This window comes from Helianthus annuus, chromosome 12 (assembly GCF_002127325.2).
Source record: "Helianthus annuus cultivar XRQ/B chromosome 12, HanXRQr2.0-SUNRISE, whole genome shotgun sequence".
Classification (NCBI taxonomy): Eukaryota; Viridiplantae; Streptophyta; class Magnoliopsida; order Asterales; family Asteraceae; genus Helianthus; species Helianthus annuus.
In genome coordinates this window covers 151905267-151977355 of record NC_035444.2, presented here as the reverse complement: position 1 = coordinate 151977355, position 72089 = coordinate 151905267, and the positions used below count along the sequence as shown (strand labels likewise).

The 72089-nt window shown below is 37.3% G+C and overlaps 3 protein-coding genes, 1 long non-coding RNA gene and 4 other non-coding genes across 9 annotated transcripts; 4 read left to right on the top strand and 4 right to left on the bottom strand.

Moving 5' to 3' along the window:
* Positions 1-11065: 11065 nt before the first annotated feature.
* LOC110883553 (transmembrane emp24 domain-containing protein p24delta9) lies at positions 11066-14856 on the top strand. Its single transcript, XM_022131280.2, has 4 exons — positions 11066-11388; positions 12969-13178; positions 13688-13764; positions 14583-14856. Exons 1-4 carry the CDS (start codon positions 11179-11181, stop codon positions 14725-14727), a joined length of 642 nt encoding a protein of 213 aa, XP_021986972.2. The 5' UTR covers positions 11066-11178; the 3' UTR covers positions 14728-14856.
* A 4219-nt stretch (positions 14857-19075) lies between these two features.
* LOC110940922 lies at positions 19076-25614 on the top strand. 2 transcript variants are annotated; one of them, XR_004873783.1, is made up of 2 exons: positions 19076-20283; positions 25387-25614. XR_004873783.1 is itself a non-coding variant. In XM_022182493.2 (2 exons), exon 1 carries the CDS (start codon positions 21643-21645, stop codon positions 22516-22518), a length of 876 nt encoding a protein of 291 aa, XP_022038185.2. In that variant the 5' UTR covers positions 21517-21642; the 3' UTR covers positions 22519-23485; positions 25387-25614. The 2 variants fall into 2 exon arrangements, 1 of the variants encoding a protein (XP_022038185.2); XM_022182493.2 differs by lacking the exon at positions 19076-20283 and adding an exon at positions 21517-23485.
* Positions 25615-48134: 22520 nt separating this feature from the next.
* Positions 48135-51041, top strand: LOC110895665 (G-type lectin S-receptor-like serine/threonine-protein kinase At5g35370). The gene has a single exon (XM_022142987.2). The coding sequence runs from the start codon at positions 48246-48248 to the stop codon at positions 50850-50852; it is 2607 nt and encodes an 868-aa protein (XP_021998679.1). The 5' UTR covers positions 48135-48245; the 3' UTR covers positions 50853-51041.
* Positions 51042-53733: 2692 nt separating this feature from the next.
* LOC118485253 lies at positions 53734-53893 on the bottom strand. Its single transcript, XR_004875558.1, has one exon. It is a non-coding gene; the product is annotated as a U1 spliceosomal RNA (small nuclear RNA).
* A 3678-nt stretch (positions 53894-57571) lies between these two features.
* On the bottom strand, positions 57572-57731 carry LOC118485242. The gene has a single exon (XR_004875547.1). It is a non-coding gene; the product is annotated as a U1 spliceosomal RNA (small nuclear RNA).
* A 69-nt stretch (positions 57732-57800) lies between these two features.
* LOC110897022 lies at positions 57801-58897 on the top strand. Its single transcript, XR_002568372.1, has 2 exons — positions 57801-57863; positions 58338-58897. It is a non-coding gene; the product is annotated as an uncharacterized LOC110897022 (long non-coding RNA).
* On the bottom strand, positions 58526-58685 carry LOC118485286. The gene has a single exon (XR_004875591.1). It is a non-coding gene; the product is annotated as a U1 spliceosomal RNA (small nuclear RNA).
* Positions 58898-59806: 909 nt separating the features above from the next.
* On the bottom strand, positions 59807-59966 carry LOC118485275. The gene has a single exon (XR_004875580.1). It is a non-coding gene; the product is annotated as a U1 spliceosomal RNA (small nuclear RNA).
* Between the last annotated feature and the right edge of the window lie 12123 nt (positions 59967-72089).

The following is a 72089-nucleotide window of genomic DNA, read 5'->3' as shown; positions in this document are numbered from 1 at the left end:
AGTGTGTCAGAGCTGTCGAAAGATATCCTTCGACATCGAAAGATATCCTTCGACATCTTTCGATCAAAGGCAGCTCGAAAGATAAGCATCCTTCGAGTAGTCTTTCGAAGTCTAAGGGTTATCCTTCGTAGTTGGAATCTTTTCGAAAGTTGGTTGTCCGAAAGATAAGGATTCATCTCGAAAGATAAGGATCTTTCATTGTGAATCTTTCGAGATCAGTATTCGAAAGATATAGATCTTTCGAACTGTGAATCTTTCGTGATAATCAGTCGAAAGATAAGGATCTTTCATTGAGAATCTTTCGAAGGCTTTGCTCGAAACTCAACAGTAATCTTTCGATCACTGTTGATCCTTCGAACAAGTCTTGATCTTTCGATCAGATTGTATCCTTCAATTGTTGTCTGTTTGCTGTTAACAGTTTGTGGTGTGTAGGTTATTTGTTAATTTTTGATCAAAATGAGTTGCACAAGTCCTTGGGATTGGAGTACGGATCCACAACCAGATCTGAAACAGATGTCGATGGCTGAATATATGACGAGTGCCATTCCAAAACAACAACAATCAATAAGTTCATGTCAATGGGCTTTGGTTTCCAATCAAAGTCAAAGTCTTCAGAATCTTCTGATTAGTGAAAGTGAAACGGGCAGTAACAATCGTCCACCAAAGCTGAACCACATGAACGATTTTCCGTCATGGAAAGGCCGCTTTCACACATATGTTCAAGGACAAAGCACCGATCTTTGGATGTGTTTTGTCAATGCATTCAACGAAAGTCTTGAAAGTAGAGCATCCACTTCAGAAGGTTACGCCAACATGCTTGAAAATGACAAGAAGGCTTATGAATTGGAGAAAAAGGCCTATGCCATACTTACTCAAGCACTCAACAAAGACATCTACCATCAGTTTTCATATTGCAAGACCACGAAAGCATTGTGGGATGCCTTAGTTGCTAGAGGAGAAGGCAATGCAGCTGCTCGAAAATCTAGGCATGATTTGTTGAAGAAAGAATTTGAATCCTTTCAGTTCTTGGAAAACGAGACTCTGAATGATATGACCACACGTTTCTATCATTTGATCAGTGAAATGTGTGCTTATGGGGTGGCAGCTACTCAACAAGACATGGTGAATAGGTTTGCTGACGCCCTACCCCCAAAATGGAGTTCGTTTATTGAGTTGTTGAAGCATACTAAAGCTCTAGATGAGATTAACATCTATGAGTTCATTCAGAAGCTGGAACATAAAAATGATGAAGAAATTAGGAAAGCAAGGCGTGCTCCAGCCCCTCAGAATACAGAAATGTATTTGCCTGGTTTTGGTCCTTCAGCTAGTTCTGTTCAGCAACCGAAGCTTCAAACTGCTTTTGTGTCCAATACGAGTTCCTTTCCATTTTCTCAATCAACAGCTGCTCCACCACAACCTCAATTCGATCCGAGGTCCTATATTCCTGTTCCAACACAGCCACAACCACAACCTCAACAACAACAACAGCAAGCTCACTATACAAGCAATCCTCAACCTCAACCTCAAAGTCATCACACAATCCGAGTCGACAACTCAAATCTTTCACACCTTAGCATTGAAGTTGCTAAGGAACATATGGAAATTATCAACACCATGGTCAGTGCTTACTGTGGTTTGGTAGCTGGTCAGCTTGGAAACATCAACATGACCAATGAAGATTATGATCAGATCGACAAGGAAGAAATGGAGTTGATGGATATTAAATGGGCTTTTGCTAGTGCGGTTAGAAGGGCAAAAGATTTCATGGCGAGAACTGGAAGAACTTCGTTGGAAGGAAAGAAAAACACGAAGTATGGGTTTGATATTAATGCCGTCACGTGCTTTAATTGTGGCGAGAAAGGGCACTTTAAACGTGAGTGCACTCGACCAACAAAACACGGCAATCACAACCCGTTCAGAAACCAGACTAATGCGAATGCCCAACAAGAAAACCGTGAACGGAGGATGGTGGCAGTGAATAACAATCAGGGACAGCCTGGAGCTACCAATCACAATCGGGCTTTGGCTGTTCAAGCTGATGAAGGATGTGACTGGTCAGTGCAGTTTGGTGAAGGTGATCAAGGAAGTGGAACTGCATTGTATGCTAAAGTCATCGAGCAGGTTCATAAAGAAGAATCTTCTGGGAGCGATGACAGTTCTGGTTATTCGGGCAGTTCGGATGAAGAAGGCTCTGTTTCTGGGGATAATCACTCAGAGCCTGATGTGAATGAAGAAGGAGATGATGATATACAGGAGCTACTGAATGAAGCTGATGAGCTTAAATGTCAGAAATCAATTCTGATTAGGAAGGCTGCTGCTACATCAACGGAAATGGAAAAGCTATTCTCTGAAGATGGAGCTTTTTCTTTTCAATCTGCCTTTATGGCAAACGGCTCAGCCTCTACTAGTCAGGTAACTTCTGAACCTCCTGTCCCTAATATTTGTAACTCATGTGCAGAGATGAAGCTTGAATCAGAAAAGCTTCATAGTCATAATCAGAATTTGGTTATTGAACTGTCGAAATGCCAAGAGGCAAACATGGCTTTAACCCGGAATGAAAAAGAATTTAAATCTGTAATAGAAACATTAAAGAAAAATGTGTCCGAGGTTAACAAAGTAGTTTACCACAAACAAGTAAGCATAAACGAATACATTAACCTTGTGGAAGAAACTAAGAAGCAATTAGCCATTGCCCAATGCAAGCATGATGCGATCAAACAGAAATTGGATAGTTATTCTAACTCCCGATTTGTGCTTGATCACATCATAGACGTTCAACAACTGAAGGGTAACGTGAAAGGTGTCGGGTATAAGGCATGTCCACCCCCTTTGATGGACAACTATACCAAGATGCCTGATGAAGAGGAATTGCCTCGGTATGAACCCAGTGTGCCTTTGAATTTTGAGGAATTTTCTACTGGCCTAGGGTTCAAACCGGAGAATTCTGAGAATACATCCACAAAGCAACAGGAAGCTTCAACATCCGTGAAACAAAGTCCTCCAATCATCGAGGACTGCGAGTCATCGGATGATGAATCGGAATTGGATGTAGGTGATCAGGATAAATCACTTAGCAAGATGAAAGGAGTAGTCATTCCACCAGAGAATCACATCCTTTGTGATCCTGATACTCCTGATGTTCCATCTGTTAAGGAGCAAGTGATTGATCCTGTCAAAGTTGATAAAACAGGTGTGTCTACTGTTAAAAGCAGTAATGTGTTGTACACTTTGGTCGGAGATAATAAAATCTACTCAGATCATGTTTTTCCAATTAAAAATGTAAATAAATCTTTGATTGACAAAGTCTTTGAAGACAATACAAATAAATTTTTGGGAAAAACACTTCCAGGAATTGTGGTAACACAATGTGATCCAATTCCTAAGGCTGAGATTAGGAAACAATTTGGCAATCAAAAATCTCCAACCACTCGACAACCTACTGCTTCTAAGGGTAAACAACCACAACGAGCTCCAAAGCCAAAGGGTAAAGTTGAATCAAAAGGAGCTCGTGACATGAAGAAAGGAAAAGATGTTAAGTTTGTAGCATCAAGAGGTACAGATAAAATTGAGACTTTTGAAAACAAATCAAATACTGATTTTGTACAACAAGTCAAAATTTTGAAACGAAACAGTGATAACAATTACACCCAACACACAAACGGGTGTGATGAAAAAGCAAGTACCTCAGGTTCTACAAGATCGACATCTGGTAGTCGATCAAGTTCTCCTAAGTCTGTTGAAAGGAGAACTTGTTTCAAATGTGGAGAAATTGGGCACATTATCAGAAATTGCCCAAATGCTCCAAAGAAGAAGTTGGTTGAAAAGGCTCCACCTGAAGCAGTTCACCCTCAACGTCGGTCAGTTTCACCTAAACAAGATAAACGAACTGTAAAAGAACAAGAAACTAAACAACGACGTAAGAACATAAAAACTGTTGAAAAAGCTTTAAAATCTGAAGTTAAAACAGTTCAAAAGGAACCAAGAGTGTCACAACCTGTAAAACCAGAATCTTCAAAAACTGGTAGGCAAAGACAAACTTGGTTACCTAAGTCGGGTGACAATTCAGGGGGAGCGGTTGTTCTTGAAAACCATCAAGAGATAGAGCTTACGTATCGTGATGCCAAGGGACGACCCAAGACCACTAAGGCTTGGGTCCCCATTCTCAACTGATGTGTTTATTTGACATGTGCAGGATGTTCTAGGAGGAACTATTAATAGTCATTGGATTGTTGATAGTGGAGCATCCAGGCACATGACTGGCGACTTACGGCTCCTGTATGACGTGAGAAATATCAGAGGAGGGTATGTTGCCTTTGCGGGTGATAAAGGAGGGTACATCACTGGAGAAGGAAGTATCTCAAATGGCATCGTGTGCTTTGATAAGATCAATTATGTGAAGCAAATTGATCACAATCTTCTCAGTGTGTCGCAAATCTGCGATAAAAAGTTCTCAGTGATTTTTGATGATGCTGGCTGTTATGTGCTGAAGCCTGGATTCAAAATTCCACAAGAATGGGTTCTCTTATCGGCTCCGAGAGTTAATGATCTTTATATTCTCGATATGAGCCAAGCGATTACTACATCTGCACAAGTTACTTGTTTTGTCTCAAAAGCCACAGAAAAGGAGTCTATATCTTGGCACAGAAGAATGGGGCACATTCACTTGAGAAAGATGAACCATTTGGTGAAAAATAATCTTGTGAATGGTGTGCCTGTTAGAAGTTTTCATCTACAAGATATCTGTGTCTCTTGCCAAAAGGGGAAGCAAACGAAGAAGTCTCACCCTTTGAAGAAAATCAACACTGTCAGCATGCCTCTCGAACGTCTTCATATGGACCTTTTTGGACCTATGAAGCACAAGACAACGTTTGGTGATGCTTATTGTTTAGTAGTTACTGATGACTACTCTAGATTTTCTTGGGTATCTTTTATGGCACACAAGAGTGAAACTCCTGGCATCCTCAAGGATCTTCTTACAATGTTGGAGAATCTCTATACGTTGAAAGTGAAAAGGATCCGAAGCGACAATGGAACTGAATTCAAGAATCAAGTTATGGATGAGTTTTGTACTTCTAAAGGCATTCTTCATGAGTACAGTTCTCGTTATACTCCACAACAAAATGGTGTCGCTGAGAGGAAGAATCGAACTATTATTGAAACTGCAAGAACAATGTTAGTAGAGTCGGAACTCCCTATTCAATTCTGGGGAGAGGCTGTATCGGCTGCTTGCTACACGTTGAACAGAGTTCTTACAGTTAAGAGACATGGCAAGACTTGCTTCGAACTCCTTCAGAGAAGGAAACCGGATCTTTCTTACCTTGAACCGTTTGGTGCTCCTTGTACTATGATTGAACCGGATGGAAAGTTTGGTGCACGAGCTATCGAGGGTTTCTTCCTTGGATATGCAACTCCGAATTTTCGTGTTTGGAATCTAGCTACCAAAAAGATTGAGCTATGGAGTGAAGTTAGGGTTCAAAGGTACACGAGTCCTGTTAGGGCTCCGGGTGATCCGTGGATGTTCGATTATGATGGGCTATTTGACTCCTTCAATCTGCCAACCTTTGACGAAGAATCAGCAGCGGCTCGAATGTTGTTGGAAAGTGACAACGCTGCTGTCTCGCCATTGGTTAGACCTATTGTTGTTGACCCTCAAGCTTCTACGTCAGTCAACAATATGGTTCAAAATGAGGTTTATGAAGATGCTGCTGATTATAATGACTCTTCTGAAGATGATGAATATCATGATGCAGCCGAAGGATCTTCAGCTCCAGCTGCTCCTGTTCAAGGTGCCTCTGGTGATACACCTCATACGCAGAATATCGATACTGCTGAAGGGAATGCATCCACTTCTAACCACATTCCTGGTGTGGAGTTGGTTGTTGATCTTAATCTGAACAATTTGGGTATCAATGCACGTGTGCCAGATAATCCTGAAATGCGGATTCACGATACCCATCCCCAGCAGAATATCATAGGAGATGTCCATCGCGGTGTGCAGACGCGTAATCAGCTGAGAAACAACCGGAATGCTGGTTTGTATTCAGCTATAAGAGAGTCTGGTCAACAAAATGACTGGTCCTTCGCGTGTTATGTGTCACAAGAAGAACCAAAGTCGTGGAAAGAAGCATTGAAAGACAGTGCTTGGGTTGAGGCCATGCAAGAAGAGTTACAGCAATTTCACAAGCTTGGTGTTTGGAAGCTTGTTGAAAAGCCTGAGAATTACAAGAAGATTGGCACTCGATGGGTCTTCAAATGCAAGAAAGACGACCGTGGAGTGGTCATTCGAAACAAAGCTCGTTTAGTCGTTCAAGGTTTTCGTCAGATAGAGGGTATCGACTACAACGAAGTCTATGCACCAGTTGCACGTCTGGAAGCTATTCGGATCTTTCTGGCTTATGCCTCATTCAAAGGATTCAAGGTTTACCAGATGGATGTCAAAAGTGCATTTCTACATGGTGTGGTTGAAGAAGAGGTATATGTCGAACAGCCTCCAGGTTTTGAAGATCCTGTTCATCCCGATCGGGTTTGGTTGCTCAACAAAGCTCTATATGGTCTTCATCAAGCGCCACGAGCTTGGTATGCAACCTTATCTACATATCTGCTGGAGAACGGTTTTCGAAGAGGTCTTATCGATTGTACTCTCTTCATCAAAGAACAAGATGGGGATCTTCTTCTGGTTCAGGTATATGTTGATGATATTATTTTTGGTTCTACTAATGATGTTTTGTGTAGGAATTTCGAGCGCATCATGCAGGATAAATTCGAGATGAGTGCTATGGGGGAAATGAATTTCTTTTTGGGCCTACAAGTGCAACAAACGGAGTCTGGGATATTCATCCATCAGACTAAATATGTTGGAGACATCTTGAGCCGGTTCCAGATGTCCGATGCAACGCCCATTGGTACCCCATTGCCAACTAATCACGGAATAACTCCTGACGTAAAGGGTGAACCTGTTAGCCCTTCATACTATCGCGCGATGATCGGATCCCTTATGTACCTCACAGCATCAAGGCCAGATATAATGTACCCAACATGCCTGCTTGCCAGATATCAAGTCAACCCGAAGGCCTCACATCTTGCAGCTGTCAAAAGGATTTTTCGTTATTTGAAGGCTTATCCAGACACCGGTCTGTGGTATCCTAGGGATAATAACTTTGACTTGGTCGCATTCAGTGATTCTGATTTTGGCGGATGTAAAATCGACGGCAAATCCACAACGGCTGGATGTCAGTTTTTAGGAAATCGCCTAGTCACATGGCAGTGCAAGAAGCAGACGTGTGTAGCTACATCAACATGCGAAGCTGAATACATTGCTGCCTCAAGTTGTTGCTCCCAAGTTCTTTGGATCCAACAACAGATGCGGGACTACGGTTTTGAATTCCTAACTACTCCTATTTACGTTGATAATTCTGCTGCTTTAGATATCACTAGAAATCCTGTGCAGCATTCAAAGACCAAACACATCGAAATCAAATATCACTTCATACGTGATTGCTTTGAGAAAAGGCTAATCGATGTTGTTAAGGTCCACACCGATGACCAACGTGCCGACTTATTTACCAAAGCATTTGACAAATCAAGATTTGACTTTTTATTATTGGTAAATGGCATTAAGGTCAAGCAAGAGTAAACCAACATCGGAAAATCATTTTTGTAAATACCTTTGTGTTTTTAAATTTATCTTAGTTTGTTGATTTTAGGGGGAGTAAATCCAAAAATCGGAAAATACAAAAACATTGAAAAATTTCAAAAACACAAAAACAATAGAAAAACAAAAATGAGTTTCCTGGCGAGCAAAAGAGAAAATGATAGTACATCAGTGGTCTATCCAAACCTCTTTAAACCTTAAATGCAAAACGATAAGCAGCTCTATATAAGATGTATCGGTAGGCTCACAATCACTTTAAAGTGTGCAGGGTGATATAAATCTTAATCGACTGAAGACCAGGTGGGAACCATTCATTGGCATATGGTCTTAGTACCGAAATTTCGTTTGATAGATTGCCGAGGTTCTGAGATATTCGGTCTTTATGCTGCTTATCATCTGGGTATCATGGTTGTATCTTTTACCGAAAAATAACGGGGACGCAAGTCTAGATCTTCCATGACACTATACATACGTGTACATATTACATACTGCATTCGACCTCAATAAGTGATAAACAATCACATGTCCAAAACAAATAAGTGATAAAATATCACATTTATCCGGGTGTCAAGTTCGTCTCTCTGCTGTACGGAAGTACTGACCTGTTCACGGACTTGCACCTGTGCCCTCATGCATATGAAAATCAAGTTCCTCATCAATAAGTGATTATATCACAAAGGACTTGTTTTCAAATCAAAATAAGTGAGTATCTCACAATTTTATACGGTCAAACAGATGATAATCGGTATACTCACCGGTAAGATGAACTCTCGTGCATACCTTGATACGGGAATGTGTCGTGATGTGGATGAACACCGGTCGGTAAGTATAAATCATACATTAACGTATCCTCTAAACATGATTACATCTGATAAGTTGAGCTTAAGTGGACAACAATACCGATAATTGTTATAGGATGCTTATCTTAATGTTAACTAACTGAACAACAAGAGTGTTTTGGCATGACCGTACACTGATATGATTCTCTTACCCTCGAAACTCGCAAAAAGAATGTCTGTATATATTTATTTACTGCTTAACTTTTATTGTTTTTTTTTTCTTTTCTTTTAAACAGTTTCGTCGTTTGGTGCATATCAGCACGACATTAGCGGTGATGTCGTTTGATAACACTCAAAGGATTTTAAATTGTTGTCTTTTTATTTCAAAAACACACCTAAAATCTGTGTTTTAATATAAACTTTATAAAAGCCAAAAAGATTTTATTTCTGCTTTATTTTCGATCGTACGATGTTGGAGCTCAAGTCTTCGTTGCCTGAAACCTGAACGAAAACCAAACTGACTAAATCTTCATAAACGGTCGAAATTTGCATGTTTTGAAAGTTAGAATTTAAAATGTGAAAAATTTATTAAACTTTCAAACTGTCGGACGGTGCTTGATTGTGACATGGTCATTCGTGTGTCATTTGCTTATACTATGTTCCAAGCAGTTGTTCTCATTACGCGTTTAGATTTCTTGCATGTGCAGATTCTAAAGGCTAGGAGAACATGGTCGATGACAAGCTTTGGAATGAAGACACGACGAGAAGGCACTTAAAAGATGAAGATGATCGAGTTGCCGCTGGCTATCATCAACACCACAAGGATCTCACTTCATAAAGTTAAAGTATTTCACGAGCATAACTCAAGGGGGAGCTTATGTTAAGGGGGAGTTTGTTAACACACTGCCTACATGATACGGGTAGTTTGTTGATACACTCTCTGCTTTCAAGACGTGAAGACTTTGAAGATCCTCCGACCATGAAGACTTGAAAGGACATCAGAGTTTTGGAAACTCGAAGACCAAAGACTGTCGAAGTTCGAGACAAGTCTACATCTATAGAAGATAAAGACAAGATAAAGACAAAGCTACAGCCAAGGGGGAGTTTGTTGGTGCACTTGTGTCTGTACTTTGTCTGTATTCGGTCTGTATGTAAACGATGTCCTAAATCAGTCTGTAAGTTGACCAAGTCAACTATCCTCCTAGTTTGACTTGGACAACATGATGTTGTCTGGATCGAAGGATAGCCTCGAAGGATACTGCTAATCCTTCGAGGTGCTCGAAAGATATGGTTCGACCATGGTTCGACCATTAGGCATCGAAGGATGATCCTTCGATGTCCATGCTGATCTTTCGGACACATTGTCATCGACAGATGATCCTTCGGACCATCTATCGATCCTTCGACCAAGACCTGTTATGTATGGGTATAAATACCCATGCAGTGTGTTAGTGTTAGAGAGATGCACATTTGGAGAGTTAGAGAAACTCTGCTAAAAAACACACACACACACACACTTTAGAGAGTTTGCAAACAAGATTGTAAACATTGTGCTTGTAACCGTAAACCTTCATACGTATTAATACAGTGGTGTTAATCGGTGAACTTTGTGTGTTCTTGTGTTTGTTCTTGCATCATCCCGGTTTGCCCGCTAGCTTGGATTCCGCACTCGCTAGTGGGTTAGTATAACAAGGTTTAGGTTTGTTCTCGATCCTCCGAGAAAAGGGACCTACACTTTAGGCCACTTTGTAAGTTTTGTCCTTTATGTTTAAATTTGACAAGTTTTGTCCTTTATGTTTAAAAATCAAGCACGTTTTACCCTTTATGTTTAAAAATCAAACACGTTTTGTCCTTTATGTTTAAAAAATCAAGCACGTTTTGTCCTTAAAAATCAAGCATAAAGGACAAAACGTGCTTGATTTTTAAACATAAAGGACAAAACTCGTCAAATTTAAACATAAAGGACAAAACTTGCAAAGTGGCCTAAAGATAAAGGACAAAACTTGAAATTCACTCTTGTATTTATTATAAAATCTCCAAACCATTACTTTATCATAAACCGATGTTTAAAATCATTAAAACCTGGTAAAATTTGAAAAAGAAAAAAACTTTTAGGTGCTTCAATTCTTGGATATAAAATCCGATTTTGCGAGAGTAGTTTCAAATGCAACCTCCTTGGCCGTCTCGTCTATGTGTCAAAACAAGGCAAATATGTTATTAACAAAGCGCCTAAATCTTAGTTATCAACTCGATACAACCATTCCATCTACTTCTCAATCTCCTCAAACTTTTTACACCCCTCATCCTAAAAAAAAAAAAAAAAAAAAAAAAAAAAAAAAAAAAAACCAACCAAAATGGACCGGGTCGGTCTTCGGTTAGGCCCACCCACCGCTCATCCTCAAAAAAAATAAGAAAATAAAAAAAACAACCAAAACGGACCGGGTCGGGTGGGTCTTCAGTCAGGCCCACCCTCTCAAGTCTCAACCACCCCGTTTTGTTTCGTGTTCTTGAAAACTGTAATTAGCGGCCCGACCCAACATCCGGGCTTAATTTCCAAGCCAAATCGATCTCGGGTTCGACCCGGCCCACCTTCTTGTTAACCCATGAATATATATCAAAAGAACATAAATATGAAACACTATAGAAACCTCATTGACTCTTGGTCATCACGAAATCATCTCCTTCCTTTGCTAGATCCCCAAATCACTACTCAAAATCATCTTCTGCAGATCAATACATCTGTCAACTATGAAGCTTCAAAGATCTGCTCTCTGTTTCATTGCAATCCTGGGGCTTCTATCCACAATCGCTCACTCAATTCGCTTCGAGATCGAATCGGGTCACACAAAGTGTATAGCAGAGGATATCAAAAGCAATTCGATGACTGTTGGTCATTACTCAATTGTTAACCCTAATGAAGGACAACCTTTACCTGAATCTCACAGAATCACTCTCAGAGTCAGTTCAATTACCAATATTTTAACCTAATTTTGCTTTTTTATTAGCATCTTGTAATATAGATATTGCTTCTTTGTTTATGTTATTATTTGTCTAAAGTTTTGATTTTTACAGCTTGTATGGTTTGGATTGTAGTATTTGTATTCAGGGTTTTTATATACTGAATTGTGGGATTCTAAATTTGCCTAATTACTTTGTCTTGTATGAATCTTGTGTTCAGTATATGATGCTGCATAAGATATTTCAGTTTGAATTAGTCTTTGTTTAAATTTGTTATTTTTTTTTTATATATATATTGGTTGTTTTTTAGTTGGAAATTGGGGATTTGTGTGTGTTTTTTTGTTGGAATCTTATGTTTTTTCGGTTTTGGTACGTATATGTGATTCTTTTGTTTTATGTTTCTGGCATTTCGTTGAACTGATTTTTTCCGTAGGTTGCTGTTTCTTGTATGAATGTCTGTGCTATATTCTGTTGTTTTATGTTTATGGCATCTCATCGACTTTTACCACGTGATGATGATATATAACGCGTTATACATAACAAAACACCGCCACCACTATCGAGTTTAACGCGTCGATTTTACAACGCATTGAGTTCATCACGCGTGAAGAATTGATTTGAATTCAGTTTTGTTTTGTTTTGTTTTTTTAATGATTTTGATAGTGTGTGGTGAGTGATGGGTATTTCCACTAAAAACCATCACTAGTGATGGAATAAAGCTCGATGACATGGCGGAAATTGATTGGATGTTGTGAGTGAGTGAGTGGTGAGTGATGACCACCCCTACCCCCCTAAGATATTTCATTTTGAATTACAGGTTTACGTCATGGTCTTTGTTTAATTTTTATGTTTTTAGATAGATATTTCTTGAATTTTTGCTGAAAATTTTAGATTTGTGTGTATGTTTTTGTTGGAATCTTTATGTTATTCTGTTTTGTTACGTATAGGTAATTCTTTTGTTTTTTTTTTGTTTCTGGCATTTAGTTGAATTGAATTGTTGCATTGGTTGCTGTTTACTTGTATGAATCCTGTGTTATATATATGTATGTGTGTGTGTATATATATGATGCTTCATTGGATATTCCAGTTTGAATTACAGGTTTACGTCATGGTCTTTGTTTAAATATTATGTTTTTATATAGATATTGCTTGAATTTTTGTTGAAAATTTTAGATTTGTGTGTATTTTTGGTTGGAATCTTTATGTATTCGGTTTTGGTATGTATATATGATTCTTTTGTTTTTTGCCGCCTGGCATTTAGTTGAATTGAATTGTTAAATTGGTTGCTGTTTACGTGTATGACTCCTGTGTTATATATGCGTATACATATGACGCTTCATAAGGTATTTCAGTTTAAATTACAGGTTTACATCACGGTCTTTGTTTATTTTTGTTGCTTTTATATTAGATATTGCTTTCGCTTCAGTTTTTGTTGGAATTTTTAGATTTCTTTGTATTTTTTTGTTGGGACCGTCTGTTATTCGGTTTTGGTTCGTATATATAATTTTTTTTTGTTTTTTGCCTCTCGGCATTTAGTTGAACTGAATTGTTGCATTCGTTGATGTTTTAATGTAATGCAGGTGACATCGGCTTACGGGAATAGCTACCATTCGTCTGAAAATGTGCAATCGGGTCAATTCGCTTTTCAGGCTGTTGAGGCTGGAGATTACATGGCTTGCTTTTTTGCCATTGATCACCAACCGCCGCTTAAAATTCCGGTTGAGTTCGATTGGAGGTCTGGTGTAGCGGCTAAAGATTGGTCAAATGTTGCCAAGAAAGGTTCCGTCGATGTAAGATTATCAATCCGTTTTTGTTATCATATATGACGTTATGCATGCATAATTGTATTTTTAGTTCTCTACTTTTTTAGTTTGAACTTAGCTAACATTATAACGTTTATTTGTTTGCCATGAATCAATATAACATATCTTTAATGTGCCTATGTGAGGCGTTAGTAACAAAGTATGATGTCACAGTATAGATGATACTCCCTCATATCACACCGTACATTTTTTAGAATGTCCTGTGAAATAACTAATTTTTTTTTCAGAGTTTCCCAGTTAATTATATACACACGCATGCACGTATAACTTCATTAATAAAGCTCAAAAGGTAGATCGAAAGAATTATTGTTATTGACTAGGGTTATATGAGTCCTGGCTCACAAGTATTGGCTTATTTGTTCCCCGTCGATTCGACTCACTTAATATCAGTTATCGGTTATCGGTCCCCATGTAAAATATTGGTGTCAAATATCGGTAGCGATATTATCGGCGATATTATGTTTGCTTATTTTCAGGCAATGGAATATGAGCTGAAGAAACTTGCGGATACCATCACTTCAATTCATGACGAAATGATATATCTCAGAGATAGGTTAGTGAATAATCTACAAAAATATTCATACTTTATCTCTTGTAGGGGCAAATTTGGTATTTCAAAAGTCGATAATGTTGGTTCAAATAGGGAGTTTAGCCTTTTAGAACGTCAAAAACTAAATTAAACGCTTTGAAAGAATATATGCAGTAATACATGATGCTTGACATACTACTTTATTCGAATTGAAGTTTCTTTTTCTTTTTTCTTTTTTTGAGTAAAATGCCATTTTCGTGTCCATGAGGTTTGACCAGTTTTGTGACTTTTGTCCAAAGGTTTGTTTTTTCGCATCTGGATCCTAGAGGTTTGAAATATTGCCATTTTCATCCGACTCGTTAACTCTATCCATTTTCTCCGTTAAGTCAGTGGTTTTTTCGTCTTTTTTGTTAGCTTAAAGGGCAATTTAGTCTTTTTCACTTTACGTACAAGCATTTAGCATAATGTACAACTGTACAAGTATTCAAAAGAACGAATAGCCCTTTGAGTTAACAAAAAGAAGACGAAAATACCCCTACCTTAACGGAGAAAAATGGATGGAGTTAACGAGCCGGATGAAAATGGCAAGCTTTCAAACCTTTTGGATCCAGATGCGAAAAAACAAATCTTTTGACGAAAGTCGCAAACCTCAGAGACAAAAATGGCATTTTACTTTTTTTTTTTTTTTTGCAAAAGTATACCTCTGCATATTGATAACAAACAATAATTTTGACCTGTAACCATTTCGGCACATCCTCAAGGGTATATACGTCTTTGTTTTTAGGGCATTCTTGTGATGGGCCGTATCATTTTGAACACGCATTTCATATGTTATATCACAGGGAACGAGAGATGCAAGAGCTTAACAAAGTGACAAATTCGAGAATGGCATGGTTGAGTTTTCTCTCACTTTTCATATGCTTATCAGTCGCGGGTATGCAAATTTGGCACTTGAAATCTTTCTTTGAAAAGAAGAAGCTCATTTGATACCGATCTTTTTTTTAGTTAAAAGGATGGATTTTAATTCAAATACATGTAGCATCAACAAATTAAATGACTGAGAGAATCATCTATGATATTTTATATTTGATCTTTTCTATTATCATTATTTGAGTCTTGTATTCCATTGTATGTGAGTTTTGGTTCTTATTTTCGTCAACAAAGTTGAATATGTAGGCCTAGTAAGGCCATGTGTAGTCGCTCATTATGGGGCTCCATCTTGGGCCATAGCCCCCGGAACACTGCTCCTGGGTTTTGTGGGGCTCTATCCACTATGGGGCATGATGTGTATAAGCGTGGTGATGCGTTTGGTTTCTCTCTCTCACACACACACCATTCAATTTTAGGTGTCTTTATTAGTAACTGGGCTGTGATAACTCATATCTAGTAATTGATTGATCATACATGTTTTATTGGAGCAATACATCTCCTAATGTGGTATTTTGGACCTTAATGGTCATGATTGACCATCAATGACCCTAATTGATCATCATTAACCTTAACTAACTTTCATTTGACCCTTTATTTAATTTAATTGATCATCAATGACCTTAATCGGCTATTGACCCTGATTGACCACTAATTTCATGTTATTAACCATCATTGACTATAACTGAGCATCAACGACTCTAATCGACAATCATCAACTCTAGCTGACCATAAATGACTTTGCTTAATCACATGCATCTAACATTATTAACCATCAATGGCATTGCTTTATCATATGCCATTATGTGTCGTGGGTAACATACGTTGATGACTTGGTCGACAGAACACCGTTTTGGTTGCAACTAGGATGAGATTTTTCCCCAAATACACGTACCTGTATCGTACCCATACCTGTACCCGTACCAATTTTGGTTATTCGGTACATGTATCAGTACCCACTTTTATTAATATCGGTATTCGGTAATTTTGGTATCGGTACTGGTAAAAATGGTACTCTTACCAATTGTACCTATTTAGTACCCGTACGAATGTTTAAAAAAAAAAAAGAGAAAAACAAAATGGTACCAAACCGGGTACTGTACCTACCGCTACCCATAGTATACCATAATATTCAGTACTCGGTACTAGAGTATATTCGGTACCAGTACATGTACTGTGTCGATCTCATCTGCAACGATTTGAGTTCCAAATTTCATTAGACCTCTTTGTTGGAGTTGCTATCATGTGCTAATGGCTTTGGAGACATGATCCGGAGACTAGCGAGGAGCTTACTGAATGGCAGTTGTTATCCGCTGCCTTGGGTTCGGTCTCGCTTTCCCCAGGTGTGGATAAATGGTCGTGGCTGGGCCATGGGTCGAAGGGTTTCTTAGTGGCAGCGGTCAAACATCACATCGGCTCTTCGCGCGACTTTAGCAGCCGATACGTGATGAAATGGTGCAAGTGGGTCCCTAAAAAGTGTAACATATTCGCGTGGCGCGCCGATATGAACAGGATCCCTACGGTAGACGCTCTCGGCAGCAGGGGTGTGACGGTGATCGACGACATGTGCTGTTTCTGTGGTGATGATATCGAGTCTGTTTCCCACATTTTTTCTGCTTGCCCGATTTCTCTGGGAGTGTGGGAAAAAGTCAGCTACTGGTGCCGTATTCCGAGGTTCTTCATCTTTTCGTTCAGAGACTTAATTGAGTTGCATAGTGTGGGGGGATAGAGGTAAGGCGGTTCGTGAGGCTCTCCATGGTATTGTGATTACAACTTGTTGGATGTTATGGAAGGCTAGAAATAAGTTGAGATTTAACGGTATTAGTAGTAGCGTGGAAGAGATTTTTAGTGAAGTTAGAGTTGTTAGTTTTTTTAGGTTCAAGCATAGAGCGAAGAAAGGGGTTTTTGAGTGGGGGGATTGGTGTAAATTTGTGAATATGTAAGTTTTTGCTTGCTTTGTTTTTCCCGCCCCGGTTTTCGGGTTCGGTGTTGTGAATGAAGTTCTCCTTTCAAAAAAAAAAAAAAATCATATGCTAATGGGACTTCAAGTTTCTGACGGATTGATTATGAATATCTCCAACTTCATTGCAATCATGTGCTAATGATGAATATTCTGAAAGATTTTGTGTGTTGTCTTGTTTTCAGGTTCTTAATTGGCCACTTTAATTACTCTTTATAATGAAATTCACTGTTAAAAAAAAAAAAAAAAAAAAAAAAAAAACCATCATTTTTCGTTATGTCACACCTCTAGTTTTGCGAATTTGCTTAACATGGAAACTACTAAATATAACAAAGAAAAAATATATCGTATAATATGCTTTAACGTACGTTGCGTACGCGATGGTAAAATCGCACGTTATGTTACCAAAAAATGAAAATCGCATGTGTCAAAAAAACCATGAAAATCGCATGTACATAAAGAATAAGGTAAATCGCATGTTCAATAAAAATTCAAATCACATCTACATAAGAAAACTGAAATCGCATGTGGGAAAAAATGGAAGTCGCATGTTATAAACCAAAAATCGCATGTTGATACTGAATCACGTACGCAACGTACGTTAAGACCTTTTGTACAATAACCGGCCTCTATAACAAAAGACTATTTACACATTAAAATAATTCCATTATCCCTTATGGGGAGACCAAGGTTCAATCCTTGGAAGGTGTAAGTATTTAAGGGGAAGAAACTAGCCGTTAAAAAATCCGTTTATCAAAGTTAACTAAATGAATCAGAGTTTAACGATAAATATATGTAACAAACTGTCTTCAAGACTAGCTAGTTGACACCCTTATTCGTTTCAACTTCTCCTCAAAGCAATAAGTAAATGTTTTTTTTAACATTAACCCCCTTTCACTAATTAAAACATTTAATTACCTTCATTTTAGCTTACATTGTTTGCCCTAAGCATCCAAAACTATCAGGCAGTGGTGTGGGATAAAGCTATCACGCCACATCAACGCCACGTATGCGCCACATACAGTGGCGAAGCTTGAAATTTCCGACCGAGGGGTCGGAAGTCACCGGACCTAAAATTATACCTTAAAAATTATAAAATCGGGGGGTCGAAAACGTATATATCTAAAAAATTCTATACAAAATGTACATACATAACACTACTGAGCGAAAAGTTCGGGGGGTCGGGCGCCCCTCCCGGCCCCTTTAAAGCTACGCCCATGGCCACATAAACATAGGGCTTTATCATTAACTTGCACGGTATATGATAACGTCTCCTTGAAAGCCCCTTTAAGCATATAAAAAAGATTAAAAAAAACAAATAAAGAGATCTGATGGATATGCATGTGGCCCCTGCCAAGTCTACCTCCATAGCATTCCATCACCATGGCTAAGCAACCATGGCACCCCCATCTTGGTGGAAGAGGGATGGTGTTGGGGGCGCTATGGCTTTAAGGTGGCAAGAGGCGCGGTCTGACACCGGCTAGCCCTATACTTCCATTTCTTACTCTCATATAACTGAAACTACGGTTTATATAAATTTATTGACACCATGTTTAACCATTTTAAACCAAGCACAACACATTTCTATGGAATCATGTGTGAACTAATTGACCCGATCATGAGCTACTTGAGATCGACTCGCTAAATATTCTAATCAAATTATGGTTAAACAAGTAGAGCCTATTCTTGAGTTTTATGTGTGTATTTTTATGTACGTGCATCAAAATTCAAAGTGTTTTCATACTTAATTTTATGTTTTTTTTTTTTTTTTTTTTTTTTTGACATCTCCAATTACATTGCAATCATGTGCTAATGATTAATATTCTGAAAGATTTTGTGTGTTGTCTTGTTTTCAGGTTCTTAATGCCTATTACCCTTTTGCAGCAACTTGATTGGATGGTGAAGTTTTATATTTTATGCAGGGATGGCCCTTGAGAATTCATATACCCTGTTTGAGCTTAAAAAACGTACCCTTTGGCCTTAACGAAATTGGGTATTGGGCTCACTAAAGGTCTAACCTAATGTGAGTGAGCTAATAACTAATCTAAACCATAAAAATAGTTTTGTAAGTGGGGCTATGTTGGTGTTTGTATAGGTATACCCTATTAATTTATTTATTTTTACATATACATATCGGAGTTTTTTAAAAATAACGTGTCCATCGAAATATCGGACCCTGGCCGGTGGTCCTCCCCGCCCACCTTCAAGGCCGGCCATGATATTATGGGCTGGAAGATTGCTGGAACTTTCAAGGATATGATGCAAGGATCATCTAGGCCATTCTAGGCCATGGAATTCTCTAGAATAACCCATAAAAATCAGCCTAGAAATATCCAAGATATTATGCACGGAAATCTCTAGATGAAGAATTCTCTAGAACTAGCTTAAGACTAGTATAAATAGGTGATGGGGTCTCATTTGGAGATCACCCAACATCATAGCAAGTTTACATACTTGTACTTGTAACTCACCCTTGTAAACTCTCTTGTAATTAATACTAAGTGTTTATTTGAAAGTAACACTTGTAATAGAGGTACCCTCCCAAAGGACCAAAGCATAATATGATAGGCCCAATTTACACAAGTCCAATCTTGGCAAACCCAAGGTGGAGGTGGCCCATTAGGATTACATTCAATACACCCTTATAAATATTGGCCTTCCTCTTCAATAAGACAAGTTTTTATCCTCCCCCAAACACTCTCTCTGCATACTATCATACATACATACACTTCTATACTCACACACATATATCAATGATTAAATCCAATACTAACCAGAGCGTCGAAGACTCTGGTCTCTGGCCCCTTTTAACAATGGAAGAGCTTGACCCAAAGTTTCCGCAGGGGCGGAAAAGTCATTGGACCCAAAAAAAATCTCCATATAGCTATGTTTTGGGTTATATGTTTGGGTCGGCTATTCGATCCGAATCGGGTCAAACAATAATAACTCCAAATAAAATCCTTAAACTCATTCAATCAAGTCAAAAATGAACCCTCAAGTTTCATTTATATAAAAGAAAGTTTCAAACTTTATTTAAACCTCAAGTTTTAAAAAATTATAAAAATTTACTGATAGCATTGTTTTTTTTAACTCAATAAGAAATATGTATAAATGTTTTGGACAATAAACTTGGTAGGAGCAAGCATGGGCGGACCTACCCACACTCGTGGGTGGGCGGCAGCACCCCTTGAAAAAAATATTTTTTAGTGTTAATTTTTCGGCAAAATCTTGTCTGCACCCCTTGAAATTTTTCACCCGCACCCCTTGGAAATTTCAATCGCCCCCCTTCGACAAAAAATCATATTTTTAATTTATAAAACAATTGTAACAAACAAAGTTTTTATAAAAAATATAACCTAAACACTGACTTTTATAATAATATAAAAATTTATAAGTTTGTAACCCATTTATTAAACAATTTAGCCTAACCCAAGCCCACTTAACCCAACCCAACAAAATTTGAACTACAATAAAATAACCCAACTAAAACCGCCCTTCCTATTCTGTTTCTCCCGCTCTCTCTCTCGTGACTTCGTCTGTCTCTGCAATCCTTTCCCCAACGACGCAACAGCCAACAACAGCCATCCAACTCCAATTTCCTGTTGGAAATCGTAAACATCCGACCACCAAACTCAACGGAATCCAAACAATACAAGGTACCACCCTTTTTCAATGTTATTGTTGTTTCATGTTGTTTTTTAGAAGAAATAGAGTTATAGAGATGATAAAAAAAATGTTTGAAATTTTATGTATTTTGATGTTTTTGGTTGTTCTAGACTTTAATAGGGTGATTTTGTTGTTTAAATGAGTTTTTGATTGTTACAACTTAAAAGACATAAGTAATCGACAATTAGTAGGTCTTGAAAAAAATTGAAAATTATGGAACGATAACTTATGGAGCGATTCATGTTGATGCACGAATGTCTAAAGCCTACGTCTTAGTCTTAGTCAAGCTTGTATAGGGTCTAGGGGTCAATTATGTCAATTATGTATAGTGTAGGAGTCAGTTTGTAAGTTTTATGCTTTAATGTGTTGATTCCGCTCGAAATGACATTTTGTCATTTGGAGCGAAATCAGAAGTTGCTGATTCCGCCCGAAATGACAAGATGTCATTTGGAGCGGAATTAGAGCCCCTATATATAGTGTTTGTTGGTTTCTCATTTTGTACTGAATGTCCAAGTTGTAGCCGAGCTGCTGCCAAAATTTTCTGTGAAGAATTAATGAGAAACCGTGTTTAAAGTGATCTACTGTCTATTTCGACTCCATTCTCTTTGATTCAAACTGTTTGTGTGATTCCGCCGCATAAACAGTGGTATTTCTGCTCTGATTCACTCATTTGATCATCAATAACGATCCTACAATTGGTATCAGAGCCAGTTATGAGCTAAAATACCTGAATCAAAGCTTTTTTACTACACTTTTTGAGTTTCTGGACATTGCCACGGACAAAATGGACTGAACTTTTGACATATTGTATAAAATTGACATTTAACAAATCCTTGAGAGTTTCAGCTTAAAATACAGTTTAAAAGTGGTTAAAAATGACCTAGAACCTGATTCCGCTCGAACGAAGAGTTTGGTGATTCCGCTTGAATTTCAAGCGAAATCAAAGTTTCTGTGTATAACATTCTAATTCCGCTCGAACTGTAGAAGCGGAATCAGTGATTCCGCTCGAGTTTTGTGATTCCGCTCGAGATTTATTAGTGATTCCGCTCCAGAGGTAATTCCGCTTGAATTACCTGCTGATTTCGCTCCAAAGTAACAACTTCTGATTCCGCTCGAGTGTAAAACTGTAATTTCGCCTGAAATTTTAAAAGACAGATTCCGCTTGAAAATCATTTTTAGTGTAAAAAACATGGTTTGAGTGTTAAGTCCATTTCGTTCGTGATATCATGTTGGGAATTCGGTCTGTGTAGAAAGTTTTTCAGTAAAAGTCACTTGTTTTTTCAAAAAGTTAAAATTTTCCAGTAATTGTCACCTATAATGGAAAATCAAGATTTTTCGCGGGTAGTGGCATGACGGCAACAAAAAGTCCGGCAAGCATTGTTCAAAATGTCAACATGGAAAACGAGCTAGGAACAATGCAGAAACCGCCAAAGCTTATGAACTTAGATGAGTATGCCGGATGGTCGGGTCGATTCAAGAATTGGGTCCAAGCCAACCATTTTGAGTGTTGGATGAAAATAGAGAAAAAATACGTTCCACCTGTTGATGGATTGGGCTTAGAGAAAGGCATTGGAAGTTTGACTGAGACTGAACATAATGATTTTAAGGCTGAGAAGAAGATGGTCAGTATCCTCCAACAGGCCATAAAAGGAGATATTCTTGTGCTGTTACAACATGATGACAACTCGCAATCGATGTGGCAAGCATTAAAGTTGAAGTTCCAAGGCAGCGTATCTATGATCAAAAGCAAGAAAGCCTTGATCAAGAAAGAGTTTGACATCTTTACCGGGATGAAGGGTGAAACAACGAAGCAGTTGATTGAACGTTATTGCCATCTTGTGGTAGAGATGAAAAGATTGGAGATTACAAAGACAAACGAGGAATGGATCGACAAGTTGTCCGACGCATTACCTTATGATGAATGGGGCACATACTTAATGATGTTGAAAAACAACTCGGATTTCGTGAATTTGAATCTCAGCTCATTCATTGAAAAGATAGAAGCTCATGAGTTGGAGTTGTTGAAGATCAAGAAGATGAATTCAGCAAATGTACAACAAGATGTATCACTTTACTACAAAGGAAGCACTCCTGTTGCAACAAACCAGAGTCCAAAGATACAAACGGCTTTTAGTGCTGATACAAATTCAAGTGCTTCTACAAACACTCCACAATCAAACAAGCCTTCACCGTTCGTAAACTATGAGCCAAACTTTAAAGCTTAAGAGCAGACATCACCTCAAAGCTCTACAAGTTCCAACAATCAGGCTTATGTTTCTGGGGTGCAATGCAACATCACGGTGAATATTAAGAATGGAAATGAAATTACTGAAACAACCACAAAACAACACATTGCATTACTTGCTTCTGTTTTAGAGGCGTATGAAGGTTTAGTCGCGGGTAGGATCAGAAATCCGGATATGACAAAAGAGGATTACGATCAGATCGACCCGGAAGAGCTTGAGTTGATTGATATAAAATGGTGCATGGCAAGTCTGGTTAGGAGGGCGCAACGCTTTATGGAGATCATAGGCAGAAACAGTCTCTCTGGTCCTGATCAGAAGCTTGGTTTCGACAAATCAAAAGTTACCTGCTTCAAGTGTAAAGAACGTGGCCATTTCAAGAGAGAATGTCCGAACCGAGAAGTGAACAACCATTAGAACCCGTTCACGGCAGGCGATCTATCATCGGCCTAACCAACAATCTGTTGTTCAGAGACCGCAAATCGAGAACAAACCGGAGAAGGCTCTTATCGTGAATCAGGATGATGAAAAAGTAGCCGAAGGTTTTAGCTGGGATAAATACATCCCTGGAAGTGATGGGCAGGCCATGATGGCAGAAATAGTTGAAGTACCGGAGATAGTGACTGAGCCAGAAATGATTGTTGAAGATGTTCCAGTGGTTGTTGAAGATGTTTCTGTTGAGAATGTGGTTGACATTGAAGAAATTCCTGCAGAAGTTTACTATTACCAATCAGAATAGGAGGTATTGGAAAGTTCTATGAAATCAATAATGCCTCCTAAAGTTTTTGAATCTTTTGCAGGATTTTTCGAAGAACCGATGACTGGATCGTGTCCAAGATACGAAGAAAAGAAAGAAGCTGTCGAGGAAATGATAGATGTGACAAAAGAGTTGACCGGAGACACGTTGAAAGATATCGCTGACAGAGCTCTCATGGGAAAGCTAAAAGAGGTAGACACAGAACTCGAGAAGTCAGAGTCTGTCAGTACCGTGTTAGTCAAACAGGAGTCATATCAGGAGTCTGGAGTTGAGGAGGTCAAAGTGTCTGAGTCTGAGTTGAAAAATGTCGGTAAATAGGATGTGACAATTAATTGTGATGAACAGGTTGTTGAGAAAGTCAATTCAATCCCTGAAACACCATGCCAAAGGTGTTTACAACCGTGCATGGAGTGTCTTGAGAAAGACACTAAGTTTCAGGAATTGAAACATCATGCAGATATGCTAAAATTTGATCTTGGACAAGTCAAAGAGGCTTATGATACTCTTGGCAGGTCAATTAAAATGATCCAAAAGGAAAGTGTTGAAAATGACAAAGCAACAAAATTGGTTAAAGCAACACTTTTTGATAAACAAGTTGAGGTTAACTTTCATCTTGATACGATCGCTTCATTAAAGAAAGAGCTTGAATTAGCTAAAATTGAAAATGAGCGAATTGATAAGAAATTGATGAGTTATGTGGCTTCATCCTATGTTCTTGAGCAGATTGTTCCACAGCAGCCACATGCTGCACCGGTCTTTAACAGCGTTCCACCCCCAATGTGGAATCATTATACACAAAAGTATCCAGATGGGGTGGAAGCTGCTTTGAATCTCAAGTTGAGATCAATTGAGGATGATTTTCCTGAGAGCATTGATGTTACATTCTCTGCATCCGACACAGACAACGAATCACGGATCATCAAAACCGTTGTCGATCAGGTGTTAGATGAAGAGAGTGATAACTCTGAGAAGTCTCGATCTGAGAAATCTGTTACTGAGTCTGAAGATGAGGGTAATTTCTTGGACCGTTTCATACTGAAATCAGACATAAGTGCGAATGATGATCTGATTATGGTAGTCTACACTATGATTGGAACTGACAAACTTTACTCTGATTTCGAGTATCCTCTTCAGAACGTGAAGATTGAGAATGTTGAGAAAGTTTTTAAGTTGGTTGAAATGAACATTGATGAGGTTAACAACAAAGAATTCTTTTCAAAACCTAAAAAACCCTTTTGTTACATTACGACCTACCAGCTCGGGAAAGAAAGAGTGGGAAGGTAAGGGTAATAATAAGAAAAACAATTTTAAAAACAAAGGGATTGGTTTTGAGAAAAAGATGGCTAAGCAGGTGGTTAAGCCAAAAGAGAAAATGAATGATATCTTTGTTGCTGGACCGAGTGTAGATGATGAAAAGGACTACATTTTTAGTCAAAAAGCCGTTGACGATTTCAATGCAGCGAAAAAGTTGAAAGAGGAGACATTCAAATCAACTTTTGTCGAATATGACAAAAGAGTCAGTTATCGCTGTAATGAAATCGGACACATGGCAAAACAATGCAAGAAAGTGTTTGAAAAACCCGTTTTCGTAAAACCCGTTGTTCAAAAACCTCGACCAAAGTCACCAATTGATACAAAAGGTAAAAAACCAATGGTTTCCCCGATTCGCATCTTAAAAAGAGGTGAATCATTGAAGTCCGAGGATAAGCCAAAATCGGCCTTCGAGGTTGGCGAATCTTCCAAGTCTCACAAGACTTCAAAGATTTATCCGAAAACAAAAATTTTTGAAAACCAATCATGGGTTGCGAAGTCGAAACCATCAGTCGAGGTGAAAAAGATGGAAAATGCTTTAAAAAATGAAACAAAGGTTTTGAAAGATGATGTTGTCGAATTTGAATCTGAACTTGATAAATTTTTTGCTGAGTTTCCCCCAATTAACAACAAAGTAAAATCAGTTGTGAAAGATGATGTTCCTAATGTCACATTTAACTTTCCTAAAATTGATGAGAAGTGTGATGTAGTGTTTGGCACTGTTTCTGAGGTCAAAAAGTCATGGGCGTCATTGTTTGAATGAGTTGATTTGATATTTGCAGGGGCTGCCCAGGTCTATCCTTTCGAAGTGGATCATGGACAGTGGTGCATCGAGACATATGACAGGGATGCTAGCTCTACTTTACGACGTCAAATCAATAAATGGAAGTTATGTGGGCTTCGCCGGAAATCAAGGCGGCAGAATTGTTGGACAGGGAACATTGTGTGACAACCGTCAATTTTGCATGCATCCGTACAATTAATTAATTTTAATTACGAGCTTAATGACTGTGCTTGATTACATCTGACGCTTTAAACTGCTTACTGATTTATGTTATATACATACATGTGCATTCTTACATACAGTCACTTCAATTATTTCATACAGACTCTTAGTGACAAACCTGATGCACAAAGCACAGTTAGTACAGTGAGCGAATAACTCAGACACATGCTGACAATGCCAACACTTAGACAGATACTATTTTTAGGCCAGTATGGGTCAGGGATAAAACACTACACCAGTATGGAGTGTAGGGAAGCGAGGACCATAAGACTATGTCACTAGGTGATAGTTTGAGTGCCGGAAAGTGCCTAAAACGCAATTTAATTACAGAATTCCGCATTTTCAGTAACAATTCAGCTTTTCACACACTCATATTATACAGAGTATTGACTAAATGGTCCTGGACACTTTCCTAAGTGTTGGAATTATTTTCGTTACAAAAAGATGCACAAAAGACGCCTTACGGGACAATTAAACGCTTTAACGGAACGATACGAAACCGAACAACTAGACATTACCCGAGACATGAAAATATTGTTAGAAATATTATCTCATCATTTTAAATAAATTATGGTCACAAAAATCCCCATGCACCATGTAAACATGACATACACCCACTATACTTGGAAATACCCTTAACCTTCTAACTTATTACCTAATAGTTACCAAAAATTTACACTTTACCCCCCCAACCGATTTTTCTGCCATAATTAGTGAGAATATTTGGTTTAGATATTTGATATTACCACCTTCACTCTTATTGGCCATTAGATAGGCAATGATGATATTAGGGCTTGAGGGTGCAAGTTTCCAAGGATTTTCCATCATCACAAAGATTTCAACAATCTCCTCCCTCCTCTCTCTTAATTTCGGTTCACACCCCCACCCTCTCTCCATAACCGATTCCATCACCACCATACTTCACCATCTCCATTTCTTCCACTAAAAGCTCTCATTCAAATGTTGAGGATTCATCCATAGAAGTGCAAGATTGAAGGTGTTCAAGGAAGTTTGATTCAAGTTTTGTCACCAACATTTCACCATCATCTCATCCTAAGATTACTACCCTAGCCTTGTGCTAGTAGTAAGTCCCTTCACACTCTTGTTCCACCTTGATTCTTGTTGTGAATTGTTGAATGTTCATCACACACAAAAGCTTAAACACTAAAATGTTGAACTTAACTTTCTGCATAAAAACCATATATAAAAAGGTTGTGTGAGGTTGAAATCTGAATGGTTTAGGGTGGGTTAAAGCATGATTGAAGTTTTAACATTTGTTCATCAATAAACCATGGTTAGGATCTTCGTTTATGCACTTTTAGTCACTTCTACAATGTAAACAGCTTGCTGAATTGGATTTCCAGCCAACTTCAACAGGCTGTAAAGGAATCATTTTAAATCGAAAAACGGATTTTCTAAAGCCTAAAATGAGTATTTTGGAATAACTAAACAAATGGCACTGGAATCATAATTTTTCGAGACCGTTTACTATTTTTAAAAGACTATTTTTGGACAGCAGCTCAAGCTGCATTTTTACTGCAGAAAAAGTGTGTTATTTTCGGAGTCATAACTTAAAACCTGAGTAAAATCCACTCATGAAATTTTTACAGTAGATAGACACCATTGTCAGGACGACCCTCCAACTGGATTTTCGTCAAACCGACTTACGGTTAATTTTTAGTGAATATTTCCGTAAACTGCAATCAGAAGGTAACAAATCTGATTGCAGTCGAGAAAATGATTTTCTATAAAATATGGGTAACGAATTGGACTTTGATATTTTTACAAAATAAAATTTGGAACATATGTAACATTCTGTAAAAATTTGGTAATTTTTAGAAAAGGTTAACTTTTTTATAAAAATCCTCGAAAACAGTCCGGTTTTGAGTAATGAAGCTGAAATAAAGTATGTAACGTTTCGTTTGTCGATATGTCGGTTTGATTATTGAAAAATGAACTATTGAATATATGTAAAAGAAAATGATATGCTATTTAAGCATGGACACCCCTATTTACAAAGGAGACTATGGCGAAATTTTCCGAAAATCCTAACACTTAATAAATATTTGTGAGACGGGTGTTCACTAGTATACTTTAGATTTTGTTTTCAAAAAATAAAACTCGTCATAATATTTATCACAAAATACAAAGTATCGGACGTTGGTTTCATACATGATTATGGCTAAATATATATTTCCGACATCCCATCCTTGGGAAGGAAACGCGTATATAAGATACTTTAGAAGTATTGATACTAGAATATGGAACGAACAAATATTCCAACACGACATATGATTAAGTTGAAATACAAATTAATTTGACAAATAATTATCACTCGAAATAATATAAGAAACGTAACTCAAAGACATAAATACTAAGACAAGGCACGACCCGTTCGTCTAATAGACGTTAGAACATTGTAGGTAGTCGTGTTTGCTGAAGAGATTTGGGTTACGAGTACTGAAGACGCAATACAGTGAGTTCATGTCCCCCTTTTCTCTTTAACTGTTTTCAGTTTTATACTTCGGGGGTGAAATACATGTTACAGACATTTACAGACATTTATTTACATGGTATGGTTAGCTTAAGGAGGGTTTTTAATACGCGAACATGTGAGTGGTGGGCATGACACTTAAGGCCATTAATCCTCGTGGTAGGACCGAGGGACATTAGTGATAGATCTATTTGGGTGTAGCGAGCCCCACTCCTGAGTCCGCTGAGTGGACCATGAGTTGACTAAGTGCCCGACGCACAAATCCGCTAGGGTTGAGTCTTCCTGCATCACTTCACACTTATCATTGGCTTTGCAACCCAATGATGGTTTTTTCCTTATTGTTACATACCAGGGATTTTCATACATACAGACATTTTTACAAAGGTTCATACCTACTCACTTACACATGAACTCGCTCAACTTTTGTTGATTTTTCAAACTACATGTATTTCAGGGAATTAGTAAATGGATCTGGCGGGCGTTGGAGTTTTTAAGCTGCGTTGTGAATAAAGATGTCATCCAAGTCATTAGGGCTTAGGAGGCGTATCTTAATCCTGGACGAGATACGTGGTCCTAAACCCGGGATTGTTTAAAAATCTTTTGTTGAGTCTTTTTGGACTCCTTAAAACATGTTATGGTTTGTAACTTGAATTTGGTCTCGTCATTTCAGACAATTATGTTGTACTACTTTTAAACTTAAATTAATGGATGTACATCTACTGGTTTTATCATATAGTGTTGTTATGATCATATGCAATGGTATTAAGAAGTCACACCAATAACCCACGCTTCCGTAAAAGTCAGGGTGTGACAGCTTGGTATCAGAGCTTCGATCGTAGCGAACTAGGATTCATTCTCGAGTCTAGACTACGATCAATAGGGCTCTCACGAAAATGCTTTTACAAACATGTTTTTCATTGCATACACAAAACGCCCAGATCCAGGGAACAAACATTTTTACAAACAAAAGGCACAAGTACACATTCCAAAATATATGTTTATAATTCAGCCTTAGAGGCTGAGGGAGGTTCAGTCTTAGAGACTGAGGGATTCAATCTTAGAGATTGAGGGTGGTTCAGCCTTAGAGGCTGGGGAGGTTCAGTCTTAGAGACTGAGGGGTTCAATCTTAGAGATTGGGGAGGTTCAGTCTTAGAGGCTGGGGAAAAAAAATTTAGTCATAGAGACTGGGAGGTTTGGTCTTAAAGACCAGGGATTTAGTCTTAGAGACTGGGAGGCTTGGTCTTAGAGACCAGGGATTTAGTCCCAGAGACTGGGGAAATTGGTCTTAGAGACCAGGGAGTTGGTCTTAGAGACCAGGGAGTTAGTCTGAGAGACTAGGGAGTTCAGTCTAAGAGACTGGGTGGGATAGTCTAGGGAAGACTAGGATGATTACTTGCTTACATTGTTATCACATACATGCTTAATTGCTGATTATTGATAAACGTGCATATGTGGAAACTGTTTGCATACGCTAACTGATAGTAATTACTATGGAAATACATACTATAACTACCATGTACCGATACACATGTCGCCTTGATCAAAAAGCGGGTTGTCAAGCATTGATGACCCTATGGCCACCACCACAAATGATGAGACTGCACTTGCGCCAGAGATATTTACGTCAGACACTGAGAGTGACCCTGATATGCTGACCAAGGGCAAGGACGACTTACTACAGTCCGCGCTACCAGATTTTGGGATGATTTATCCTTGCCGAAGGCTTCTCCGACAAAAATCCTCCTACTACTCTTGTTTCAGTCCATGATCACTTCATCACTGGTCACCCCGATGGTGAACACACCATGGTTTCGAACCTCGACAATACGCCCCTGTGGACATTCCTTCCGAAGGTAGGCTACTCGACGAATAGCCGATGACGTCGACATGACTATTGATGGTCCTCCTGACGACATCCATGGTGATGGAAAGTTAGACGAGAACGTTATTACAAATTTCACATTTGAGACCTCTGTTATCAAGCTATCCTCTACGCCTGGAATACACACGATTTCAGACTCCTCTGAGTCTGTGACATTCACAGCCTTATAGATGGCCGGATTGCAACCTTCTACTGACACAGACGACGACGCCGTTATGACTGCTGCACTATCACTTGCTCGAGGCGCCACACCGTTACATGACCCGGAGACTGCCCCTGAGCTAGCTTCTGCACCTTTGTGGGACAGCTTGATGTTGCATCTGCTGGTCCTGCACCCTTGCTTGAATATGACCCTGCTTCTTTTGGTCTACCAGACATTGCACCCCTTATATCTGACCAAGTACCTGCACCAGACGATCCCCTTATTGGTTGAGACGTTTATTTTGCACTCACAACCGATGATGATTGCTCCTTCTCTCATATGGAGACCGACGTCCATTGCACCGGCATGCCTATTGCTTCCTCTTAGGACTTACCCACACCACAGAAAGGTACTCCAGGACGGCACCCGCATGACAATCCCTATTGCTGCTGCAACATTTTCTATGACCTCACAGGCCACACCGTTGCTACTTTCAACCCTACAGCGCTGGACGAGCCATTTCGATGGTCCCTATAATATACTATGCCAATTTTAGACCCTTACCATCCCTCACACTAAGGAGACTACACAGCTACATTTTGGGGATATGAGTCGCAGAACGTTGGAGCTTGAGCCGACACCACGTCCTCCACCCTGTCTATTGCCAGTATACCTTGATCCTCCACATTCATCACTGTCTCCTTTGGCACACTCACCGGCTGCTATTACACCTTCTTGGTTATTAAGGCTCGTTTCTTTTCTGCCGAGCGGCAGATTGGTTAATTACTTCAACGTATATACAAGCTCGAGGAGGGGTTCACGCATGTTAACGATTTACTTTTCTTTCCCCCTCCACCTCAGTCACAAATATAATTGATTTCTGGATTTTGCGGATTGCATTACATTTGGGTAAAGACACTAATGATAAGCCCGGATTGTGGAGACTTTTAAAGACCACTTCAGACTACGTGATTTTGATACACTGATATACTTGTTGGGCAAGGGTAGGGTGACCCTATTTCCCCCTTGATGTGATACATTTTGAAAGACGATACAATTGTGGTCGGAGAATAATGAGAGCCCAACCATCATAAAACATGCGACAATACTTTGTGGCCAATGACCAGCGAAAGCTCAGACACTATGTCTTCGTTAAGCACGTTATTGATCTATATGTGTGTGCTATAATTTTAACGCTACGTGCTTACTTGCTATGCTCTCATTAAACAAAATTACCAAATTACTTGGTTATGCTATGATTATGTTATTGCTTGATTGGTTGGTATGAGTGTATGTACATATGACCACTAAACAACTAAACGCGTCCCCTGAACAAATATAACCTGACTTAACTAATCTTCTTCTGAGAAGATGTCGGCACAAGGGAACGTCAATGCCAACAACCTTCCGCCAGCGGCAGAACTACAAGAGCGCATCTCACAGGCCATTGCACAGCTCGAGGCCCTCCGCTCCGAACACAGCGAAGGCTGCACCTACAAGCAGTTCTTAGACCACAAACCTCGGGAATTTGACGGCACTGGGGTGCCTTAGCCTTCGTGCGCTGGGTTGAGAAAACGGATTCCGTCTTAAGATTGAGCAAATGTGCCCCAGGGCACCAGGTCACGTACATAGCCGGACTATTTGTAGATGGGCCTCTGTCATGGTGGAACCTTCAGGTTCAGACAATGGGCGAGACTGCTGCGAACACTTTGACGTGGGACGAACTGAAAGAACTAATGCGAAAAAGATATTGCTCGAGGGCAGAAGTCCAGAAGTTGGAGACGGAATTGTGGAACTTGAAAATAGAAGGTCCAAAGATAGCCGAATATGTGCAGAGATTTGGCGAATTATCACAAGTTGCTTCGCGTTTGGTGGAACCGGAACCTAGGAAGATTGAACGCTTCATAGGGGGATTGACACCTCAGATTCTAAGCCTGGTAACAACATCTAAACCTTCAACAATCACCGAGGCTATCAACACAAGCGTGGCACTCACTGAAGAAGCGATTAGACTAGGAAAATTTTCCACTACGGACGAGAAAAAGGAGACTCCTATAGAGTCATCTTGGGATAATAAGAGAAAGATCGCAAATTTCAAGAAGGTTACTCAGGCAAGTAACAAGAAAAAGGCCAAAAAGGGAAAGGACTACATGGGTATTCTCCCTAAGTGCGACAATTGTCTACGCTATCATGTCGGGCGATGTAAATATGGGAAATGTGATAACTGTGGCAAGAGAGGGCATCCTAAAGAAACTTGTAGGCAAGTTACTGAAAGTAGGAATGGAGGCCAAGATGGAAACAAGAATCACGGAGGGAGCAACGAAAGTGACGATTATCCAGGCAGGACAAGTGACAGACAAAAACGTGCTCAAGGTTGTCTTAACTGTGGGAGCAAGAAGCATTTCAGAAGATACTGCCCTAAGAAGAATCAGGCACAAGAATGAAAGCTCAACACCGGAGCTAGGGTGGCACGCTAGAAATTCAAGCGTGAAGATCGGTACGTCCCATATCACTCAATGTTATGCATCTGTGTTGCCAAATACTGTTGCAAATTTTCGGTTTCGCATCTCTAGAGTTCGAGAGTGTACTTGATATAGTAGCACGTAAGTTAGATAACTTGCACTCGATGGGACTAGCTAGGTGAAGCTAGTGGAAGTCAACGCAGTGACTAGAAACGACAAGATAGAACCCGGAGAACGTGAATTTACGCTTGATCTACTGCCAGTTGAGTTGGAAAGCTTCGACAAGGTAATTGGAATGGATCAACTGCCGAGTGTTCGAGCGGAGATTGATAACCGCATCACAATGGCAAACGAAGAAACGACCGTGGCTCATGAAGCAGGATACGCCCCTACAAATTTCTAATTGCGGGGAGGCCCAAAAGTTATTGCGTAAAGGATGTGTTGTTTTCTTGGCTCATGTCGGGGACAAGGGAGCCGAAGGACCAAAACTCGAAGATGTTCCTGTGATAAGGAAATATCCTGAAGTCTACCCTGAATACTTGCCAGAATTATCCCCTCAACGACAAGACGAGTCTTCGCATCGATTTGATTCCAGGCGTTGCGCCTGTAGTCGATGCACTTTAGCGACTTACACCTTCGGAGATGCAAGAATTGGCAGTGCCACCTCAGAAGTTGCTGGAGAAGGAAGATAACAGACTGAAAATTCCCTTTTGGGTAACCCAGATTTCTCCTCATCAAAAAGGAGGACGTAATTTTCAAATAGGCATCGACTATCAAGAGCCGAACGAACTAACCCACAAGAGTCAGTAACTCTTGCTGAGAATTAACAAATTTCTTACTTAACTAACTATGAGGATCCAACTACTATTACACGACTGATTGATGGTCGAGTGTCGTTAGCGATGAATTCAGGAAGAAAGCATACCGGGGGAAATTGTGGGACAATAACTTGTTTTTAGACGCACACAAGATGGTGTTTCCTACAAAATCCACAAACCAGAGCTACACGGGATACGAAAACCCCGAGAATCTAGAAAACATATGCTTAGGACCCTTGGGAACCCAGGTCCAAACTTGTAAAGGTTGTTACTTAGACACCATATCTGTTAACTCAATCAAACACTATTAACCTGACATATATGCCATTTCAGTTAACAGAAGAGAAAGTACTTGAAATTCTTTCGTTAAAATCTTTACTTTTGCTTCTAGCCGAGTAGATGCTTGTATATCTACTCCCCTTAAAGTAGTTGCATCGCTTTGATTTTCTTCGCTAAGAGCGAACACACATTTGCTTCGATACATGGTCATTACCTCATACTCATTGTTTCATCACCTGGAAACTCACATATTACGCGTGCACCATCTGCTACACATACGGTTTCATTTCGAACGCTTCATTGAAATTCGAATATTATGTTGCTAAATCTAACTACTGGTTTGTGATTCGAATGGCCTACATTATTGTAACGGTTGACTCTTTTGCTATCAAGTCAACACACTTTCTCGAAAACTTCTTTTGTTTCAAGATACATTCATGGTTTATTTTTGTAACCATGCTGAGATTTCCCTTATTGGTACATACGTTTATTGTCGGGTTATGCTGAAAATAAGTTCAATTGCTTGAACTTATCCATTTCACATGTTTTGATTTGAGACGCCATGTGATGTATTGGGAACATCACATTCAAATATTCTTGCAAAGGTTCTTTTGTTTCGAGACATAGTGGACTCGATTGGCCTACGACTCCACTAAATCATTTGTTGATTTCGATACCTTGCGTTGATACTTTCACAGAATTGAAGCTTGCGCTAAGTTCGTTACGCACCTCATACACGGATTTGATTATTTATTGACTTGCACTAAATCCGTTTTGTTTATCATGATTAAAGCAGTCTCAACACAGTTGTGTGTCAAGGCAATGGTACATAGATTCATTTCATAAGCCCAATGTACCTCCTGACGATACTTTCATTGACTAATCGAATACCTTGTGGTATTTAATACTTTTTCACCTTCGATCAAAAACAGTGGCTCTTTGATATTCTTTGTTCAACTGGAAACTTTACGACATTGTGTAAATCAAATCTTCAGGTTGTCTCAGTACACTTTCATTTGATTTCGGACACGGTGAACTTGTTCAGTCACCATTATTATTTCTCGTCATTTCGACACCTTGTGGTGTCAATGCAAATTTGCAGCTTGTGCTAATCATGGTCGATCGTTTTACACAAAACAACATATACTTTTGTTTGAACTAAGTCATTTAAACATTCCTGATGCAACTACGAATCAAGACAATGATACACCAGATTCACTTGTATTTCATTCAGTGTATATTCGCAATTCGAGAATGTCAACACATAAATCCTTACCATTTATTTATTTGAAAGTTGACAGGTCATTTTCATCTCCAAGTTGTTGATTTTGAGTTCTTATAGCGGGTGCTATGGTTTGTGAAAATTTGCATACTACGACCAATCATTTGAGAATCCTATCGGACAAAACTCCTCTTTTGTGGAACCCCTGTTAACTGGATTAGACTAGACTATGCGTCGATACGCCTTGTACCTTCGACACCAAATGCTAAAAGCACATACCTTTTAATTCGTGATATTATATATATTCTTGGACTCACTTGATGTGAATAGGGTTTGATTCGATTTGGTGATTATCTACCTCGGTGCTGTTCATATGCATACATACATAATGAAACCCTAAGGAGTTAAGGTAGTACAAATTTCGAGGACAATATTTTCTTAACAGGGGGAGAATGTGACAACCGTTAATTTTGCATGCATCTGTACAATTAATTAATTTTAATTACGAGCTTAATGACTGTGCTTGATTACATCTGACGCTTTAAACTGCTTACTGATTTATGTTATATACATACATGTGCATTCTTACATACAATCACTTCAATTATTTCATACAGACTCTTAGTGACAAACCTGATGCACAAAGCACAGTTAGTACAGTGAGCGAATAACTCAGACACATGCTGACAATGCCAGCACTTAGACAGATACTATTTTTAGGCCAGTATGGGCCAGGGATAAAACACTACACCAGTATGGAGTGTAGGGAAGCGAGGACCATAAGACTATGTCACTAGGTGATAGTTTGAGTGCCGGAAAGTGCCTAAAACGCAATTTAATTACAGAATTCCACATTTTCAGTAACAATTCAGCTTTTAACACACTCATATTATACAGAGTATTGACTAAATGGTCCTAGACACTTTCCTAAGTGTTGGAATTATTTTCGTTACAAAAAGATGCACAAAAGACGCCTTACGGGACAATTAAACGCTTTAACGAAACGATACGAAACCGAACAACCAGACATTACCCGAGACATGAAAATATTGTTAGAAATATTATCTCATCATTTTAAATAAATTATGGTCACAAAAATCCCCATGCACCATGTAAACATGACATACACCCACTATACTTGGAAATACCCTTAACCTTCTAACTTATTACCTAATAGTTACCAAAAATTTACACTTTACCCCCCCAACCGATTTTTCTGCCATAATTAGTGAGAATATTTGGTTTAGATATTTGATATTACCACCTTCACTCTTATTGGCCATTAGATAGGCAATGATGATATTAGGGCTTGAGGGTGCAAGTTTCCAAGGATTTTCCATCATCACAAAGATTTCAACCAATCTCCTCCATCCTCTCTCTTAATTTCGGTTCACAACCCCCCCCCCTCTCTCCATAACCGATTCCATCACCACCATACTTCACCATCTCCATTTCTTCCACTAAAAGCTCTCATTCAAATGTTGAGGATTCATCCATAGAAGTGCAAGATTGAAGGTGTTCAAGGAAGTTTGATTCAAGTTTTGTCACCAACATTTCACCATCATCTCATCCTAAGATTACTACCCTAGCCTTGTGCTAGTAGTAAGTCCCTTCACACTCTTGTTCCACCTTGATTCTTGTTATGAATTGTTGAATGTTCATCACACACAAAAGCTTAAACACTAAAATGTTGAACTTAACTTTCTGCATAAAAACCATATATAAAAAGGTTGTGTGAGGTTGAAATCTGAATGGTTTAGGGTGGGTTAAAGCATGATTGAAGTTTTAACATTTGTTCATCAATAAACCATGGTTAGGATCTTCGTTTATGCACTTTTAGTCACTTCTAGAATGTAAACAGCTTGCTGAATTGGATTTCCAGTCAACTTCAACAGGCTGTAAAGGGATCATTTTAAATCGAAAAACGGATTTTCTGAAGCCTAAAATGAGTATTTTGGAATAATTAAACAAATGGCACTGGAATCATAATTTTTCGAGACCGTTTACTATTTTTAAAAGACTATTTTTGGACAGCAGCTCAAGCTGCATTTTTACTGCAGAAAAAGTGTGTTATTTTCGGAGTCGTAACTTAAAACCTGAGTAAAATCCACTCATGAAATTTTTACAGTAGATAGACACCATTGTCAGGACGACCCTCCAACTAGAATTTCGTCAAACGGACTTACGGTTAATTTTTAGTGAATATTTCCGTAAACTGCAATCAGAAGGTAACAAATCTGATTGCAGCCGAGAAAATGATTTTCTATAAAATATGAGTAACGAATTGGACTTTGATTTTTACACAATAAAATTTGAAACATATGTGACATTCTGTAAAAATTTGGTAATTTTTAGAAAAGGTTAACTATTTTATAAAAATCCTCGAAAACAGTCCGGTTTTGAGTAATGAAGCTGAAATAAAGTATGTAACGTTTCGTTTGTCGATATGTCGGTTTGGTTATTGAAAAATGAACTATTGAATATATGTAAAAGAAAATGATATGCTATTTAAGCATGGACACCCCTATTTACAAAGGAGACTATGACGAAATTTTCCGAAAATCCTAACACTTAATAAATATTTGTGAGACGGTTGTTTACTAGTATACTTTAGATTTTGTTTTCAAAAAATAAAACTCGTCATAATATTTATCACAAAATACAAAGTATCGGAGGTTGGTTTCATACATGAATATGGTTAAATATATATTTCCGACATCCCATCCTTGGGAAGGAAACGCGTATATAAGATACTTTAGAAGTATTGATACTAGAATATGGAACGAACAAATATTCCAACACGACATATGATTAAGTTGAAATACAAATTAATTTGACAAATAATTATCACTCGAAATAATATAAGAAACGTAACTCAAAGACATAAATACTAAGACAAGGCACGACCCGTTCGTCTAATAGACGTTAGAACATTGTAGGTAGTCGTGTTTGCTGAAGAGATTTGGGTTACGAGTACTGAAGACGCAATACAGTGAGTTCATGTCCCCCTTTTCTCTTTAACTGTTTTCAGTTTTATACTTCGGGGGTGAAATACATGTTACAGACATTCACAGACATTTATTTACATGGTATGGTTAGCTTAAGGAGGGTTTTTAATACGCGAACATGTGAGTGGTGGGCATGACACTTAAGGCCATTAATCCTCGTGGTAGGACCGAGGGACATTAGTGATAGATCTATTTGGGTGTAGCGAGCCCCACTCCTGAGTCCGCTGAGTGGACCATGAGTTGACTAAGTGCCCGACGCACAAATCCGCTAGGGTTGAGTCTTCCTGCATCACTTCACACTTATCATTGGCTTTGCAACCCAATGATGGTTTTTTCCTTATTGCTACATACCAGAGATTTTCATACATACAGACATTTTTACAAAGGTTTATACCTACTCACTTACACATGAACTCGCTCAACTTTTGTTGATTTTTCAAACTACATGTATTTCAGGGAATTAGTAAATGGATCTGGCGGGCGTTGGAGTTTTTAAACTGCGTTGTGAATAAAGATGTCATCCGAGTCATTAGGGCATAGGAGGCGTATCTTAATCCTGGACGAGATACGTGGTCCTAAACCCGGGATTGTTTAAAAATCTTTTGTTGAGTCTTTTTGGACTCCTTAAAACATGTTATGGTTTGTAACTTGAATTTGGTCTCGTCATTTCAGACAATTATGTTGTACTACTTTTAAACTTAAATTAATGGATGTACATCTACTGGTTTTATCATATAGTGTTGTTATGATCATATGCAATGGTATTAAGAAGTCACACCAATAACCCACGCTTCCGCAAAAGTCAGGGTGTGACACATTGACGAATGGTGTCATCTCATTTGAGAAAGTGAACTATATCGTAGAGTTGGAAAATAATTTACTTAGCATTTCTCAAATATGTGATAAATCTTTCAGTGTACATTTCGCAAAAAAACGAGTGTTTGGTTTTAAAAACTGGGTTTAAAATCCCTGATGAGATGGTGTTGTTGCGCGCTCCACGAGAGAACGGCTTGTATATTCTTGATATGAGTGTCGCAGCACCAACAAATCATCAAAAACAATGTTTTGTGTCAAAATCGAAAGCAACAGAAAAAGAATTAATTATGTGGCATCGTAAGATGGGCCGCATTCATGTTCGTAAAATGAATTTTCTAGTGCACAATGATTTGGTAGAAGGTGTAAACTTAAAGAATTTTCATTTGAATGATGATTGTGTAGCTTGTAAGAAAGGGAAGCAGACTCGGAAGTCACACCCACCGAAGATACTTAATTCGATCAGATTACCGCTTGAGAGACTCCACATGGATCTCTTCGGGCCGGTCAATGTAAAGAGCATCAGTGGAGATTTGTACTGCTTGGTAGTGACTGATGACTTTACAAGATTCTCCTGGGTCGTGTGCTTGGAAAGAAAGGATCAGACGTTTGAGTCGCTGATGGTGTTGTTCAAGAAGATGGAGACGGTGTATAAGCTGCCGATCCGAAGAATTCGTAGTGATAACGGAACGGAATTCAAAAACAACAAAATGTTCGAGTTTTGCAATGAAAAGGGAATTCTTCATGAATTCAGTGCGCCATACACACCACAACAGAACGGCGTTGCTGAAAGAAAGAATAGGACCCTAATAGAGACAGCTCGAACAATGTTAGCCGATTCCAAACTACCGATCTTCTTCTGGAGCGAAGTAGTGGCTGCAGCTTGTTATACTTTGAATCGCGTACTCACCATCAAGAAGTACAAGAAGTCATGTTTTGAGTTGCTATACCGATACAAGCCGAATTTAGAGTTTCTGGAGCCATTTGGGTCTCCGTGTACGTTTATTGATGAGAATGGAAAATTTGGTGCTAAATCAAACGATGGTTTCTTTGTAGGTTACGCAAGCCCATTGAAGAGGGTGTTCGTACCGTGCCTGGGGAAAGTGATACAAGTTCAGCATGTGGATTGTCAGAAGCACACTCCATCACCATAACTTCCTGGACAAAGATTCCTGTTCGATTACGACAAGCTCTGGGATTCGTTTCAACTACCGGTTTAGCCGAGTGACGAGGAACTAGCACTTCTGTACCAGTACCAGCAATCAATGTCACAGGAGCAAGTGCCTAGACCGCTAGTAGTTTCTCCACCCACCGAGGGTACTTACAATGATGAAGCTGGACCAAGCCGAACAGCTCACGAACCACCAGAGGAACCAGCTCAAACATTTGACAACTCTGACGACTCAGAGGAGGAAACCGCTCCGACCTTTGACGAGGAACCAAATGTTACTTCGACGGAAGCTGAGGATCAAACCGTTGATCTTGATATATCGAACTTGCAATCGGAAGTGAACCTGCCTGACACCATTATACCGCGGACTTTGTCTTACCATCCGTCAGAGCAAATAATTGGTGACCTGCAAAGTGGTGTTAAAACCAGAGACCAAATCAACCGAGCTCTTACATGTTTTTATTCTTCTGTTGCACATTTGCAAGAAGAATTCTCATTAAAGTGTTTTATTTCGCAGATCGAGCCCAGAACTTATAAAGAGGCGTTGACTGAAGACAGCTGGGTAAATGCTATGCAGGAAGAGCTGCTACAGTTTGAGAAACTGGGTGTTTGGAGACTAGTTGATCTGCCAGAGAATCAAAAGTTGATCAAAACAAAGTGGGTATTCAAGTGCAAAAGGGATGATAGAGGAGTCGTGGTGAGGAACAAAGCACGTTTAGTGGTATAAGGCTTTAGTCAGCAAGAAGGCATCAACTATGATGAAGTCTACGCGCCTGTTGCTAGACTCGAGGCGATTCGGATCTTCCTGGTGTTTGCGTCATGGAAAGACTTCAAAGTGTACCAGCTGGATGTCAAATCTGCCTTCCTGTATGGAAAGATTAAAGAAGAAGTGTATGTGGGACAACCACCGGGGTTCACTGATCCACAACACAAGAACAAGGTCTATCTGCTGGATAAGGCGCTCTACGGACTTCACCAGGCCCCGAGAGCCTGGTACGAGACGCTTTCCCAATATCTGTTGGCCAACGGGTTCACCAGAGGGACAGTTGATAGCACATTGTTCACAAAGGAAGTGGCAGGTCATCTTCTAATTGTGCAAATCTACGTTGACGATATCATTTTCGGTTCCACCAACGACGAGCTGTGTAAAGAGTTTGAGAAAGTAATGAAGAAAAAGTTTGAGATGAGTTCGATGGGGGAGATGAAGTTCTTCCTCGGGCTGCAGGTGGAGCAGATGCCCGATGGAATCTTCATTCATCAAACAAAATATGTGAAAGATGTGCTTGAAAAGTTTGATATGACTGAATGCAGTCCTGCAGCAACCCCCCTTGCACAGAACCATGGTATTTGTCCTGACGAAAGTGGAGTGAAAGTGGACGAGACACTGTACCGATCAATCATCGGATCTTTGATGTATCTCACTGCTTCCCGACCGGACATCATGTACCCGACATGTCTCTGTGCCAGATATCAGTCGAGCCCGAAGCAGTCACACCTGACGATTGTCAAACGTATCTTACGGTATTTGAAAGGCTGCCCAAGCATCAGCTTGTGGTATCCTCGCTCGGGTGACTTCTCCCTATCAGGTTTCGCTGATTCTGACTTTGGAAGCTGCAAGCAGAATGCAAAGTCCACCACTGCTGGGTGTCAGTTCTTCGGAACTCGACTCGTTACCTGGCAGTGCAAGAAACAAACCGCAGTGGCGCTTTCTACGTGTGAGGCAGAATACGTTTCAGCCTCCAGCTGTTGCTCACAGATCCTTTGGATCCAACAGCAAATGCGCGACTTCGGTTTGCAATTCTTGGATACGCCGATTTATGTGGACAACGAAGCAGCTATAAACATCACTAAAAACCCGGTTCACCATTCTAACACGAAACATATCGAAATCCGTCACCACTTCATCCGTGATTGTCACGAGATGAAGTTAATCCGGATTGAACACATACACACCGATGATCAGAAAGCTGATTTTTATACAAAACCCTTTGACAAAAAGAGATTTTATTATCTTCTAAAATTGAATGGGATGAAAAATCTGCGTTCTGGGAGGGTAGTAGAATGTGAAGCCGAGGAGGGCGGCGATCAGATGTGAACCATGTCGTGTTGTCAACTTTCTGTACAGTTTGTTTTCTGCTTTTTGATAAAAACAAAAACACAAAAATTTGTTTTTCTTTTTAGGGGGAGAAATTTGCAGAAAATACAAAAACATGATAAAATTGTAAAATCCAAAAACATTAGAAAACTTGAAAAAGAGTTTGTGTATAATAGGGGAAATGATAGTACATCAGCTAGACAGACACAGTACGCTAAAGAAATGTAACGTTTAAAATGCATTAAGCAGTCTCGCTGATGATGTGCCGATAGGTTTTTGCAAAATTAGTAGATTTGTTTGGGATATAAACCTAAATTTTACTTGCTTGTACATGGGGAACACCTCCAGGATATATGGGTAACCCCCGAAATCTCGCTTGAAAGGTCCCTTATTCTAAGATACTAGGTCTTTATGCTTAGTGATATCTGGGGTATTATCGAGGGACTTCTGCTGTATGGAATTACTGACCTAGTCCCCGGATAATACTTTACGCATATGCTTTACTTGTAAAGCCTCCCCTCAGCATAAAAAATGATTAAACATTGCAAAATGATAATCATGTGCTGTTGTAAAGAAGATCCCCAAAGGGGACCCACCGAAAAGTCGAAGCCGTCATCTCTCTGTGTATACGGAAGTATCGACCTGAGCTCTCACGGCCCTCGCAATTCACCTCATTACATATATCATCTAGGTATACTCACCTGTAAGACTGAATAGTGGGATCTGGATACGGGAGTATATACTGAGGTGGGACACATGTAGAGGTTTAAGTCTTAAAACATTAATTCCGTATCCCGTACAGATTGAAAGTTCTGTGCAAATTTAAAATGGATCAATATATCGACAATCTAGGCGAACTGTTTAAGACTTGGTATGAAATAGAAGCTTAACAGTGCTTGTGTCTTGTCAAATGCTGATATGATCCCCTAACACGCTCACAAAAAGATTGTGTGTACATATTTCTGCTTATCTTGTTAAAAATTCAAAAAGATTTTATTTTTCATCTTATTTTCGACAACCGATGTTGGGGATCAGATGATCAAAGCCTTGTGCAGATCATGTCTGTTTGATGAGGTTTGGGTAAGCAGGAGATACTTAAATGTGATTGGTACATGTTTGAAAGATTGAAAAAGTGTTTGAAAGTTCGAAAAGTTCAAAGTTCATTAATTTGAACTGTTTTCAGAATCGAAAAGTCAGCGTACTTCATAACCTGGTCAACCAAGGTCATTAATTTGGACTTGGTAGGCTGAACAGTTTAAACAAGGTCATTAACTTGGACTTGGTTAACTGGGTGTGTCGGTGAACAATAAAAAATGTTAAAAAATCAAAAAGTTTGATTGTTACTTTTTAATTCCGCTTGAAAATGTATTAAAAGCTGATTTCGCTCGAAGTTGCTTCATGTTTGATTCCGCTTGTAGCATCCTAAGTGATTCCGCTTGAGAGCAATTAGACCATTTCGAGCGGAATCAGACAGGCTATAAAAGGCCATCTAATTCCGCTCCAACCTCATTTTTCTGTTTCCGCTCCAAGTGTTTCTCTCTCCGGCGATTTCAAGCGAGACCCTATTATCTTCGTTTTCTAAATGAATTGCTGCCCGATTTCCGTTAGATCTTGTGTTTCTAGTTGGCAATCACAACTATTAACATGGGCAAGGTAGATTTACCGACCGATTTGACCTATAACTTGTTCAATTCAAACTGTCGGCGAATGTTATGAACTAAAACTTAGATTCAGGGTTAATAACTGATAAATCTGAACAATAAAACACTTCCCTGTTGTCGGATTGTGTTGTATTTCATATATTGAGTGTTAATTGTGACAGATCTAGGGTTAATTGATGTTTGTCGATACACAGGATGTTCAGTTAGTTTGGCGCTGCTATCAGCCAATAAGTTAAAAGTTGAGAGTGGTGTGGTATAAATCGAAAGATTAGAGTGCTATCGGCTACTTGGTGAAAGTTAGGGTTATTTAAATCTAAAATCCCACAGACTAAATGACTGAGAGAATCAGATTAAGATATTTTATATTTGGTTTTAGAGTAAATTGTCATTTTAGTCCCTGAGGTTTGGTCCAAATTGTCATTTTAGTTGAAATAGTTTTTTTTTCTCCTCTGGGTCCCTGACTTTTCCTTTTTTTTGTCATTTTGATCAAATTTCCTAACTCGGTCTAAAAATCTAGTTATAACCAGGGGTATTTTTGGTATAAATGTTGTGTACTGATAACCAGCGGTAGTTTACAACATAATTTATAAACCTCATAATAATTTAATGCCAAAAATACCTCTGATTATAACCAGGTTTTTAGATTAAGTTAGGCAATGTGATCAAAATAACAAGAAAAAGGAAAAAGCGAGGATCCAGATGAGAAAAAAAAACTATTTGAAATAAAATGACGATTTAAAAAGAAACTCAAACACTAAAATGGCAATTTACTCTTGGTTTTATCTATCATCGTTACATAGGAGTTTTGGTTCTTACTTTCTTCAACAAAGTTGAATTGAATATGTAGGCCTAATAATGACAAAGTTGTCAACTTCTATCTTCCAACCAAATTAGTGGGCCCCATTGTGGGCTGTTCATAACATACAGAACTTGGTCTTACAACCTGGCACTATATGACCCGTTACATTGTCCCAATTTTAACCTTTGGGGAGCTTATGGAGTATGGACACTAATTAATTAATACATTAATGATGTCAAGATTCAATATCATGGAAGAAGTCAATCTTTTCAAGATAATATAGAATAAGCTTTGAATAATTGATATATATTAAGCATACAGAGTTACGAGCCTATAGAACAAATCATGTTCAAGTAAGGTCGTAATTGATATATATAGATGAAACTTAAATACAACTAGGTTTTCTCCCACGCTACACGGCAGAAGTTTGGTCTTTTTTCCGGTGCTAAGCAACATCACTTTGGTCGTTATCGGCTCAATTAATCGGAAACTACAAAAACGAATATGGATAGCTGTTCTGATAACACCAATATCTTAAAACCTAAACTCTAATAATTAAAAAATAAACTCATTTAACTTTTGTAGTAAAATAATAATAAAAAAAAAAACCGAAGTTATGTTGTAGAAATAGAAAACCCTAAAGTTATTAGGGTTTAAAAACCACAAAAGAAAAACTACATATTTACATTCCTACAATTTGATTTAATTGTGGTATATAAGTTGGTTATGTAGTCGTTTATCAACCTGTTATTTTTTTTAATTTATTATATTGTTAAACACTACGTATATAAGTGTATTATTTACCTTTTTTACGATAACATATATGGGTGGAGATACAATAGAAAATTTATTTGGCTAGAAAGTCTAGGAAGTGATCTTGACCATCCATTAAGTTAATCAAGGGCTAAGATTAAATCAGGGAAATTGAAAGTAAGAAAAGAGGCGCGTGAGTTTGTTCAAGGGCATTCTAGTCAATCCAAGCCAATAGTTTCTCTCCTCCAATTCCCCCCATTTTTTAAACGTTAATAACTCTTTCATACGACATTATTTTTTTATAAAAATTGCACAAAAAAAAAACGAGCGTTTTTTTATCTTTAAAACGAGTATACTATTGCTATATTTAAAAAAAAATTTAAAACCCAGTTGCGTAAAACGCAATAGAAAAACCACCAGTTACGTAAAACGCAATGAAAAAAAAACCTAAAAAATGACATTTTTCTAAAACGCAATGCACTAAAAACACAAAGAAATGACTTATTTGTAAAACGCAATGGCCAGAAAACACACAGAAATGTCTTATTTGTAAAACGCAATGGCCAGAAAACACATAAAAATGTGTTTTGCCTAAAACGCAATGCACCAAAAACACAAAGAAATGTCTTATTTGTAAAACGCAATGGCCAGAAAACACTTAAAATGTCTGTTTTCTAAAACGCAATGGACTGAAAACACATAAAAAAAGTGTTTTACCTAAAACGCAATGCACCAAAAACACAAAGAAATGTCTTATATGTAAAACGCAATGGCCAGAAACACTTAAAAATGACTTATTCTAAAAGGCAATGGACTGAAAACACCTAAAAAATGTGTTTTACCTAAAACGGAATACCTAAAAACACTTAAAACGCAATGGACACATAAAATTGTCTGTCATTGTGAACTGTCTGAATTGTCTACGAATTACTGTCTTCGAAATGAGCCAATTTCTGGAAAATTAATTTTTCTGATGCGTTTTCCGAGCTGACCTGGCAGCTCAACCCCAGCCAGGGGCTCTGCCCCTTGGACCCCGCCAGGGGCTGCCGCCCCCGGACCCCGCAAAGATCGTAAAACGCAATGACTAAATCAAAAACCCAGATTGTGAAAATGAAATTAAAGAATTTCTTACATGGATCGAAGCCGATTTCTTCATCAATTGACGAAATTTGAATGATAGTAACACTTATCAACGCTCGAATCGAACGAATCGAGTGATTATCTCCAAAATCACCGGAAAAAATGAGATTTTTTTATGAAATTAAACTGAGTTTTCTTCAAAAAAAGCTGAAGAACACGTTGATCGGGTTTTGAATCATTGATTGGTGATGAAAATCGCACTATAATGTAGTGATTATTGAGATAGAAAGTGAAAAAATAGTTGAAGATGGTGGGTTTTGAAAATAGTGGGTTTTGAAGTTACTGGGTTTTGAAAAAGGAAGAAGAAGGAGTTGGATTGATTAAAATACTCTTTCTCTTTATTTTAAAATTTGCCACATGTCATAATCCTATGGCTTCCTATCCTTCCTAGCGAAAATTAACTTTCTATTTCATCTTTTCCCTAACATATATAATGTATAATGTATAATGAAAAGCTACTTTGTATACGATGATGTATAACACAACACCGACCACCTATTTTTTATTAGATTATATAAGTCACTTTTGACCATAGAAATTCATATTTTGTTGTGTGTTCTGTTAAGTAACTCAAGAAAGCATACTAGTTTTGATCCATAAAATTCTTTAAATATATCATGCCGTATCATTAATTTTAATATTGTTATTGTTATTTGTGATACAAACACATCTATTTTTATAAGATCCCGCCTCGTTTATTAAAGTAGATGAATAATTATTAATTTCGTTTATTTGGTACGGAATTAAAAAAGGAAATACTTGAGGGTAAAATTAGGAAAATATAAAAACAAAACAAAGATGTAGACGAGGCGAACCAAACTCGAGCTTCTCTTAATCAAACTTGGCTCATTTTACTATTGAGAGCTCAAACTTAGATTTATTTTAGCTCCATATTTAAAGTTTGACCTCGGTTTATAATTTATTTTTCGAGTTTGAAATTGACTAAATACAGCAAAATAATGTTTACTACTTTTACTATCAATGATAAATAAGTTACTTGAGTTGTATTAATAAAAGGCTTGTTATGATCATAAGCCTATCTTAATATATGAAACTCATATTCAAACTCTTTTATCAATGAGCTTCACTTCACGCCTGAGTTTATTCAAATTTAGCTTGTTTCGGATTTTTAACAAGCTTATTTCTAATCGCTTACATGTAACTTCTCGTTTAATCTCATTATCATATCTCCTATTGGCGACCAATCTTTTTAATAATTAATTGTTTCATCAAAACCCTTGTGAAATAGTAACCTACTATATTCCACCCATTTTAAAACACAGTTTTCATTTTTGCTCCTCATTTTCCATCTAATAAAATCTTGGCCGTAAAAATCCTGACTAACTTTTGATTAGTCACCGATTAATCGTTAGTTCTAGGTTTATTGAATAATTTTTATCTAATCAGCCAATTAATCAGTAGATGGTTAAAGTGGTCAAATTCAATCCAAATTGGCCAAAAATCAGTGGCAGTCTGGCGATTCTGGTTCTTGACCAAAACTTGTAAACTCCGTCAATTAATCATATCTCCTTGAAAATATAGATCGAAGAAGATGTTAAAACATGTTTACTTAATAAAAATACACATAAAATGTGTGTATATACATATAATGCTAAATATTACATACAAAAATCATAATTCGATTAATCGTCTATCGATACCTCACCGTCTAAATAGCGCTTTACCGAATTCAAATGTGACCTCACACTAGCACAAACCGCCACGTAAGCCTCTATTATAAAAAAAAATGTTTTAAAAACAACAAAAATCAAATCACTCCCTCACACAACAAATAAGTCAACCCCTATACCCACAAAAACCGTCACAAATAATACAACTCACCGCCATTTTTAAATTACACACATTTCTCCGGCGACCAATTCTCCACCTGCATGGATGGCCGCCGCCAACACCACCGTCCTCCTCCTCATCACCCTCTTCACAACCACCTACTCCGCCACAATCTACACCGGCTCCATCACCCCCAACTTCACCACTTCCCAATTCCAACACATCGACAGTTCCGGCGACTTTCTCCGATCACCTAACCACACTTACACCGCCGCAATCCGCAACCCACAACCCTCATCCCCATCATACTACCTAGTTATCTACCACTCCGACTCCCACACCATCGTCTGGGCCGCCAATCGCAACCACCCCATCTCAGTTTCCGGCCAAATTCGCCTCTCCTTCACCGGAATCACAATCCATGACGACACCAGTCAAACCGTTTGGTCAACGCCTGAACTTAACTCCACCGTAGATTCTCTACAACTACTAGATTCCGGCAACTTAATCCTTGTTGATCGGTTCAACAAAACGTTATGGCAATCGTTTGATCATCCAACAGACACAATTGTTTCAGGACAAAGATTTCCGGTCGGTAGATCTTTGATCGGAAATAAATTTCCGGCAGATCATTCCGCCGGAGATTATTCTTTCACGGTCACCTCCGGCGACGGGATATTACAATGGAAAAACTTAACGTACTACAGTTTATTAATGGACTCCAAATCCGTTATAAACTCAAACGTTCCCATTACATATATAACGGTTAACGGATCTGGTTTTTTTATGTTGGGAGCGTTAGAATCAGTGGTTGTTAATGTTTTAATAACCCAGGCGGGTTCGGGTTCGGGTTCGGATTACCGGATTTTGAAAGTTTCTAACGACGGTTATCTTGTTGTTATGCGATATACGAATAACGATTGGGTGACGGACTTTTCGACGCCGTTAGACAGTTGCCGTCCGGCGTTTAAGTGTGGTAAACTCGGACTTTGTTCCACCAGTAGTTGTTCTTGTCCTCCCGGGTTTCGGGTTGACCCGGTTACCAAACCCGGTTGCTCGTTGTCGGATAATTCGTATTCGTTGCCAGAATCTTGTGATGATAAAACACATAACTCGTCCGAGAGTTATTACTACGTGCAACTTGGAACCGGTGTGAAGTATTTTCCGGTTGATTTTATTGAACCGGTGAGAACCGGTGTGAGTTTGTCAACGTGTAAAGATATGTGTTCTAAAAGTTGTTCTTGTTTGGGTTTGTTTCATGGAGATGAGTCTGGATCATGTCATTTGATTGAGAATCATTTGGGGTCTCTTGTGTTAAGCTCCAATAATAAGACGGATGATAAAATAGGGTTCATCAAAGCAATTGATTCGGTGTCTCCTTCTAGAAATGAAGAGAGTGGTTCGGGTTCGGATTTTCCGGTGATCGGGTTGATACTACTGCCGGCTACCGGCGTTCTAGTTATAGCGATTTTCGCGGTTTGGATAAGAATAAGAAGTAGGAACAAGAAAATGAAAGATTGTTCGAAGAAATCGAGCGATTCGGATGATCTCGACATGTTTTCGATAGCGGGTTTACCGGTGAGATTTGATTATGAAGAGCTTGTCGAGGCGACCGTGAATTTTAGTACACCGATTGGTTCGGGTGGGTTCGGGACGGTTTATAAAGGCGTGCTTCGTGACAAGACGGTGGTCGCAGTGAAGAAGATCACCGCGTTAGGTGCTCAGGGGAAGAAGGAATTTGGTGCCGAAATCGCTATTATCGGGAACATTCATCATGTGAATCTAGTTAAACTCAAGGGGTTTTGCGCACACGGGAGAGAGCGGTTCTTGGTGTACGAGTATATGAGCCGGGGTTCACTCGACAGAACCCTTTTTTGCCCTGGACCACCAATGGAATGGCAAGAGCGGTTTGAGATCGCGGTTGGGACCGCGCGTGGTCTTGCATATTTACATAGCGGGTGCGAGCCTAAGATCATACATTGTGACGTTAAGCCGGAAAACATTCTTCTAAGTGATAACATGCAAGTAAAGATTTCAGATTTCGGGTTGTCAAAATTTCTAAGTCCCGAGCAATCCGGTTTGTTTACGACAATGAGAGGGACACGCGGGTACCTAGCACCCGAGTGGCTCACAAACACGGCTATATCAGATAAAACCGATGTCTATAGCTACGGTATGGTTCTTTTGGAATTGATTCAAGGTAGAAAGAATTGCGTACAAGCCCCGAGCCATGGCTCGGGAAACCCGAGTACTAGCACTGACGGTCATTCCTCGGTTTCATCCGGGTCCCAGAACCGTCCTCGTGCACGTGCTTTTTATTTCCCCTTACAAGCATTGGAGATGCACGAGGAAGGTCGGTACTTGGAACTAGTGGAACCGAGGTTAGCTGGTCGTGTGACAAACGATGAAGCCGCGAAGCTAGTCAAGGTGGCTCTATGTTGCTTGCACGAGGACCCATCCTTGCGGCCCACAATGGTTAACGTTGTGGCGATGCTTGAAGGAACTTTGCCGGTGGGTGAACCACGGTTAGAGTCTTTAAACTTTTTGCGATTCTACGGGAGGAGGTTCACCGAGCCGTCAACGGTTGTAACCGGAGCGGAGATCGAAGTGCCAAGCGGGTTTATGGTGGCCGCCATCGATAGTAGTAGTCCGAGTGCGTCGCCGAACTCGTTTTCGTACATGTCATCACAACAAGTGTCGGGACCTAGATAACATCGACAAAAATACTTGTATGTGTTCTCATTGTGAGTATTTTATTTTTCGTAACGTTAATGTTGCGAAAATAAACATTCAAAATCTTTGTACGGTAGTTTTGAGTTTTGGATTAATTTTTATCATTTTATGTAGATCATCATATACCCTGTCATATACAATGGATATTGTTAATATATTTGTGAAGTATTTATGTTATTAAAGATTAATAACTAGTGTTAAGCTTGCATGTTGTGGAGCAGGGCGTAAAACCATAACCGCCCCCCTCCCCCCCTCTCCCCGAGGTTTATTGGTACGGTTAAACGGAAACCATGAAAGCAAATATCGATACCGGTTTCAATAATATCAATATCTAAACCTTAAATCGTGAAAAAACTAAATTCAAAAACCCTAAAGTTTAGCATTCTTATGAAAAAACAAAACAAAATACACAAAAAATTTAGACACTATTCATTTAAATATGAAAAAAAAAACTAAACAAAATACATAAGAAAACAATTTAAACACTATTCATTCAAACTTAGAAATTAATATAAACAAAGTTTAGCATTCTTATGAAAAAACAAAACAAAATACACAAAACAGTTATTGTCTTATCAAAATATTTAATCAGGAAAATTTCATATCTACTTAAAGCGTGTTTCAAAGACGGGAACAATATGTCATACTATACAAATCAAAGCATGTAATATGTGATACTCTATATTTAATATTTTCTACAACCAAATAATGGTCATTTGTTAATTGTTAATTTGGTATTTTTTTTAGAGATGTGAGATGTTCTATACCCTCAACCAATTATTACAAGGGGGAATGAAATTGGTCGTCCATTTGATATTTTAAATATCCATTTGGATTTCAAAATAATGGTATTATTGATTGCTTCATGTGTTAAATATCGTTTTATTGGTTGGGATGTTCAGTTTGAATCATAAATTCAGGAAATCACCCACAACTTATTTTCCAATATCACTCATAAATTAACCTAACACTGACCCAATTTGCTGACATCAGATGTCACATCATCAAACCAGTGGAACGTCAGCTGTCATGTCATAAAAAAACCAAGTCAGAAGCCACGTCACCAGTCACGTCATAAAAAATCCAAATCAGCTGTCACGTCAGATGTCATATCACCACACAAGTGACACATCAGCAAAAAGTTAACTGGGTTAGTGTTGGGTTAGTTTGAGAGTGATATCGGGAAATAAGTTGAGAGTGGTGATCTATAAGTCGAAAGTTATGAGTGTTATCGACCAGTTGATGAAAGTTTGGGTTATTTAAATCCAATATCCCTATTTTATATTATATAACTTCACAAAAATATAAAAGAAAACAGTATAATAAAGTCGAAAGAAGTTGAAAATTATTACAAAACTAGAAAACAACCCCGCCGCGTTGCTGCGGGTTTGATAGCAATTGCCGTTAAATTGTGACGTAATGTGCATAGGGCGCATTTATTTTAAAGATCACCACCACAACTAAGAAACACCGATAACAAAAAATCGACAAACATTTTGAAAAAAAATGTAAGAAAAATGAAGCTCAGATCACTAAGTGTATGAAAACAAAGACGATTAAAACTGCCATGGCTGCATACTTCTCGGCAGAATTCAAAATATCTGTTCAACTTCCGCCTGAAAATGCCCTGCCAAGATGTGGCAAATTTCAACCACGACCAACTTCCTTAGACACTTTACAATAAATCATCATCGCCTACAAAGTGCAATGAAGAACAGCCACCAACATCAACAAAAAAAAAACAAATAACTAAACCAACAAACTCGGATCTAAAAGATCGTCATCGTCTTCACGGCTCAGTGCCGCCTAGAAGTGTTGTAACTTGTAAGTTATACTTATATATAAGATTGTGTTTTTGTAATAGGAGATAAATTTTAGGCAAATTGGATTTAAATAATCCCAACTTGCTCAATTTGGCTGATAATAATCGCAACTCAGTTATTGGTCGATAATAATCCGAACTGGTCCGCTTTTGGCCGATAATAGTCCGCCGTTAAAAATAGCTTAACGGAGTTAAGCTTTTTTCCGAATTACAAACCGATGTTTTATGGATTTTGATCAGAACGAGGATACGAGTTGATTGATCTAAAATTTACCAAGAAATACTGCCCCAAATGACGAAAATGGTGCTTCAATTCGGGTGTTTAAACTTCCAATTAACAAAAATCAAGTCGTTTGAAGCACCGTTTCGAGGTAAGTTTTACATAAATCGAATCGTATCCTCGTTCTGATCAAAATCCATAAAACATTGGTTTGTAATTCGGAAAAAAAGCTTAACTCCGTTAAGCTATTTTTAACGGCGGACTATTATCGGCCAAAAGTGGACCAGTTCGGATTATTATCGGATAACTGAGTTGGAATTATTATCGGCCAAATTGAGCAAGTTGGGATTATTTAAATCCAATTTGCCTAAATTTTAACCATATAAATCATAAATAGATACGGTAGCCCCAGATTTGATGAGTAATGAATAAGGTATATTAGGTCATATATACACAACTTATAATTGAGTTTGAGATTAAAATTACAATAGTTAATAAAACGTCATCCACTCATACAATGCCTATAGTTAAAAACAGCGTAACCTATCAAACTTATCAACCAATAAGTTGAAAGTGGTATGACACAAATTGAAAGTTGATAGTGCTATCGGCTAGAGATGAGCATGGTACCCGTTCGGTACCGAAAAACGAAGAAAATGAGAACTGGTACCGAGTATACCTAGTACGGTACCAAATGTTCATCTCTATTATTGGCCAATTGATTTATTTAGATATAAAATCACTAAAATTAAACTATTATCAAAATATACCACAAATCAGAAATTCAAGCAAATTAAACAATTGACTCTAGTATTAGGGAGAGGCCGCGCGAACGCAGGCCTCCACTACCACAAATTATGACGTAGGCTCGACCATTTGGGCCGACCTTAGGCGGGCACCCCTCCTAAGTGCAATGGAGTTCACCAACCTAGGCCATGGACCTTTTTGATCACCCATTGACCCCGTCCAGGTAAGTGAGTAACCCAAAGGCCTCTTTTCCGTTTTATATCACACCACTTACCCTTGGTATGTATGTCTCACCGATGTGGGATACCCTCAAATGTGCTACTTCTGTTTCTCTACAGTTTTTTTCACAACTTGTGAAACATTAGCAACTACTCTTTCGGAATATGTATAATTGTATATTTTCTTTTTTAGATTTAGATGTTTATGTTTTGGTAGTTATATCTTTCTTTTCGTATAGGATTAGTTTTGTATTTGCCAAGTTTAAAGTCAAATAACCTTAGTTCTGTGTTTCGGTAATCTTATTTGGCCCAAATCAAACCGATAGACTTACCGCTTTTTGTTCCAACAACGATAATTGGATCATTAATGGAAAAATGAAGAAAAAATCAATCGAAGATCATGAGAAAGCATGACGAACAAGACGTGTACTATTGGATTGAATACGACATCAAAAAATAAGTTGTTTTTGCTAAATGTGAAATCGTTGTGCTTTTTATTGATGTTTTATTTGTGGTTTCACAACTAGCCAAAACAATTTTCTTGAAACAACTATGCTTTTTAATTAATGTTTTATTTATGTGTCTACTTTTATCAAACATGTTTTAATCATTTTCTCTCAGCTGTCTATTATTACAGTTTTAGTTCATTTCAAACAACCCCTTGACAATTTTTATATTATCTCTGTTGGGCCGGACTTTCAATCACGAATATACAAAACCAAACACAAACGATTTGGAGACTAACATGTCTCATACTCTTTTATTATTAAACTTAACTCGACAAATAAAACTGAGTACATAACCATCTATTTATGCTAAACATGAACTAATCATAAACCTACTCAAACTCTATGTAATATAAACATATATAGAGGAAGGTTCATTAGAGAAGAAAATTTAATTGAGAAGAAAAAGAACAAAGGGTAATTTTGTAAAACATTAAATAGTTTTTTCACTTATCTCATTTATTATCATTTTGACTAATTAATTAGTCATAAAGTCTAGTATCATCCACACTAACTTTTTTTACCTACACACATCAAAAGTTATCTTACATATTTCGAAATTCATCCTACACGTTGAAATTTATCCTACACAACTTTTAACTTATCCTACACAACTCGTAATTTATCTTACACTTTAAATTATTTTATTTATTTTTTTAAAAGATATATACATATTTTGAAGATAAGTTACAAAAAAAATTAATGTAGTTAGCTATTAAAAAGGAAGACTACAAATTAATGACCTATATAGATTTACCAATGTACCATTATAGTAATATTAAATACTTATATTAAATGAAGTAAAATAAAGCATTATTATTGTTTGAAATTTCTTCTTTTTTTCTTCTTACAAAAAATTTCTTCAACTCTCCACTATAAACCTATCTATTAAACAAATAATTCAAACTAATTTTATCTCTAACTAACTTTAATTATCTTTAACCCATATTAACTTTCTGGATAATCCTTCAAATCAGAATTATCTCTTCAATCTCACATAAAATAATAAAAAGATGAGGTTAAAGCAAGTCACATTTTTTTGTAATAACACAATAATAATCTTCCACTTCTATTTACCCATAGATGCTTAACTGTTTTCATCCCATATGTGTTTAGAAAGGAGAAAGAAAGTGTACATGACAAAAGGTGTATAATTAATAATCAAAGTCTTAACCAGATGAATGTGTTATATTTACAATAATTACTTGGTTGTATGCAGTTTATATATATATAGGTATATGTTGATCTCTCTATTGTTCGATGTTATGCAATGCGCATATTCCCCTCGATTTGAAGCACGCTCAAAATTATATTGCTAAGTTAGATTGTTCAGTTGGTCGACGACTTACTATTACTATTTGCCAATGTTGACATTGTCAAAATTATATTGTTTAACATGAAAAAGGGACAAAGATATGGGAGTAAATTTGAGAAAAAGGTTAAATAGTCATTATGTTCAAAGTTTGAATGATACTTGGGATGTTTTAGATGGATGCATCTGAAATTTACCAAAACAAAAGACAATTTCAACTCTTAAAAATTGCAAAGGACACCTTTACCAAATCAAAACTAAAAAAGAGTTATTTATGGTGAAAATAAACTAAAAGCCAAAATTCCTTTAACTATTTGTGTTTGAAAACATTGCCAGATAGAAAGGGTCAAAAGCTGAAAATAAGAAAACCTTATTTTGTGTCTCAATAATGATAATTAGAACACTAACGGAAAAACATTGAAAAATCGATCGACGATCATGAGATGACATCAAACTATAAACTGTTTTCGCTAACAGTGAAACCACTTGTGCTTTTTATTCAGTTTTATTTGTGGTTTCATAATTAGCCGCAACGGTTTTCTTGAAACAGTTGTGTTGTTTCATTTGACATTTCTATTGTTCGATGTTCTACCTCTTTAATTGATTATGGGTGTAGTTTTTAGATGACTTAGTTTTGCTATTCAAAACGTGGTAGCAGCTCAGCTTGTTGCCAGTTTATCTTCTATTTCGGTATAATTTCCAAGTTTTTAAGTTGAAATTAATCAGTTGATTATTTGGTTTATCTTCTATTTCGGTATAATTTCCAAGTTTTTAAGTTGAAATTAATCAGTTGATTATTTGTGACTGCAGTACGCATAAACAATTCGATCATTGCGAGCACGGTGATCCTTCTTGATGATGAGAAATGAAACCCCTCAATTTGAAGAACGCTCATCAGATCATCCACCGACTGTTAGTGAATGCTTAGCTCAACTTCAATAAGCACTATGACGAGATGATTGCTAAATCTGATCGTTCAGTTGGTCAACAACTTACTATTACTATTTGCCAATCTTGACATTTTTAAATTATATTTTTTAACATGAAAACAAGGACATAGATATGAGAGTGAAATTGAGAAAAAGGGTATACAGCCATTAACTTCAAAGTTTGAAGGGGAATTGGCCTATAATAATCTCACCTAGACCTTATTGGCCATTAATAATCCCACCTTAGAATATTCCCCCTGCCAGTCCCACCTTTCACCTATTTTTCCTACAATGGTCCCCCGTTAAAAAAACTTAACGGAGTTAAGCTTTTTTACAAATTACAAACAAATTATTTAGGGCTTTTGATCAGAACGATGATACGAGTCCATTGATGTAAAACTTACTTCGAATTGGTGCTCCAAGTGACTTGATTTTGGTTAATTGGAAATTTAAACACCCGAATTGAAGCGTCGTTTTACATCAATGGACTTATATCGTCGTTTTAATCAAAAGCCCTAAAAAATATGTTTGTAATTTGGAAAAAAGCTTAACTCTGTTAAGTTTTTTTAACGGCGGACCATTGTAGGAAAAATAGGTGAAAGGTGGGACTAGTGGAGGGAATATTCTGAGGTGGGATTATTAATGGCCAATAAGATCTAGGTAAGATTATTACAGGCCAATTTCCCAAGTTTAAATGATACTTGGGATGTATCTGAAATTTACAAAACAAAAGACAATTTCAACTCTTGAAAATTGCAAAGTACACACCTTTACCAAATCAAACCTAAAATAGATTTATTTGTGTTGAAAATAAACTAATAGCTAAAGTACTTTTTAACTACTTGTTTTTGAAAACATTGCCAGTTAGAAAAGGTCAAAAGTTAAAAACACCAACATTAAAAAAATCAAGCAAAACAAAAGAAATTCTAGACTTAAGAATTGGGAAGAGGCCGCGCGAACGCAGGCCTCCACTGCCACAAATTATGACGTAGGCTCGACCACTTGGGCCGACCTTAGGCGGGCACCCCTCCTAAGTGCAATGGAGGTCACCAACCTAGGCCATTGACATTCTTGATCGCCCATTGACCCCGTCCAGGTAAGTGAGTAACCCAAAGGCCTCTTCTCCCTTTTAAATAACACCACTTACCCTTGTTTTTTTTCGTCTCACCAATGTGGGATACCTCAAATTGCTACTTCTGCCTTTTCTTCAGTTTTCATAGCTTGTGAAAAACATTAGTAACTAACTACTCTTTCGATATATGTATAGTTTCTGTATTTTATGTTTTATGTTTTATGTTTTTGTAGTTATATGTTCTTATTCTAAGATGAAGTTTTGAGACTACTTTAGATCTGCCACCTTTAAAGTCAAGTAACCGTAAATCGTGTTTTCAATAATCTTATTTGGTCCAAATCTAACAACGATAACTGGAACATTAATGGAAAAACAAACAAAAACCAATCAAAGATCACGAGAAAGCATTGCTTTGACGAACAAGACATGTACAACTGGATTGAAAATGACATCAAAAAATATATGGCTTTGGTTTAACTGTGAAACCACTTGTGTTTTTTTATTGGTGTAAAATTTGTGGTTTCCCTATTAGCAACAGTTTCCTTGAAACAATTGTGCTTTTTATTTGATGTTTTAATTATGTGTCTAGTTGTATCAAACATGTTTGTCATTTTGTAATTGATTGTTTGTGACTGCAGTTCGGATAAAATATTCGAACACGGTATCCCTTCTTGACGATGAGAAAGTAAACCACTTGATTTGAAGCACCCTCATCAGATCATCCACCCAGCGTTGGCGACTTACTATTTACCACTCTCACATGGTCAAAAGTAGAAATATAACCAAATCACGCAAACCGAAAGAGGCTTTAGACTTAAGAATTGGGAAGAGGCCGCGCAAACACAGGCCTCCACTGCCACAAATTATGACATAGGCTCGACCACTTGGGCCGACCTTAGGCGGGCACCCCTCCTAAGTGCAATAGAGGTCACCAACCTAGGCCATGGACCTTCTTGATCGCCCATTGACCCAGTCCAGGTAAGTGAGTAACCCAAAGGCCTCTTCTCCTTTTTGTATCACACCACCTACCCTTGCTTCTTTCTATACACCGATGTGGGATACCCTCATATTTGCTATTTCTGTTCTTCTTCAGTTTTCACAACTTGTGAAACATTAGTTAAGTACCGGTTATCCTAATTATATCGAAAATGTATCGAAAATGACGTTATGAAATATACTGGTTATCCTGATTATGAAACGCTCGATTCAAATGTAGTTATTTCATGTTCATATCTTTTAACAACTATAACTTTTAGGAACTTGTTTGAAGTGGTAGTGTGGTATGGCATGTTCGTTTTAAGGTTATCTAGAAAGTCTTCTGTTTATGTTCAGACTGTATGTGAGAGGTGATAACTTTTATTTTAAGCTTCAAGAATCTACTTCATATAGTTTTTTAAGACCAAATACACTTTAATTAGCTACACTTGTCGTTTAGAGACGATCTATACAAATTTGAAGCGAAAGTAAGTCGTGTTTTGGTGGGAATAAACTGTTAATAATCCTGCACTTCCATTTAGCAAATGAATTACTACATAGATGCTCAACTGTTTTCATCCCCCATGATGAATTCGAACATTGTATCCCTTATTGACGATGAGAAAGGAAACAACCCGATTTGAAGCATGCTCGTCAGATCATCGACCCAATGTTGGCGAATGCGTAGCTCAACTTCGTTAAGCCCTATGAGTCTACTCTATGACAAGATGATTTCTAAACTAGATGGTCTAGTTGGTCAAACAACTTACTATTTACCAATCTCACATTTTCAAAATTTATTGTTTAACATGAAAATAAGGACATGGATAGAGATTGAGAAAAGGGTAAGTAGTCATTTGAAGTTAAAAGTTTAAATGATTTTTAGGATGTTTTAAAAGGAATGCATCTGAAATTTACCAAAACAAAAGACTATTTCAACTCTAAAAATAATAGTAAGTACACCTCTACCAATTCATTTCAAATCTAGAATAAAGCTATGAGTACTTTATGATGAAAATCAACTATAAGCTAAACTACTTAAATCTGTTTTGTGTTTGAAAACACTGGCAGATAGAAAGGGTCATAAAAGCAAATCAGGCAAACCAAAAGAGACTTTAAACTAAAAATTGGGAAGAGGCCGCGCGAACACAGGCCTCCACTACCACAAATTATGACGTAGGCTCGACCACTTGGGCCGACCTTAGGCGGGCACCCCTCCAAAGTGCAATGGAGGTCACCAACCTAGGCCATGGACCTTTTTAATCACCCATTTACCCCGTCCAGGTAAGTGAGTAACCCAAAAGCCTCTTCTCCTTTTTATATCACACCACTTACTCTTGCTTCTTTCTATCCACTGATGTGGGATACCCTCAAATTTGCTACTTCTGTTCCCTTCAGTTTTCACAACTTGTGAAACATAAGCCAATTACTCTCTTGAGATATATGCTTGTATTTCTTTATTATATAGTAATGTTTTTGTGATGACATATAGAATTCGTTAATAATTATGGTTTACCAAATGCAAAGTAAACCATATTTTGTGTTTCAGTAATATTGTTTGGCTCAGCCTGAATTGCTCGCCTTTTCTTATCTAACAACGTAATTGTTAGATTGTTTTATTATCTTGATAATAAAACCCCTCTATTCAAATGTGGTTAGTTCATGTTCATTTCTTTAACAGCCATAACTACTCTAAACTTGTTTGAAGTGTTAGTCTGGTATGGCATCATGTTTGGACATGTTCTTTTACAGGTCTTCTGTTTATGAGTGATAACTCTTATTTGAAAAAAAGGCTTCAAAGAGTTCTTTGAAAAAGAGTAGAACCTTTTTGTAGACCAAATACACTTACTTTAAATAACTACACTTCTTGTTGATTAGAGACCAATGGTGAAGCAAAAGTAAGTCGTGTTTTGGTGTAATAAACTGTTAATAGTCCTGCACTTCCATTTAGCAAATGAACTGTTTGCATCCCGCCGCGTATGTTTAATCAAATTCTTTACTACTAACGAATGTGGATTTCGACAGTAATTAGTTGGGTATATATAGTATATGTATATTATGTAATAAGATTTTGTTAAAACCTCACAAACTAATCAATGATAAACTCTTATAATTAGTACCTCTAGAACCTTTTCTGCATCAGGTCCCTACTTAGATATCCGTAGTCCAATATCCTAGTAGAGTTGTCCTAATCAAAAGAAAACTAACACATCTACCATATTAATAATAATAATAATAATAATAATAATAATAATAATAATAAAAAGAATCAAAAAAAGGGATAAAACTAATGTTGAATATATCTGGCCCGTGAACTTTCTTCTTTCCTTAGGCACTTTAACAGAAGATCATTCAACTACAAGCTCTGTCATGTGATAGTTCTCCACTCCCCTGAATAGATCTTTGAATTGTACTACTATAAGTGATTATAAATTGCAAAAGTTAATCAGAGAGTCACTAATAAACACCAATTCTAGTGATTGGAGAACATATTTAGTATTAGGGTTGCAAAATTAAAAAAAGGTATTACAGATCCAGAAAAAAATGTACCACAAGGTAAAATGATAAGAACCAAATTGGATGGATCCAAACTGATCCTCTCAATCAAATGCACAATTATCTCCCTGCATAGTTTAAGATATTATCCCATGATTTCAGCAGCCATGATTTCAGCAACTATTTCAAAGGCTAAAATAAGGGGAAACTTCCAGCAATCCTCAAGAATAAATAGGCCTTTAGTCATCTATTTTCTTTGTCCAGTTTTATTCATTATCATGTCTTGTGTTTGGAGATTTGCCTATCTCGAATCAGGCTAACTATCCCTTGTTTTCCCTATTTTTATTAATCAAATTTTCCAGATTCTATCATTTGGTTCCATTGCCGGGAACGAGATGGTGCAAACCCGGAATAACTCAACGACAACAGTAACCCACCCGACCAAATTGTTGTTCAGTTGGCTGCCATAGCCGCAAAATTGGGGTCAATTGACACACTGAAAGAGGATATAGCAGCCCAGAGGCAGGAGATTGCAGCTCTAAAGGCAAGAGACCATTCCCGAGGAAGCAAGAGTGATGAAGGGGAAAGTTCCTGGAGGAGTCGACAACCATATAGGCCCTATAACAAACTCGAATTCCCGACTTTTAGCGGAGGAGATCCTCGTGGATGGTTGCTGAAAGCCGAAAAATACTTCAGGTATTATCATATACCTGATGAGGAGAAGGTTGAAGTGGCCTCAATGCACCTAGAGGGTGATGCCTTGGATCTTTACTCTTGGCTCTCTAACGACCAACCCATCACTTTTTGGGAAGAATTGACCCACGCGTTTACCAAAAATTTTGGGCCAGCCGAGTTCCAAAACCCGGATGAATTTCTGTGTAACATCAAACAAACTGGTTCAGTTCAAGAATACCGGCAGGAATTCGCTAAGAGATCCTCTCGGGTCTCAAATTGGCCTGATCATTGTCTCTTAGGGGTATTTTTGAACGGACTTAGAGACGAGTTGAAAACCGACGTTCGAATCCACAAACCCTGTACAGTTTATAGTGCTATGAGTTTAGCATTAGAATTCGAATCAAAGGCAGATTACAACCGGTTCGGGAAGAATTCAAAACCCACTGTCTCCGCCGAAACCTCTTCATCAGCCGTGGCTTCTTTAACCACCAACATCCCTCTTCGCATTTCTGATGAGGAGAAACAGTCCCGATTCGCAAAAGGGTTGTGCTTTCGATGTGGGGAGAAATTTGGTCCATGACATCGTTGTAAATCGGGATCTTTCAAAGTTTTAGAGATCGCTGATATAGGAGATGAAACAGAAGCAATAAATGAGCAGAATAACTCAGATGAAATGGCTGAGATCAGCCTTCACGCTCTCTTTGGTCGATCTACACCAACTACAATGAAGCTACAAGGAGTTATAGGTACAACTGAGGTGCTAGTGTTGATTGACAGTGGTTCGACCCATAATTTTATTTTGGATAAGCTGGTAAATAGCCTACAAATCAGCTCCCAACTTATCACACCCTTCGGTGTCCAAATAGGAGATGGAAATATCATCTGATGCAACCAGATGTGCAAGGATGTCCCATTGAAATTGGCAGACCTCCTCATCACACAAGACTTCTATCCATTTACCCTAGGAGGTGTTGATATAGTACTAGGCATTCAATGGTTGGCTACCCTAAATACGGTTCAAGCAAATTGGGCTAAAAATGTTATGATTTTCACTGTCAATGGTCAAGAACATAAACTGCAAGGACTGCAACCGGAAACGCACAACTCCGCTACTTGCCACCACCTCACTATTGAACCGTTTGAGGCACAACCGATGATTGGTACAAATTTGTTTAATCGACTTGAGGACAAGTCGTTTTACCAGGCGGGAAGTAATGATAAGAACCAAATTGGATGGATCCAAACTGATCCTCTCAATCAAATGCACAATTATCTCCCTGCATAGTTTAAGATATTATCCCATGATTTCAGCAGCCATGATTTTAGCAACTATTTCAAAGGCTAAAATAAGGGGAAACTTCAGCAATCCTCAACAATAAATAGGCCTTTAGTCATCTATTTTCTTTGTCCAGTTTTTATTCATTATCGTGTCTTGTGTTTGGAGATTTGCCTATCTCGAATCAGGCTAACTATCCCTTGTTTTCCCTATTTTTATTAATCAAATTTTCCAGTTTCTATCATAAAACAATTAAAAACATGATTGTAGATAATGCAAAAGACAGAATAAAACTTATTTGATCCATTCCCTTCTAGCTATTAGCATTTTAACCTGTCTGAAATAGGACATAACCCAAAACCTTAAGTATTTTGCACCTCTAAGGAAGGTTTTCTTAATAACTACCCTGTAGTATTTTGAATATGCTCATTACAGGTTCAATCGCATCTAAAATACGCTCCTCGACCACTTCATCAACATGTCTAAGAAATGATGAACCGTATGCTTCCTCTTATTACATATTAGCAAATGTTGACACCAAGTGCTCATATTACAAAATTAGAGATAAATTTTGGATATAAAATAACAAAGATCAAGCTCAAATTCTAACCAGAGTTGCAACAATTGCCTTTGTCGCATGGCGTAAATCCTCTTTGTGCGCGCGTCAACTGCAATTCCCACAGCCTCAACAAAGAAAGACATGGAGTCTTCAAATTATACCTTGAGTGCCATGTCATCAATCCCTTTGTCATTAAAACAACATTATCTCCAGCCTTTAGAAGCTTCTCAGTGAATTAAAATCGCCTTGTCTAAACAAACATATGCCCAAAGAATACGAAGACAAACATCGAAACGTCGAAAAAAATTAGAAGCTTCTCAGTGAATTAATCACTTGTACACTAAGGCATGATCTATTTGTACATTTTAATCCGTACGTCAATTGTGACCAAGACAAACATCGAAACGTCGGAAAAGTTAGAAGGTCGTCATGGTACCTTCAATGTTTATAATACATCATAGTTTATGAAAAGAATATGTAAAGGATTATAAGTTTGTTGTGCAGGGGGAAAAGTGTAACTAATTATCTATAATTTTGTTAAAACTCAAAAATTTAAGTGTAATAAGTTTAGAAGCTAAAAAATAAATAGTGTTAAAAAGACCAAATTACCCTCATTTAAGACGTCAACCTGTAAATAAAGGAGAAAAAACTTCTTATTTTTTCAGCATCTTAAAATACCCCTCGTACGTTATAATATTTATGACCAACACATTAATGGTGATGAAGTAGGAAACTATGGTGGCATTAATTAAACTTGAGTAACCCTTTAATATTTATTAGTATTCTACATCAAAATGTCTATCCTACCTTTATTAATTAAAAGTAGACAAAAATTATATCTTGATTCACAACCATTGATCAAAAAAATATACGGCCTAGATTAATTTATTTTTCTTCTTGCAAGAAGATTTTTCTCAAATGAACCTCCCCCTATATATCTTGATTCACAACCATTGATCAATAAATGCGCGTGTGATGTATTTTTTATCTACGTTTCCACATAAATTTTAGTTTAAAACGGCTCGTCACAACATGCGGTGATTCCCACAAGTTTTTTAATTCATTTACATATATTGTAAATTGTTTTATATATTCTTTTTAAAAAGTTTATATTTTAGGAGTCCGTATTTGCTATTTGCCTAGAATCCAAAGATTTTCGTAAAACGGCCCATTTGAAAGATTAGCAAAAATAATATTAAGAAAGTGCAAGTGCCGTATTTTCTTTTGGTCATCTACATATAGTTAACGATGGAGATTATATCAGTGGTCACAACTATGATCTAATTTATTACTTTTTTACCAAAAAAGGAAAATTTAATATGCTTGTGGGGTCTCTCTCATCCACTATGAATCACCTTGATATTAAAGTTGGACATGTGTCATCATTCCTACGCTTACATATGGAAGAAACTCATTTGGAAGAATCATGTAATTAATCAGTTTATATATATAGCTAAATTAAATTAAATTAAAGTATATAATAAAGTGTAAACTGTTCGACAGCAACTGTTTGACCCCAAGGGGACAGGGGTTTGTGTTCGGGAGGTTGGGGTTTGCAATTCAGAAAGGGTTGGCGGCGCAACTTGTTATCCGTCTACCTTCTGTTTTGATGTAACTTAACAAGTTTTCTGGTTATCGTATGATTTAAATAACAAATTTTAAATTAAAAAAAAAGTGTAAACTATAAAAGTATTGTGCTTTTTTTTCGGAAAGCCAAGTCATTATAAAGGTATTGTGGTTAGATTGTGAAAACCAAACGTACTGTAGGTTTGATGTTGTAATTTAATATAGTATAGTATATAATTTCATAGTAATATTCAAAAGGACATACATGTATAAAAACGAGTGGTTTTTAAAATATTTAATTACTAGGTTAAAACCCCGTGTATTACACGGGTTGAATAAATGTAATTTTATATATTAAATAATAAAAAGTTATATCTTTATGAACCCCGTATATTGTACGGGTTAAATAAATGTAATTTTATATATCAAATAATAAAAAAAGTTATATATTTAAAAACCATGTGTATTACACAGATGAAATAAATGTAATTTTGTATACTAAATACTAAAAACGTCATATCTTTAAAAAAACCAGTGTATAATCGTGTTAAATAAATCTACCAAATAATATTAAATTACATTCTTACAAACCCCGTATATTACACGTATTGAATATATCTAAAAAAATTATATCTTTAAAAACCATGTGTATTACATAGACTAAATAAATGTAATTTTGTATATTAAATACTAAAAACGCCGTATCTTTAAAAAACTCGTGTATAATCGGGTTGAAAAATCTACCAAATAATAAAAAAATTATATCCTTAAATCTAATTTTACATAGCAAATGATAAAAAGTTATATCTTTAAAAACTTCGTGTATTACACGGGTTATATAAATGTAACTTTGTATAGTAAATAATAAAAAAAATTTATATTTTTAAAAACCCTGCGTTTTACACGAGTTGAATAAATACAACTTTGTATACAAAATAAGAAAAAAAAATATATTTTCAATAAATTAGGATAACATTTAATATTAATTTATTATTTATATATTTAATATTAGATAAGTAGAAAGAGAGGTATTTGTTTTAAAAATATATTAAATTAACAATTTAGATTTGAGGATAATATTTTATTAAAGTATGATAAGATTTAATATTAATTTATTATTTATTAGTTAATATAAGATAAGTATAGATTTAAGGATACGTTAAATGAATGACACGTGTTTAAAAGTTGGTTTCTTTTATTATAGTAGATAGATGTTAGTTACATGTAGATGTTTATTGAACACAAGGAGGCAAATATAATTTGTAATTTAATGAAGTGGGAGATGTAAGATGCAGTAAAAGCTGCATAAAAATTGGATCACAAAAGCTTATAACTAAAAGAAATTAAAAAAATACAAAAACAAATTGATTTGATGAAAATGATGGGAGAAGGCACATATGTATATTTTAGTTTACTATTTGTGACAAAAAATGTTAAATTATCTGTCACTTAGATTAGTGTTAAATGTAATTATATGAGTTATATCATCTAACCAAGTGTTTCATTAAAAAATATCATTATCCTAAAACATGTTTAAAATCTATTATATATAATAAATAAAAAAAATTTGGGCTACGTGGCAGCTTCATATTGCATCTCAAGTTCTGTTTGGGCGGGAAAATGCTTCGGGTTTTTTATTAATGAATATCCGTATCATAATACCCGCACCAAATACAAAATGGATAGATATATAACGATGTTGTTTCTTTTCCTTTCTCACGCCGATCAAAACCCCTAATAGGCTAATTCTTTCTTCTTTTTGAATTGCTTTTCAATGATATCCCCAATTCGATTCAAGTATCAGAAATCAAATCTTCATATTTCATTTCAAAATAAGATATCCGTGTCAAGTTTTCACATCTGAATCCTTTGAGATACGAAGGGAAGGATTGATGGAACGAGCTAAATCGAAAGAAGGATGTGCAGGTGTGGTTTCGAAAGGAGTTCCGGTGTACGACGGAAGATACATACATACAGTGTGCTCAGAAATCTATTTTAGGTATTTTCTAAACACGTTCCTCCGATTCAACCTGTTGGTTGTGATGCTTCCAGACAGACTCATTGGATAATCACTTTCCTTTAAATTCCCTTTAGTGTTTGAAAGTTATAAGTTTCTAATTTTATTGAGATTTGTATGTATGTTTTTCAGAATAAATTGTTCATTCTTATGAACACAGTCTATTTAACATCAATTCTCATCATGTTCGTCAAATGAATTTGACATTAGCTGAAAATTTAGAGCCAATTTGTGAAAATTATTTAGATTTATATGCTTTTCAAATGGGTTTCTTCATTAGAACCGTTTAGTTAGGAAATTCTTAGTTCATTAGATTGTTGATTTTAGGTTTGTTTTGCTAAATTATCACTTATTTGTTTTTATTTGTAAAATTATGGTGTTTAATTATGAAATCCTGAGTAGATTAGAAAGTAAATTGCAGGTTAATTTTGCTAGATGGTCACTTATTAATTCAAATGTGTAAAATTATAGTACTTAATTGCAGTTATGCTAAGAATTCTGAAACACATATTACAAAAAGGTAATTGGAATAGGAATAGGAATGATATGAACTAAAGTGATCAAAAGAACAAGAACATGAGATTTGAGTCGGGGTGACATTCAAAGCCTTTCTGCATCTTTCTTGAATCTGTAATGGGTCAAATGGTTGAAAATGTTCTGAAGAAATTTGGTAGGATGACTGGAGTGGGTCAAACGAATTGAGAGCGATTACAAGTTGAGTGGCTCCATTCTAAGAAATTTTCATTTGCCCTTTTGGTCTCTTACCCAAGTGAGGCATTGATAAGAAAATGGGTCGAGATTGCCACCTCCAAATTTATGTCTAGAGAAATTACTTCTCAAAATAACGGTCTAGGTTATGCCATTGTTGACTTAAGTGAACTCACTTCAGAAACCTGCCTTAGTCGCTTTAAACTTAATCAAAAGGTTGCAAAACGGGTAGTAGGTAGGAAATGGTTGAAACGATTAAGTTTTAAATACATACCAGTTCAGGTTGTCATGAACACTTTTTTTATAAGATTATAACTATTTAATAAATCTGAATAAATTTAAGAAGTAATAACTTAGCCTTTAGATAAAGCTATTTAGGTGGCTTTAAGCGTTAGTGAAACTTTGGGTGTTTCCATTTTAGTTAAGTTTTAATTAGATTTTTACCTATTTGAGTCTAAAGGACATAAATAGGGAGCTTTCTTATGTTCTGTTTGGGTTACGAGCATGTAGAAATAGTATGATGCTTCTGTGTCTTATGGAGTAATAAATTTAGATGTTATATATTTCAGTTTGTTAGCTGCATGGAGTTTAAGGTAAGATTTTTTCTAAGTATAAGGAAATCTATGATTTTATAAATGCTATTGAGGTTCTTATGTTAGAATATGTTTTACACCAAGACCAAGAATAAAAAAAAGAAAAATAAAAAAGTCTTTAAGCTTACTACTTATAAGTGTAATTATGAAACATGATTTATAAGAAGTTGATGTTTGAATACAATAGATTATTTGCAACAGATTGAAGCTATAGTCCAAGATAACACTGCTCGAGGAACTATTTCCAATATTGAAGCTCTGAATGTTTGGATAGAAAACCAAGTTTTTCTTTTTTCGAACTTTTTATCATTCTACAAAAAAAAATATTTATAGCAATCGGATTTGAGTTCATGTATTACAATTGTAGCTTAGTCATCTGAAATCCTTTTGGCACTCAAGAACTTCTCAATGTCTCAAAGAAGATCGTGATTAAGACCGTGGGGTATGGTGGGGCTTGGGTTGAGGGCATGAGTTGACACGTGGAGTTCGACCCCCCCCCACTGGTGAGTGACGTGTCCGTGGGGTATGGCGGGGCTTGGGTTGGGGCGTGGCTTGGCAGTTTATTAAAAAAAAGCGAATAGGACATGGCCAACAAAGCGAATAGGAGCCTGCCACATAGGATCGCTAGCCCGCCCCACGCCCGGCTTCAAACTCTCGCCCCTTGGGCCACGCCCCAACCCAAGCCCCCGGGGTGGTGGCTTGGGCGTTTTCAGCTAACCCACGCCCCATACCCCATAGTCTAATGGTTGTGTGCTACATCACATGGTTATATTGGACTTGGTGTGAGATCATCTTTAGATCTCCGGAGTTTATAAGGGAATATTTAGAGATTTTTAATTATTTTAAATGTATGCGTATTATAATTTTAATTTCATTTTGTCATTAGTTTATGTAATATCTACCTTCTTGTAGTTCATGTGAATACAATGCCTTAAAATACATATCCGGTTTAATATAATTATTATTTAAAAGGTATGTCATATACTTTGTATGATTTTAAGTATGTATTAATCATAAAAATAATTAATATAAATAATTTTTTCGAGCCCGGGAAGCAATCCCGGGTGATAACCTAGTAAGTTTAATATTCAAAACCTTTATTTGTAATACATCAAAACATTTATGATTCATAAATGAAATATCATAGTCGTGTTAATTCACATCCGAGAATCGTACATACCTTAATGATAAAAAGAGATAATCGTACGTAGAAGATCCTTAGCTTGAGTCAACCATCATGAAAACTTACAATATCATCGAAGAATTGTGCACATAGATGGAAGAGGCCGGCGGTGAAGGTTTGACGAGTGGGAGATGATGGTTTCTGCAGGTCGAAAAAGTGGCAAATGAACAACGGGGTGAGGGTTAGTCTTAGAGATGCATGGAACTAGTGATGGTTTATATAGGGAATGTTTTTACCTATTATTGCCCTTTTCTTAATTAGGCTGGAGGATGTGGTATAAAGCCTTTAGGGGCTTTATCACGCCTAGGGGTGTTCAAAACCGGATATCCGAAAATTTGGATATCCGAATTTCGGATATCCGAAATTTTCAGATACCAGATTTCACTATCCGAATCCGTATCCGAAATTTCGGATACAGATTCGGATAGTGAATCGGATATCCGAAAATCCAACTTTTTTTATTTTTATTTTTTATTATTTTTTTCATATTCGGAAACAGATATTTTGGGTAGTTTCGGATATCCGAATATAAGTTTTCAGATATTTTTTGAATATTTCGGATATTTTCGGATATTTTTCGGATACTTCGGATATTTTCGGATATCCGGAAAAAAATGAAAATTAAATTTTCGGATATTCGAAATATCCGAAAATTTTGAAAATCGCTATCCGAATCCGAAAAATTCGGATATTTCGGATTCGGATGTAATAAAGGTACTACTTTTTATTTATTTATCTATCTACTTATTAGCATTAAATATCTTAATTGGACAATGAATTATGATACACTTGACTTCCTTTAACCCATTGCCTTTGGGTACACTTGGTTAGTTTGGCATAGTAATTTAAATACCTATATTTCAATCTTAGATGGAATGACAGCAAAAATAAATTCCTAGAATATATATATATTATGTATGTATGAGATTAATGAAATGCAATGATATTATAGCCGGATGTAATTGCCCCCGGTGTGGAAATTCTAGCGGCTATTTCACCAATAGCCCCACATTATGGATATGAATGGAACAAGAGCCCTATGAAGTTTAGTATTCTATCAGGGACATCCATAACTTGCCCACATGTTGTTGCTTCTGCTGCATTTATAAAGTCTTTTCACCCTGAGTGGTCTCCTTCTACCATAAAATCTGCCCTAATGACAACAGGTAATTTATCTCTTGAATCTTTTCTTAAATTAATTTCCCAGAAGGAAAATCATGGTAACTAAGAATTAAAAGCAACTTGTCTAGGATTAAGGAGCCTGAATTATGTATTTTATGAGGATGTACATGATAGCATATTCAAGCACCATGATCATTAAGTTGTGTATAAACTAATCTAACATCATGCATCCACTTGCATAGAATTAATCAATTATGAGAAAATACAACCAAAGCACTCACCCTTGTTTTGAAAAAAAAAAATATTGAATCTTATTTTGATGAACATGTCCATTTCTTCTTGCTATAATCTAAATTGTTCTTGTTTTATTTATCACAACATCGGAACTCAATGCTTCCCTCTACCTAGAAAGTGAATTTGCGTATGGGTCCGGACACATTGATCCTCTGAAGGCTACAAATCCAGGCCTTGTGTATGAAACTTCTACCGAATAGTATATTAGGGTATGGTGCAGCGTATCTCGAAGCTGAGGGAGTGTGATCCCCGCGAATGCTAGTTGCCCACACACGTTGACGCCCAAAGAGATCAATTACCCTTCTATGGCAGTTCAACTAGACATGAAAAACATATTCACAGTGTCGTTTCCTAGAACTGTGACAAATGTGGGCCACACCAATTCAACATATGTTGCATTTATTGAAGGAAACCACTCAAACCTTAGTATCAATGTAGAGCCCAACACTCTTTAGTTCACAACACTGAACCATAAGATGAAATTTGTGGTGACTATTAGGGGGAAAAGAATGAACCCATCAAGCATAAAACGTCTTGCACTATTGTGGACAGATGGTGTTCACAAAGTGCGGAGTCCTATTGTAACAACTGTCACGAAAATCGATAATTAGGATGATAATTAGGCAATAAGAAAACCCTAATTGAAACACCCAAGTAATTCCGCATAAACCCTAAAATTTTCATAACAATCGGAATCAGGATCACGGCCCCTAAAACTCAAGGGGGTAAAACCTAGCTAATAATTATCTTAAAATTCTTGCTGGAGAAGTAAAATTCGTTTGTTTGTCAACTCATCTAAGCTACTGGACACGAAACAAACCTAGACCCGTCGCGCCACGCGACGGGTACACCTGTCTCTCTCGCGTGGCGCGAGGGAGCGCATTTTTCAGATATAAATAGGGGATGTTGGCACTTGAAATTCTGTG

Bases quoted from the DNA above. Each gene is read 5' to 3' on its own strand.
- LOC110883553 (XM_022131280.2), top strand. From the start codon at position 11,179: ATGAAGCTTCAAAGATCTGCTCTCTGTTTCATTGCAATCCTGGGGCTT. The intron at 13,179-13,687 runs GTAAGATTATCA...GCTTATTTTCAG, and splicing joins CCAAGAAAGGTTCCGTCGAT to GCAATGGAATATGAGCTGAA. The intron at 13,765-14,582 runs GTTAGTGAATAA...GTTATATCACAG, and splicing joins ATGATATATCTCAGAGATAG to GGAACGAGAGATGCAAGAGC.
- LOC110940922 (XM_022182493.2), top strand. From the start codon at position 21,643: ATGACGGCAACAAAAAGTCCGGCAAGCATTGTTCAAAATGTCAACATG.
- LOC110895665 (XM_022142987.2), top strand. From the start codon at position 48,246: ATGGCCGCCGCCAACACCACCGTCCTCCTCCTCATCACCCTCTTCACA.